The following is a 72,089-nucleotide window of genomic DNA, read 5'->3' on the forward strand; positions in this document are numbered from 1 at the left end:
TTGTGTCTGTTCGTTGGATATCCGAAGGAAACAAAAGGTTTCACATTCTATAGTCCCGAGGACGATAAGAATTTCGTTAGCGCGAATGCTCGTTTCCTTGAGGAGGACTTTATGAAGGATGCAAAACCTAGAAGCAAAATTGTGCTTGAAGAAAAGTTGGGTGAGGAAGCTTCTACCTCATCTGTAAGAACTGTTCTTACCCCAACTGAAACACAACCTAACTCATCAGAATCTCGTCAAGTAGTACTTCGACGTAGTGGGAGGGCTACTCAAAAGCCTGACATGTACATGTCCTATGGAGACTCTCTCGTAGCCGTCTCTGACATGGATGATCCTGTTTCCTATAGCCAAGCGATGGCTTGTTCTGAATCAACCCTTTGGCTTGACGCCATGAAAGTTGAAATGCACTCGATGTATGTCAACAAAGTTTGGAAACTTGTAAACCTTCCTGAAGGGATTAAACCCGTAGGGTGTAAGTGGATATACAAGAAGAAAATGGGTCCGGATGGGAACGTCGAGATGTTCAAAGCACGACTTGTGGCTAAGGGTTATACCCAACAAGAAGGGATTGACTATGAAGAAACATTCTCGCCAGTCGCGATGCTTAAATCCATCCGCATACTCCTATCCATAGCTGTAGCTCTCGACTATGAGATCTGGCAAATGGATGTCAAGACAGCCTTCCTGAATGGCAATCTTGACGAGCGCATTTACATGGCTCAACCAGACGGTTTCGTGGAAAAAGGTCAAGAGACCAAGGTTTGTGAGTTGCTTAAATCCAGTTATGGACTAAAGCAAGCATCTAGGTCATGGAATATTGGATTCGATGAAACTGTGAAAAGCTTCGGCTTTGAACAGTCAATAGATGAGCGTTGTGTTTATAAGTTAATACACGAAGGCAGAGTTGTGTTTCTAGTATTATATGTCAATGATATATTACTCATAGGTAGCGATGTGGGTAAATTATCTGAGGTTAATGTCTGGTTAACAAAGTAATTCGATATGAAGGATTTAGGAGAAGCCGCGTACATTCAGGGGATCCAAATCTTTCGAGATCGGAAAAACTGGATCCTGTCGCTCTCTCAAGCATCTTATATTGATAAGGTGATGGATCGCTTCTCGATGCAAGACTCCAAGAAGGGCCAAACACCCTTTAGGCATGGAGTCTCACTCTCTAAGGACCAGTCTCATAAAACTGCACAAGAGATTGAAGACATGAGGAAAATTCCTTACACCTCTGCCGTAGGAAGCCTCATGTATGCTATGCTTTGCACTAGACCTGATATATGTTTCGCTGTTGGCGTAGTTAGCCGTTTCCAATCCAACCCTGGACCCGAGCACTGGATTGCTATTAAGAATGTTCTTAAGTATCTTCGAAGAACTAGGAACTTGATGCTTACATACTCAGGTACTGACCTGACTATGACGGGATATATCGACTCCGATTTTCAAGCGGATAAGGATTCCAGGAAATCCACTTCGGGATCTGTGTTCATCCTTAATGGTGGAGCTGTTGTGTGGATGAGTATTAAGCAATCTTGTATTGCTGACTCCACAATGGAAGCAGAATATGTGGCTGCTTGTGAAGCATCCAAAGAGGCTGTATGGCTTATAAAATTCCTTAAGTATTTGGAAGTTGTTCCAAACGTCGACGAGCCCATGACCCTTTATTGTGATAATAGTGGGGCTGTCGCTAACTCAAAGAAACCTCGAAGCCATAAGCGCTCTAAACATATTGAGAGGAAATACCATTTGATTCGAGAGATCGTGCAGCGCAGAGACGTGGAAGTGAAGAAGATCTCAATGGTGGAAAACCTGGCAAATCCATTCACAAAGGCCCTAGCGAACAAGGTCTTCGACAAACATCGAGAAGGATTAGGCATGAAGGACTACACACATCTTCTTTGAGTCAAGTGGGAGTTTGTTGACAATGGTGCCCACAAGAAGAGTTGTAGTCTTTATTTTATGCATTCGATGTAATAAAGTCTCACGAAGACTCTTGCTTGTAATTGCTTATTCATTAATAAAAAGTTGAAACGTTCATTCATTCTTCCTTGTCTGTTTGAAGCTTTATGATAAAACATTAGTCTTTAGTCCATAAAAAAACTTAACAACTTAAGAAGAGTCAAATGTAGATTTTCATGAACAAACTCTTCGTAGTTTGCTTAAAACGATATATTCGCAATCTAAGGGTCAAATGACTATTGACCTCAGTACGATTGTTAGGAGAATCTATGATGTCTGGTTATGGGGCATTGAGAGTTGGAGACTCTATAGTTCTTCTAGGTATCTTCCGAAGGTACTGAATTGACCAGTGCACTTCTAGAGACAAGATAAGAACAAACCATTTAACCTCTTATGTCTCGAAGTCACTAGGTATGAATTACATCATTCTTACCTTAATCCTGAAATGAGACAAGCCATTTCACAACTTACGTATTCTCATTTGAGAAAGTCAGAGTTCGGACTCACTATGTGTGTTGTCGCAGTTTTTCGGACAACGATTTAGGAGTCGAAGACGGTTAGACCCAAGGCCGGACCGAGTGGTCTCGCCTCGACTCGAGCGTGTCGGACTCGGTATCCCGAGTCGTCCCTTAGCTTTGAATGTCCCTTGAGTTCGTTCAAACACCTCCGAATGAGGACTCTGGAGGGTGAATGGGGGTGTGACCGCGCCAAAGGTTGGCTGCCTACGTACCCTTTAGTCGGGATCAGGTCATGACGTAGTTCAGGGGGGGTGTGTTCGCTATGTGAGTGGGTTCCTGGAGGTCGAGCTCGCCCGAGGGTCGAGCTCACCTGGAGGTCGATCCTGCGCGGAGGTCTAGCTCGCCTGGAGGTCGAGCCTGGCTGGAGGTCGAACCTGCCTGGGGGTCGAGCTCGCTTGGGGGTCGAGCTCGTCTGGAGGTCGAGCCTGCCTGGAGGCCGAGATCGCTTGGAGGTCGAGCTCGCCTGGGGGTCGAGCTCGCCTTGAGGCCAAGCCTGCCTGAATGCCGAGATCGCTTGGAGGCCGAGCTCGCTTGGTAGGTCAAGCTCGCCTGGGGTCGAGCTCGTCTGGAGGTCGAGCTCGCTTGGGGGTCGAGCTCGCGCTGGGGGTCGGGCTCGCCATAGCCCAAGATCGCTTGGAGGTCGAGCTCGCCTGGGGTCGAGCTCGTCTGCGGGTCGAGCTCGCCTGGAGGTCGAGCTCGCCTGGGGGTCGAGCTCGCCTGGGGGTCGAGCTCGTCTGGAGGTCGAGCTCGCCTGGGGTCGAGCTCGTCTGGGGGTTGAGCTCGCCTGGAGGTCGAGCTCGCCTGGGGGTCGAGCTCGCCTGGGGATCGAGCTCGCCTGGGTCGAGCTCGCCTGGGGGTCGAGCTCACCTTGGGGTCGAGTTCGCCTGGAGGCCGAGATCGCTTGGAGGTCGAGCTCGCTTGGAGGTCGAGCTCGCCTGGGGGTCGAGCTCGCCTGGAGGCCGAGATTGCCTTGAGGCCGAGATCACTTGGAGGCGGAGCTCGCCTGGGAGGTCGAGCTCGCCTGTGGTCGAGCTCGTCTGGAGGTCGAGCTCGCCTGGGGTCGAGCTCGTCTGGGGGTCGAGCTCGCACTGGGAGGCCGAGCTCGCCTGTGGGTCGAGCTCGCGCTGGGGGTCGAGCTCGCCTGGGGTCGATCTCGCCTTGAGGCCGAGTTCGCTTGGAGGCCGAGCTCGCCTGGGAGGTCGAGCTCGCGTGGAGATGGTTTTCCAGACATTATTAAAGAATTACCCATGGGTCACGGGACATGATGGAGGGTCATGAGACCCAATGGCGCGGCGATAGCACGCCCTTCAACCCCCTTGGCCTTGTGACTCGTCCGACGGGGGTCGCGGGGCCCAACGATTGGTCATGGGACCCGGAGGATGGTCACGAAACGCATCCATGAGTCACGGGACCTAAGGGTTGGTCATGGGACCTGAGGAGTGGTCATGGGACCTGAGAGGTGGCGTTGGTCTTCATGGCGGTTCACCGACACGGGGCTTTATGGCGGTTCGCCGGCGCCAGACTTCGCATGGCTTGCCGATCTGAGGCCTCACGGCGCTCGCTGGCCCGAGGTTTCGCCGTGGCTCACGGGCACGAGGGCTTCACGGGGCTCACCGGAGGTTCGCGGTGCTCGACGACGTTGTTCGGCAGTGGTTCAGCCGTCCTCGTCGTTAGATCTGGGAGTGGAGAAGAGAAGCCCCTTTCTCCCTCTGCTCTCTTTCTTTTTTGTGGCGGCCCTCTCTCCCCCTTCTAGGGTTTTTGTTTTTTGTTTTATAGTCTCTTTTATGGCCCATGAGGCCCATTTGTTTCTATGGGCTAGGGAAAATCTGACCCAACATTAACCCCCCGAGTTTCTGATCGAGCGTAGGTCGAGTGGAAACTCAAGAATCAGGTCGACAAGTGGACTTTAAACCACCACTCTCGAGTTTGTGAGTACGTCGTAGAGCTGCTTCGGAGCATTGCAAGGGGCGACTTTAATGCGTCGCGAGGGACGGCTTTTGTGCATTGTTGAGACGGCTTTATTGCGTCGTTGAGACGGCCTTATTGCGTCGCGAGGGACGGCTTTTGTGCGTCGTTGAGACGGCTTTATTGCGTCGCGGGGGACGGCTTTGGTGCGTCGTAGAGACAGCTTTATTGCGTCGCGAGGGACGGCTTTGGTGCGTCATTGAGACGGCTTTATTGCGTCGCGAGGGACGGCTTTTGCGCAAGGCTTATTTTCTCGACCTACCTGTGAAGGCGCGATCGATTTGCACGACTTGGGACCCGAGGGGCCTTGGTGTCATATTTGTGTGATTCGGTTTTCTGTGGGCGCTGGCTAGACCAGGTACGCTCGGCGGACGCAAGCCTTTGAAACCCATTTGTAACTCGCTGCCTGCCAGCTCACGAGCTGGGTGGCGAGCGCGGTGTCGCATTCGGGACTCGACTCGAGGACTCATGTAGAGTCTGCACGAGGAGACATGTGGCGAGGTTTCTCGTGGATGCTAGCTAGACCAGATACATCCGGCGGACGCAAGCCTTTGAAACCCATTTGTAACTCGCTGCCTAACGGCGCACGAGCTGGGCGGCGAGCGCGGTGCCACATTCGGGACTCGACTCGATGACTCATGTAGAGTCTGCACGAGGAGACATGTAGCGAAGTTTCCCGTGGACGCTAGCTAGACCAGATACATCCGGCGGACGCAAGCCTTTGAAACCCATTTGTAACTCGCTGCCTATCGGCACACGAGCTGGGCGGCGAGCGCGGTGCCACATTCGGGACTCGACTCGAGGACTCATGTAGAGTCTGCACGAGGAGACATGTGGCGAGGTTTCCCGTGGACGCTGGCTAGACCAGATACGCCCGGCGGACGCAAGCCTTTGAAACCCATTTGTAACTCGCTGCCTATCGGCGCACGAGCTGGGCGGCGAGCGCGGTGCCAAATTCGGGACTCGACTCGAGGACTCATGTAGAGTCTGCATGAGGAGACATGTGGCGAGGTTTCCCGTGGACGCTGGCTAGACCAGATACGTCCGGCGGACGCAAGCCTTTGAAACCCATTTGTAACTCGCTGCCTATCGGCGCACGAGCTGGGCGGCTAGCGCGGTGCCACATTCGGGACCCGACTCGAGGACTCATGTAGAGTCTGCACGAGGAGACATGTGGCGAGGTTTCCCGTGGACGCTGGCTAGACCAGATACGCCCGGCGGACGCAAGCCTTTGAAACCCATTTGTAACTCGCTGCCTAACGGCGCACGAGCTGGGCGGCGAGCGCGGTGCCACATTCGGGACTCGACTCGATGACTCATGTAGAGTCTGCACGAGGAGACATGTAGCGAAGTTTCCCGTGGACGCTAGCTAGACCAGATACATCCGGCGGACGCAAGCCTTTGAAACCCATTTGTAACTCGCTGCCTATCGGCACACGAGCTGGGCGGCGAGCGCGGTGCCACATTCGGGACTCGACTCGAGGACTCATGTAGAGTCTGCACGAGGAGACATGTGGCGAGGTTTCCCGTGGACGCTGGCTAGACCAGATACGCCCGGCGGACGCAAGCCTTTGAAACCCATTTGTAACTCGCTGCCTATCGGCGCACGAGCTGGGCGGCAAGCGCGGTGCCACATTCGGGACAGTTTCATCGAATCTAATATTCCATGACCTAGATGCTTGCTTTAATCCATAAATGGACTTAAGCAACTCACAAACCTTGGTCTCTTGACCTTTTTCCACGAAACCGTCTGGTTGAGCCATGTAAATGCGCTCGTCAAGATTACCATTCAGAAAGGCTGTCTTGACATCCATTTGCCAGATCTCATACTCGAGGACTCATGTAGAGTCTGCACGAGGAGTCACGTGAAGGGTTGGCACGAGGAGTTGTGGTCGACTCGTGGACCCAGAATCAACTCGAGGACTCCTGTAGAGCCTGCACGAGGAGTTACGTGAAGGGTCGGCATGAGGAGGAGCTTGTCGACTTGTGGACTCGGCGCTTGACTCGTGGAGCGAACTGGACTCGAGGAGCGAGCTCGACTCGAGGAATTGCGTGAAGAGTCGGCACGAGGAGTATCAGTCGACTCACGGACTCGGAGCTCGACTCGAGGAGCAACTCGACTCGAGGAGCAAACTGGACTCGAGGAGCGAGCTTGACTCGAGGAACGAACTGGATTCGAGGAGCGAGCTCGACTCGAGGAGCGAACTAGATTCGAGGAGCGAGCTCGACTCGAGGAGTTGCGTGAAGAGTCGGGACGAGGAGTATTAGTCGACTCGCGGACTCGGAGCTCGACTCGAGGAGCGAACTGGACTCGAGGAGCGAGCTCGACTCGAGGAGCGAACTGGATTCGAGGAGCGAGCTCGACTCGAGGAGTTGCGTGAAGAGTCGGCACGAGGAGTATTAGTCGACTCGCGGACTCGGAGCTCGACTCGAGGAGCGAACTCGACTCGAGGAGCGAACTGGATTCGAGGAGCGAGCTCGACTCGAGGAGTTGCGTGAAGAGTCGGCACGAGGAGTATCAGTCGACTCGCGGACTCGGAGCTCAACTCGAGGAGCGAACTCGACTTGAGGAGCGAACTGGATTCGAGGAGCGAGCTCGACTCGAGGAGCGAACTGGATTCGAGGAGCGAGCTCGACTCGAGGAGTTACGTGAAGAGTCGGCACGAGTAGTATCAGTCGACTCGCGGACTCGGAGCTCGACTTGAGGAGCGAACTCGACTCGAGGAGCGAACTGGACTCGAGGAGCGAGCTCGACTCGAGGAACGAACTGGATTCGAGGAGCGAGCTCGACTCAAGGAGCGAATTGGATTCGAGGAGCGAGCTCGACTCGAGGAGTTGCATGAAGTCTCTCTTTGGGACCTCCGGCCTACCCATCGGCCCCTTGAGACTTTTCATTCCCCCTGACGAGTCGGGCGCTCGATCGGGGTCGTGGTGGAAAGCTTCTGTTAGAGAAAGTTTTGGAGTCGATCTTCGTCGTATTGAAGGTTTCCCGCGGAGGAAAAGAGTTGCCGGTGGAGAGCCCATGGTTGTTCTCAGGATCCCCTCCTTCTAGCGCCAAAATGTTGTCGCAGTTTTTCGGACAACGATTTAGGAGTCGAAGACGGTTAGACCCAAGGTCGGCCGAGTGGTCTCGCCTCGACTCGAGCGTGTCGGACTCGGTATCCCGAGTCGTCCCTTAGCTGTGAATGTCCCTTGACTTCATCCAAACACCTCAAAATGAGGACTCTGCAGGGTGAACGGGGGTGTGCCCGCGCCAAAGGTTGGCTGCCTACGTACCCTTTAGTCGGGATCAGGTCATGACGTAGTTCAGGGGGGTGTGTTCGCTATGTGAGTGGGTTCTTGGAGGTCGAGCTCGCCCGGGGGTCGAGCTCGCCCGGGGGTCGAGCTCGCCCGGGGGTCGAGCTCGCCCGGGGGTCGAGCTCGCCCGGGGGTCGAGCTCGCCCGGGGGTCGAGCTCGCCTGGAGGTCGATCCTGCCCAGAGGTCTAGCTCGCCTGGAGGTCGAGCCTGGCTGGAGGTCGAGCCTGCCTGGGGGTCGAGCTCGCCTGGGGGTCGAGCTCGTCTTGAGGCCAAGCCTGCCTGAATGCCGAGATCGCTTGGAGGCCGAGCTCGCCTGGGAGGTCGAGCTCGCCTGGGGGTCGAGCTCGCGCTGGGGGTCGGGCTCGCCATAGGCCAAGATCGCTTGGAGGTCGAGCTCGCCTGTGGTCGAGCTCGTCTGGAGGTCGAGCTCGCCTGGGGTCGAGCTCGTCTGGGGGTCGAGCTCGCCTGGAGGTCGAGCTCGCCTGGGGGTCGAGCTCGTCTGGAGGTCGAGCTCGCCTGGGGTCGAGCTCGTCTGGGGGTTGAGCTCGCCTGGAGGTTGAGCTCGCCTGGGGGTCAAGCTCGCCTGGGGGTCGAGCTCGCCTGGAGGCCGAGATCGCTTGGAGGTCGAGCTCGCCTGGAGGTCGAGATCGCCTTGAGGCCGAGATCGCTTGGAGGCGGAGCTCGCCTGGGAGGTCGAGCTCGCCTGTGGTCGAGCTCGTCTGGAGGTCAAGCTCGCCTGGGGTCGAGCTCGTCTGGGGGTCGAGCTCGCGCTGGGAGGCCGAGCTCGCCTGGGGGTCGAGCTCGCGCTGGGGGTCGAGCTCGCCTGGGGTCGAGCTCGCCTTGAGGCCGAGTTCGCTTGGAGGCCGAGCTCGCCTGGAGATGGTTTTCCAGACATTATTGAGAATTACCCATGGGTCACGGGACCTGATGGAGGGTCATGGGACCCAATGGCGCGGCGATAGCACGCCCTTCAACCCCCTTGGCCTTGTGACTCGTCCGACGGGGGTCGCGGGGCCCAACGATTGGTCATGGGACCCGGAGGATGGTCACGAAACGCATTCATGAGTCACGGGACCTAAGGGTTGGTCATGGGATCTGAGGAGTGGTCATGGGACCTGAGAGGTGGCGTTGGTCTTCGTGGCGGTTCACCGGCACGGGGCTTTATGGCGGTTCGTCGGCGCCAGACTTCGCATGGCTTGCCGATCCGAGACCTCACGGCGCTCGCTGGCCCGAGGTTTCGCCGTGGCTCGCGGGCACGAGGGCTTCGCGGGGCTCACCGGAGGTTCGCGGTGCTCGACGACGTTGATCGGCAGTGGTTCAGCCGTCCTCGTCGTTAGATCTGGGAGTGGAGAAGAGAAGCCCCTTTCTCCCTCTGCTCTCTTTCTTTTTTGTGGCGGCCCTCTCTTCCCCTGCTAGGGTTTTTGTTTTTTGTTTTATAGTCTCTTTTATGGCCCATGAGGCCCATTTGTTTCTATCGGCTAGGGAAAATCTGACCCAACAATGTGATTCCGAACAAGGCCTATTGGTGAAATACTAAGTTGTGAGAATGTCATGAGTAACTTTGTGAAGTTCTCATAGATATGGAATTCATGTACAAGATTGTTGAAATGCAATGTATATCACCTCATGCTTTGTTCATTGGAATGTGAATAAATGAACTGGCCAGTGTCCAAATTGAGTCTTGACTCTTTTGGATGAAACAATGTGACTTGTTAGCTCCTCGTCAATACATTGTTTCTGACTTATTCTCAAGCGACAAAGGAGTTGAGGAAATAACAGCTAGAAGGGTAAAATGGTAATTTTGTAAATCTCGACTAGCTGATGATATTCATGAAGGGTAAACATAGATAATATTCAGTGGATCCGCTCATTACAATTAGGTTGAATTCTTGAGTAGAAAATAAATTCATTTGAACCGAGAGATTTTCAGTGTCAACTCTTTAGTGGAGTCAGTTGACATTAAGCTAAAATTGGAAAAGGTTTGTGAACTTTTGAGTCCAAGTGTTTAGCTCAAGCTTTGTTCATTTGGATCCATGAGGTCACTGTCACAAATCATTTCGAGTAGGAATAGTTAAACTAGCAGCTAAGTCAAAACAAGAACAAGACAAGTTTTGTGTAAATTGTCTAAAGGGTATTTTTGTCTTTTTAGACATAGGACGAAATGAATGTTGCAAAGAAAGAGTTGAAGATTTCAACCCGAGAAAAGAAAGAGAGACGTGCTGCGAGGGAGACGAACGTTGCAACTCTCCAAAAGCTTCTCAACGTTCAAGCTTCAAGAAAGGTTAGTAATCTTAATGCTCATATTAGTTTTTATTTACATGTGCTTGCTCTTGTCTAGGTTAGTAAAAAAGTTTTACTTGTAAAAAGAAAATTTTTAAAATTCCGCCGCTTATCGAAGCGTTAAACTTTTTCTTAAACCCTAGATCGATTCCAACAAATGGTATCAGAGTTATGGTCAAAGATATGCATGTACATGTATTAAAAAATTATGAGCTTGAAAATCGTTTTCGAAAGTTTACTAATTTTGTGACAAATTAGAATTGTTTTCTTTGTTTTTTTTTTAAATTTATTGCTCTTGCATTTATATGAAAAATCATGTTGTTTTTCTATGAGTTTGGGATGGTTTTAAAACACATTCGAATCAGTTCTAAAAGTTTTTAATTTTTTATATTGAAAAACGTGTTTTTAAGTTTGAGAAAATTTCGAGTAAATTTTGTGACTAGTTGTATTTTCTTACTAGTTTCTTTTATTTACTTGAATCGTTTTATGCATGTTGTTATTTCTTTTATACCATGTTATTACCTTGCTAATAAAACACAAATAAAAACTTTAACAACCTCCTAAAACGTTCCGTTACACTCGATTCTTTTTCGCACCTTAAAAGACCGAACTTTAATGATTTCTTTTTCTTCGAGTTGGAGTAAAATCCGCAGTAAAAGTGACATAACTCTCTGCTCAGAAATCGAAATTTAATGATTCTTGAATCAAATTAAATCTCTGTCTGTCCTCTTTCTAATAACCGATTTTAGGTCAAAAGGACATCAGAGCTGTTTGTTATGGCTATTTTACTCCGAGGTGCGCGGCTATTCCGAAAGTCCAGTTTTTTTAGAAATCCGGATTTTCAGCCCCTCTACCAAGAGTTATAGAACTCTAATGAGAAAATTTTCTTGAGAAAAATTGTTTTTCATAAGATTATAAACATGATGTGAAAGATTAAAATGTTTTTATTTTTGAAAGTTTAATTGAAATTGAATTTTACAAAACTAGTTTGAATTTTGAAAAACCGTTTTCGTTTTCAAACTTGAAAATATTTTGTCATCAAAATCAAAAAGTTTTCAAAATGTTTTCAAAACTATATCTATATCACATATGTTCAAAATCTATATGCTCTTGAAAATTTGAGTGGGAGGTCTCCTTGTAGACAAGCCGAAAAATAAAAAGATGTGTAATCTCAAACTTTCAAGTGTTCGAGTGAGTTGAAGTTCACACATCCCTCATGCACTTTCTCGAAATAGAAAATAGGAAAAGATCCGAGTATGTCCCTTGTGCCTTTATGCACTAACACTGCTCTGAACATGAAAATCTAGGATTCTTTTCTAGTTCTCCTCAAGAAAACACGCTCCAACAGAACAAAATCTTAAGTCAACCCGAGCACAAACGGTAATTAGGACTTAAATCACCATACATGGTGATCCTAAGACGCCCCCGCGGCGCGTTGTAAGACATCCCAGAGATGAAGGCAAAACCGTCTATGAGACGCACTAAAACCGCCATACACGGCACATCATAACCAAAAAGACGCCCCTAATGGCACAAAAAAACCGCCATACACGACATAATTGAAGACGTCCCTTGAGACACACCTAACCCGTCTACCATGACTCACCCAAGTCTCTATACTAGGTGGAACTTAAGACGTCCCTAACACCGCACCTTATGTCACCATACACGGTAAACCAAAGTCGCCCCTTGATGCGCACCTAAGCCATCTTTCATGACGCAACTAATTCGCCATACTAGTCGCACCTTAAGACACCCATAATGGCACACCCTAAATCGATGTACCTAGCGCACAAAAGCTGTCTTACATGACACACCAAGTTGCTACATGCGACACACTCAACGAGCAAACACGGCGCACATACTTGTGAAACATCGCAATAGACTCATCGCAACCCAAAGAAGTGATACGGTCACTCGGGAATAAGGATACAAACCATACAACGGTTCATATGTCTCAAGCCTAACCCGCGCAAAGGCAAATATGTCAAGGCAGAAATGCAATTACTAAGGGAACAAGAGCCGAATCCTGCCGATAGCATAATACTTTTCAAAACAAATGACAAGGACACGTGCCTACTAAAACACGCCACAACTAAACGGAATAAGAGAGCAGACCAACGATAAAGATGAGCAGACTTGTTCAAAAGATCAACAAAGAGATAACATTTGAACCCAAAAAGAAAAAAAGATATCTCATATAAATAAAAGGAGAAACTACTCTAAAATTCCTACAAAATAAGCGCTAATGCTAGTGTGTTGAAAGGGAAGAAACTCCTAAAAAGCAAGCGCTAAGATAAGTGTGCTAAAAATGAAAATTCCTAAGAAAAGCGATGCGCTAAACACTTGGGTAGGAAAGAAAACGACTACTCAAAGTTGACATGCTCTTCATCTCCACCACCAAGAGGTTCAGCCCTGTCGAGGGGCAGGAACAAGGAGTTTAAGAAAGAGAAAGTGATCCTCAGAGAGACATTCTCGGCCTCGGTAGCTTTCCGTCACTCCATCGCTGCAGCACGCCTAGTCTCCTCGACCCCGATGTCAAAGTCGTCCTTCAAGTTGGATGCAAATTGCACCGCTTCAGCCTTCTCCTTAGTGAGTCGAGGACCCTCCTCCGTCAAAGAGTCGCACTCGTGCTCCATCCGGGTGTCAATTAGCGTCGAATGTCTTGCAGCTCACTCTGAAAGACTTCCATTGATCGGGTCGCCAGCTTAAGAACTTAACGCTTCATAGTCAATTCTCTAGTCATCCTCGCAGTCGCCAATTGAGGACGATCGCATTATTCTCAAACAACTCCAAGTTCCACGTGAGTCTCTTGAAACTGCCCGCGAAGACTCACGAACAACGCCCTTGAGTGGGGGTCCCTCTCGGCCTGAGCTAGCTAAGATTTTGTTTGATCAAACTCCTCATAGACAAGTCCTATGCGTCGAATGAAGTTGAGAAGGATCTTCTCACCCCGCATGGCACTTCCAAGCACATGAAGTGATCGAAAGCACAAGTTAACAAAAACGCGACTTGCGTGAAAAAAATACAACAAAGAAAACGGAAGAAATTCTCTTTATGGGCGTCATTACGGAAGAACTCCACATCATTCCCCGACATGACATCCTTCCACACCTTCAAGGGAGATTCCTGAAGGCCTTGAGAGCATTCACCTTTGACCTCCAACGCTTCCACTATAAACATCAAATGCGTACGATTCGAATCCAAAGGTGCATTCAGAGGCACGAAAGTTGACGCCTGCTTCAAAGAAGCACTAGAGTCATGCTCGGCCAAGCAGCTAACTCAGAGTTCTTCCTACTGCCGTGGGCCGTAATCCAAGAACGAGTCGCTGCTAATCCACTCGAGTCTCGAGAAGACTTTGCCAAGCGCACCCGAGCCCTCTCCCTGGATGAGGAACTTGCAAAAACAGCAAAGGTCAGGATTTTGACTGAACACATAAAATCACAAAGTAAAGGCAAAAGTACCTGGCAAACCGGGACTTATGGGAGATTACACAACGTGATAGACTTCCTCCATTCGCGGTATGCCCCTAGGACCGAGAGAAAAAGGCAGAAACCACCCAGTCGACGCCATCAACTCCTTCGAGTGGAAGCACTCACCCTTCTTCTGGGCATCCGACATGCTTCGGATAGCCTCCACGAATTCAAGACTATCCACCACGTTTCGATAGAGTATTCAGCCAAAGGGGCGAATATGAGCGGAGCCGCTCCAAAGGCCACAGTTGATACCCATGTCCTAGCCTTCCTGATAGTGCCCTCAGTTTCAGTGATCAGTTTGGCGTTACAGAGATCACGAGCCATGTGAAATCCAGGCTGACCCGACACCGAGAAGATTGTGATGAGGCTGTGAAAGTCATCCACAATCATGGCGCGGTTGGGGTGCCCTAGATGGGTGAGAAAAGTGGTAGGAAGGTTCCTTTTGGTGAGGAAAGAGCTAGAAAAGTCCCATGGTGTATTTGGATAAGATTGGAATTGATTTGGTTAGGTGGAAGAGTGTAGAGGTGGTTTAGGGTGGCCGTATGGTCTTTGTGGCATCAAGGGGTATAATTGGCCGTACGGCCTGGTGGGTGTGTGGGTTTAGCCATACAGCCTGCCAGGTGGCGCTACGACCATATGGGTGTATATGTTTGGCCGTACGGCTGTGTTAGTGATATGATTTGGCCATACGACCATGGTAGATTGCCGTATTGCCATGTTTGGGTCATGGTTTGGCCGTACGGCCTTATGAAATGGCCGTACGGCCATGGTAGCCTTTAGTTTTGGCTTTACGACTGTGTCAAGTGGCCGTATGGCCGTGGCAAGGGTTAGTGGTCGCGGTTTGGTGTGTATAGGTGTTTGTTGAGGCTTGACGAAACACTTAAAAAAACCTTAATCTCCATACCAAAACTCTACACAAATTCACTTTCACTCACTTCTCTATTCTCTCCCATCAAATCAAAACACAAAATCATCATTTTCTCTCCCATCTCACTAACAAACACCATCATTTCTCATCTCCCCCATCACCTCAAGAACATTCTGACAACCTTATCCACCATAAATCAACATCATTCCCCGCATATCTCCATCTTTTCGCACAAATATCCATATTTTCCCACTAATCTCTATTTCCCACATCCACAACCACCAAAACCTATTTTTCTTACTACATAACACTCAAGAACACCACCAGCACCACTAAAAGAGTAACATTTTCCTTCATTTCTCTATATACTTGGAGGAAAATAACTTTATACACATTGTCTCAGATTTTCATCCATATCACACATCATGGCATCATAAATGTCTATTTATCTACCTTCTCGAAGTGTCTAGGGGCTTGTTAAAGTCATATACACAAACTCCTCACTTCGCATAGAGGAACATCCCACTATTTAATACTTTGACTTAGGAAAAGGAGTAAGTAGGAGCCATGCCGTCCAACCCAAAGGACGAAGTGACTCGGACGTCACCACCATCTAGGACCACTTTCCTAAGGGCCTTAGGACATCTTTGCTTTTTGGGCTTGTTCCCATTTGCGTCGATCCCTTCGCAACCAAAGGAAGTTGTCTCTAGCCTCAGGATCGAATCGAAGAACCTTGGAATAAAACATCTTGCGATTTCTAACCCTAGACACATCTAGTTCCTCTGAACCAAGGAAGGAGATATCCCACTCACAAAGTGTCGATTCGAACCTCTCTGTGGGATGCACCGCAAATGTTAAGCGAAAAACTGCATTATCATTAACCCGATCATGACGCCACAGAGAGCTGAAGACTTAACCCTCATAGTTAACGGGCTCACGGATGAGATCCGCGAATTAAGAGACGCGCAAACTCAAACCCCCGTGGTCCGGAGCATGATTGACGGCACCACCTCCCCATTCATAATCGTTATACCAACGGAGGGTGTCATAGGGGACTTCCAAGTCCCGACCAACCTCATATATAACATAATGCTCGACCCAGTGTAGCACATCATCCAATACCAATTGGCGATGAAAAAATGAAGAGGCAAAAACCCAGCCTCCATGTGTCAGGCATTTTGCCCCACACTCACCGGAACGACATTCGAATGGTTTCAAATATTAGAAGGATGGACCATACACTCATTTGAAGATCTAAAAGATAGGTTTCTCATAAGGTTTATCGTCTTTCGGTCAAGAAGAAGGAGAAATTGTACCTTTTCACTATTAGGCATGGAAGCAATGAATCATTCAATATATCATCAATCGTTTCACTAAGGAGTCAAACAAAGTATGAGAGTACGACGACCGAGACGCGATCTACTCCTTCACCAAGGGCTTGTGTACATCGACTTCCTAATTTCATTTGTTAACTAAGACTCACGACGATGACAGAGCACATGGCCCGCGCAACCCTGCACATATCCATGGCTGAATATCTTGAAAGTTGTAAGACGAGCAAGAGGGAAACAGGTGGAGAGATGACAAAGACTACGACAACGACCTCCGTAAAAAGAGGACCCGAGCATGGAAATCATAGTCTCAACCGTAAGATCCCAACCCGATCTCTGAAAGATGCTCGCCAAAAGGTTCTGTCAGAACGCTGACTTCACCCCGTCCAACACCACCCCATAACAAATACTAGCACTTCACGGAGAAAAATTCATCGAACCTAGGCCCCCATACTAAAGGACTCAAAGCATGACATGATTCGATATTGTGAGTTCTACAGACACCTCACCTCCGAATGCTTCACACTGAAGAAGCAATTAGAAGCCTTGATCAAGAATGGAGAACTGGAGGACTTCGTAGTCTGGATGGTGGCCAATCCAAACGTTTCAAACAACAATAGAAGGACACAAGCAAATGATCAACCTGAAAAAGGAGATAGGCCTACCGATGACAATGACCACAAAAATCCAAGAGGATGCACAGTAAACGCACCTCTAAATATCATAAGCACAATCTTTGGGGGGCTTGAGATTGTTGATAGCGCAAACAGAAGAAATAAATATGCCCGTGCAGCCGTTCACCACGCCAACCACACAATGAGCTTGCCACCCATAGCGCCATGCAAAACGATTCATTTCACTACAAAAGAAGTGCAAAGGATTATGCATCCTCATAGTAACGCAATTGTTTTCGAGTCCCAAGTGGCGAACAACTTGGTGAAAAGAATTATTGTCGTAAATGGAAGCTCGATTGATATCCTACTCAAGATGGATTTTAATTAGATGAACCCCGACAATCTCTATCTTGTTTCCATCCAGACACCACTCTACGATTTTATCGGATAATAGGTATACACGGAGTGATCAATCATGCACTTGGTCACCTTTGGAGCAAAAGATGGTGCGCGCACTACACAAATGGTGAACTTCCTCGTCGTCGATAAGCTCTTGGCCTACAATACCATAAGCGGGAAGCTCACGGTTAACAAGCTTTGAGCGGTCACCTCGACCTACCACCAACTCGTCAAATTCGCGAATTCTTTTTGGGATTAGAATAATGGAGGGAAACCATGCCGACTCGAGGATGTGTTATATCAAGGGCGCTCATCCCTAAGTAGTTGACATGATGGTGGAAGCGGTCCACAACCCTAGAGCAACCCTTAGAATAAGACGAATGAAAAACCAACGGGGGAGACCCCCTAAAAAGAAAAGGAAGTACCCGATTGTTGTCAATGGTGCCGACAAGAAGAGTTGTAGTCTTTACTTTTGTACATTTGAAAAAGTCTCACAAAGACTCTTGCTTGTAATTGCTTATTCATTAATAAAAAGTTGAAACGTTCATTCATTATTCCTTGTGTGAAGCTTTATTATAAAACCTTAGTCTTTAGTCCATAAACAAACCTAACAACACGTGAAGAGACAAATGTGGATTTGCATGAACAAACTCTCCATGGTTTGCTTAAAACAATATATTCGTAATCTAAGGATCAAAGGACTATTGATCTCAGTACGATTGTTAGAAGAATCCATGATGTCTGGTTATGGGACATTGAGTGTTGGAGACTCTATAGTTCTTCTAGGTATCTTCCGAAGGTACTGAATTGACCAGTGCACTTCTAGAGGCAAAACCATTTAACCTCTTATGTCTCAAAGTCACTACGTATGAATTGCATCATGCTTACCTTAATCCTGAAATGAGACATGCCATTTCACAACTTACGTATTCTCATTTGAGAAAGTCAGAGTTCGGACTCACTATGTGATTCCGAACAAGGCCTATTGGTGAAATACTAAGTTGTGAAGATGTCATGAGTAACTTTGTGAAGTTCTCATAGATATGGAATTCATGTACAAGATTGCTGAAATGCAATGTATATCACATCATGCTTTGTTCCTTGGAATGTGAATAAATGAACTGGCTAGTGTCCAAATTGAGTCATGACTCTTTTGGATGAACCAATGTGACTTGTTAGCTCCTCGTCAATACATTGTTTCTAACTTATTCACAAGCGACAAAGGAGTTGAGAAAATAACAGCTAGAAGGGTAAAATGGTAATTTTGTAAATCCCGACAAGCTGATGATATTCATGAAGGGTAAACATAGATAATATTCAGTGGATCCACTCATCACAATTAGTTGAATTCTTGAGTAGAAAAGAAATTCATTTGAACCGAGAGATTCTCAGTGTCAACTCTTTAGTGGAGTCAGTTGACATTAAGCTAAACTGTGAAAAGGTTTGTGGACTTTTGATTCCAAGTATTTTAGCTCAAGCTTTGTTCATTTGGATCCATGAGGTCACTGTCACAAATCATGTCGAGTAGGAATAGTTAAACTAGAAGCTAAGTCAAAACAAGAACGAGACAAGTTTTACGAAAATTGTCAAAGGGTATTTTTGTCTTTTTGGACATAGGATGAAATGAATGTCAATAAATTTCTTGACATACTCGGCCATGATTAGTTCATTGGGACTTGTGGATTAATTTCATTTCATAGAAGTTTACTTGAAAATTCTTAACGGGTCTTTCTTATGTTGTCATGAACAAATGAAGAAGCTTCTAGAAGCTCCTTCTAGATAGACTTGGCCGTCCAACCCATAGAGAACAAGAGAGATTATTTTGTGCATTAATATATCAAGATACTTGCCAAAAGAAAATGAGGAAACAGATTTCCTCCATGAGGAAAGGGAATTTCGGCCACCAAGCAAGAGGGAACAAAAGAGGAAACAAATCCAAGGCTTCTAGAAGCCCCTCTTGGCCTTGTGAATGAGGAAGGGATGGGAAATAAAGGATTGCTCATGAAGGCTTGGAAAATAAGAGGAAACTACTTATTTCCAAGGCCAACACTTCTCCTATAAATAGGACCCTCATTCCTCTCACTCTATTCATTCCACATAAGTTAGAGATTGAGAGCTTCTCTCTCTAGACCTTGTGGTGGCCGCCCCTTCCCTCTCTATCTCTCTCTAAGTTTTCTTTCATTTTTGTTTTGGCACCTAGGTCCACATTTGACCTAGTGTTTTTAGCTCTTCGACTTTGAGACTTGTTCTCGAGTCGTCGTGTTTAAAAGTGCCCACATAGTAATTCCTTTCTTTCACGAGTGATTTTAGTGATAGAAACTTTCGTGGTTGCTCGAGTTCCCTAGGAAAGAAGATAGAGGTGCTGCGAGGGGAGACGAATGTTTCAACCTTCTGAAGGTATCTCAACGTTCAAGCTTCTCAAAGGTTAGTAAACATGCATTGCTCGTTTATAGTTTTAAATTATATGTACTTGCTCTTTGTCTAGGTTAGTAAAATCGTTTTACTTGTTTTAAAGAAAATTTTTAAATTCCGCTGCTTGCTCGAAGCGTTAAATCTTTTCTTAACCCTAGATCAATTCCAACACCGATAACCCCACCAATCATAACTGACATGCACTAAAGGTTACACCTACCATGATCCTTAAACTCATGAACCACCCTCTCAAACTTAAGCGAAAAAATCACCGAGAATTGCCAATGAGCGAAGAACCAATCATTAAATCCTTGTCGTGGCTCGAAAGATCCTAGAGAACCCTCGCACCACCCTTGTGGCGCTTGAAGAATTATGTCATGATCGTGCGGTTGTTCAAATTCAAGCAACGCATCGAGATGGCTCCGTAAAAGATAACTCGTGTCCCATCTCTCCAAACCAAAGCATGAAATAGTTGGACAAAGCGAAGTAGGTCTACGGATTCAACTGGGCTGGCGCGAGATAAGTGGCCTCGAGAAGAGCGTTAATCAATGGATATGGGGAGCAAACAGAGGTCATGTAGAGACTCGATACGTGAATAGTGATGGTCAAGCGCAGCACATCGATGCTGAACATACTAAAGATGTTGTAAGATGGTTGTTTTACTAGTGAGTGAAACAACTTGTTGAACACGATTGTTTTTAGCCCGATTAAATAAATCAACAATCAAACAAGAAATCACAAGCAGAAAACAATAAAGGACACACATAATTGGTTATCCCGTTTGGTGAAAAAGCACCTACTCAGGGGGAGTGATACGTCCGTTGCTGAAAAGCAATCCACTATCTCAATAATCAAAGGTACAAGAGTAAGGTTTGACGACTCTCTCTCAAAAACCTCTCTTCTTTGACTTCTCTAATGGATGGAAATCTAAGTTCCTCTTAGATCAGAGATTCTCTCTCTCTTTCTCTCTTTCAGCTAATCCTCTCTCGAAGATTGACAAGCATGTCAATGCAAAACACACACTAACAAACTTTGCACAAATATAGAACAGTAGTAGCAAGCACCTGGAACTTGTTGTCGATGAAGTTCTCTTATAATAGAGAGATAAGTTCTAGGTTAAGGTCGTGTGAATTGACCAAACAGAAAAGTGAATTATCAAAATAAAGTATAGGTGAGATTTATTCAATCAATTCCGAATCTTCACGAATTTTGATATGTCAGAATATAATAAAATATCCGATCCTTATCTGTCCATAGAAGTATGAACTAAAAGCTATATTGGAACTATTAGCATGGGATGAAAGTAACTGAAGTAACCCAGGTCTTTAACTTGCTTGAACAACTTCTTGCTGCTTTGACTTGAACAATTGTTACAATTTATTTTTCCAAACTTAATCATGCCACAGAGGATCCAACAATCCCTTGGAATTTTTGGCAAAACAAGAAAAAGACAATGCCCACGTTTCTAGCAAATAGAAGCATCAAAGCATGTCTATCGAGTTCAAGTATAGGAAAATAAAGGATTGTTTAACTAGAGCTATTAAAACCCAAAAATAAATAAAGACTCGACATAAAATACTCTCCCTTTTTTCCACTAAAGGACAAGCCAAGGGAATAATAACGTCTACGCAGAGTGTAAAACATACCGAAGGTATTGAAAAGAAAGTAAAGTTAAAATAAATACATCAATTTTGACGTAGCGGGTTCTTCACGATGTTCTTCTTCAACTTCATTAGGTCATCGTCTACTGAGTAGGACCAGGGTAAGATGCATTCATGAGGTGGTAATGCTCTTGATTTTGGCAGTCTTGAAAATAATCTCTACTTCAAGCTATCTAATGACCATATCTCTTCTGGAAGTATAGATGGATGAGGATGTACCTAATGACCCCCTCAATATCATTCTTATTTTTCCCATGTGAATAGCTTAGATTAACATTAAGACGCTTGGGTTCTCGAGAAAGAGCATCAAAATCAATCTTCAACTCTGAGCACTGTTTGAGTACCAGCTCACAAATGAGAGAAGGAAACGTGATAGGGTGATTCACTTTCTCAGATGTGGTATGAGCATAAATTTGATCGAACATATAAGCCCAATATCAACAAAGCTCTTATTGCCCATAACAAACAAGAACTGCCACTGCCCCAAAGCTTTTCCAATGCTCCATTGTGAAGAGTGGGAAAATAATTCTTGATGGCAATCGCATACAAAAGTGAATAATTGGCTGTCATCAATGGATGACATCTGCTTAACATCCTACTTAGTTCTCTATCTCTCATTCTCCTTATGAGGAAACTAGCAACTTTGTTCAGATAAGCTTCTTCTACAACAACATCTTGCACAACAGAGCCATAATACTCATTGATCATGGCAGGGGTAATCGACATCTCATTTCTCCTAATTATGAACACTTCAAAGTTTGGGTTTGATGAATTCCCAAAATCCTTAGTCATATTTGCAATAACGTCCATCACGATCTGAACAAAAAATTTTCTTTGACGAGGTAACTGTGGAGAAAAGCATTGCCTCTTTAAGGAATGAAACAATTTGAGGAACCATGTACTTGTCTTTGTTATAGGGTGAAAATACTCCCCTTAGAGAAAAAGGTTGGCAATAGTCAAATCAAGCCCGCCAAGAAAATAAATGCTCTCAGCGAGACTCAAACCGCATAATTGGGGCCAGACGCGCCTAGGCAAGCAAACACCTACCATAGACGAAGCCTTAGCTAGTCAAAGTGCACGTGAGCCAAGATCTTCCACAGGCGAGCCCACGCGAGCTTCACCAAGGCCCGCGACCTACATGCGAGACCCAACCCAAAGGGCAGGCCCCGCGGGCTTCGAGTAGGCCCCCGCAAGCCACAAACCCAAGCCCCATCCACCATTGGGTAGGCCTTACCCACAGCCACGCCTTACATAGGGAGGCTCCGCCTACCTATGGGTAGGCCTCGCCCACGGCCACGCCTCTCATGGCGAGGCCTCACAGACCACGCCTACCAATGGGCATACCTAGCCCACAGCCACGCCTCACATAGCAATGCCTCGCTTACCTACGGGCAGGCCTCGCCCATGGCCACACCTAACATGGTGAGGCCTCGCCAAATAATGGGCAGGCCTCACCCATGACCTTGCCTCTCACGGCGAGACCTTGATGGTGGAGCTGACCTGACTATGATGGGATATGCCGACTCCGATTTTCAAGCGGATAAGGATTCCAGGAAATCCACTTTTGGATCTGTGTTCATCCTTAATGGTGGAGCTGTTGTGTGGAGGAGTATTAAGCAATCTTGCATTGTTGACTCCACAATGGAAGCAGAATATGTGGCTGCTTGTGAAGCGTCCAAGGAGGCTATATGGCTTAGAAAATTCCTTAAGTACTTGGAATTCGTTCCAAACGTCGACGAGCCCATGACCCTTTATTGTGATAATAGTGGGGCTGTCACTAACTCATAGGAACCTCGAATCCATAAGCGCTCTAAACATATTGAGAGGAAATACCATTTGATTCGAGAGATCGTGCAGCACAAAGACGTAGAGGTGAAGAAGATCTCAACGGTGGACAACCTAGCAGATCCATTCACCAAGGCTCTAGCGAACAAGGTCTCCGACCAGCATCGGGAGGGATTAGGCATGAAGGACTACTCACATCTTATTTGAGTCAAGTGGGAGTTTGTTGTCAATGGTGCCCACAAGAAGAGTTGTAGTCTCTATTTATGTACATTTGATGTAACATAGTCTTACGAAGACTCTTGCTTGTAATTGCTTATTTTTTAATAAAAGTTGAAACGTTCATTCATTCTTCCTTGTCTGTAGCTTTATGATAAAACCTTAGTCTTTAGTCCTTAAACAAACCTAACAACACATGAAGAGACAAATGTAGATTTGCATGAACAAACTCTTCATGGTTTGCTTAAAACAATATATTCACAATCTAAGGATGAAAGGACTATTGATCTCAGTACGATTGTTAGGAGAATCTATGATGTCTGGTTATGGGACATTGAGAGTTGGAGACTCTTTAGTTCTTCTAGGTATCTTCCGAAGGTACTTAATTGACCAGTGCACTTCTAGAGACAGAATAAGAACAAACCATTTAACCTCTTATGTCTCGAGGTCACTACGTATGAATTGCATCATGTTTACCTCAATCCTGAAATGAGACATGTCATTTCATAGCTTACGTATTCTCATTTGAGAAAGTCAGAGTTCCGATTCACTATGTCATTCTGAACATGACCTATTGGTGAAATAGTAAGTTATGAAGACGTCATGAGTAACTTTGCGAAGATCTCATAGATATGGAATTCATGTACAAAATTGCTGAAATGCAATGTATATGACCTCATGCTTTGTTCCTTGGAATGTGGATAAATGAACTGACCAGTGTCCAAATTGAGTCATGACTCTTTTGGACGAACCAATGTGACTTGTTAGCTCCTCGTCAATACATTGTTTCTAACTTATTCACAAGCGACAAAAGGAGTTGATGAAATAACAGCTAGAAGGGTAAAATGGTAATTTTGTAAATCCCCACTAGCTGATGATATTCATGAAGGGTAAACATAGATAATATTCAGTAGATCCACTCATCACAATTAAGTTGAATTCTTGAGTAGAAAATAAATTCATTTGAACCGAGAGATTCTCTGTGTCAACTCTTTAGTTGATTCAGTTGACATATAGCTAAACTTGGAAAATGTTTGTGAACTTTTGAGTCGAAGTATGTTAACTCAAGCTTTGTTCATTTGGGTCCATGAGGTCACTGTCACAAATCATATCGAGTAGGAATAGTTAAACTAGAAGCTAAGTCAAAACAAGAACGAGACAAGTTTTACGAAAATTGTCTAAAGGGTATTTTTGTCTTTTTTGACATAGGACGAAATGAATGTCAATAAATTTTTTGACATTGTCATATGATGACAAATGAAATACTCGGCCATGATGAGATTTTTGGGCCTTGAGGATTCATTTCATTTCATGGAATTTTACTTGAAAATTCTTAATGGGCTTTTCTTATGTTGTCTCCTTCTAGAAGCTCAATTTCGTCCAACATATCTAGATTTGGACAAGAAGAAAAAAACAAGGGATCAAACGAATAGCAAGCTTCTTTTTTATTATTTTAATAAAAAAGCACCAAGACAACCTTTTACCTGAAAGGAAAAAAGCTCTAAGACCCAAACATCACAAAAAATAGGAAAGTCAAAATTCTCAACGACACGAAAATCGAGGAAGGTGACAAATATTTTCGATGAAACGAAAAACCGAGAAGATGACACGGATATCAAGAAAAGAGAGGACTCTCGATGACACAAAAAGTGAGGAAGCGGCACAAAAACTGAGAAAATGACACATATATCAAGAAAAGCGACGAGGTTTCTCGACAATATGAAAACCATGAAAGCTACAATGATACCAAGAAAAAAGAAAAAACGACAAGAAACTATGAAGTTTCACGCATGACAAGTCACACGTAAAATTGGAGGTCAATTTTATTGCGTCAATTTTTGTCACCAAAAAATGACCAACCAAGAAGCGAAAATAACACATGGCATAGTTTTCGAGGCGAGACAACAGCATAAACCCTGAGACATGGGACCTTTCCAGCCACCAGTAGGCCATCCGAGCCATGACCCTCGGCCAAATACTCGATCGGTGAGCAACCAGGGTCGAGAAGTCTCGGCTGAAAGACTCGATTGGGCCGATAGTCACCTTGTCTGTCGGTGACTTGACCGTATTCCCATTCTGTGCCGGCCATGTCATTGCTGGCCCGCTGATTGGACTGTGCTCCCATTATGGGCCAACCATTACTTTTCCGGCCCTCGTCTGTGCCATATATCCGGGTCATCCATGACTCTACCGGCTTGGAAATGACTCGATCGTGCCACATATCCGGGCCGACCATGACTCTACCAGCTCAAAAATGACTCTACCATGCTGCATATATGGGCCAGACTTGACTATGTTGGTCATAAATGACTGGACCGTGCCGCCATTCCGAGTCAGCCATGACTTTGGCAGCCAAAAATTACTTGATCATGCCATATGGGTTGGCTATGACTCTATCTGCCGATAAAAAAATCGACCATGCTACATACCCGGGCCAGCCATGACTCTGCCGGCCTAGAAATGACTTTACCGTGCTAGATATCCAGGCCGACCATGACTCTGCCAGCAGGATATGACTTGGCCATACCCTCGATCGGGCCGGCCAAGATCTGCTGGCCCGAGACACATCAAGTTTTGCCCAAATTCGGATCGGCCAACCCCTTTCCGGCCCGGATTCCTTTGCTCCTTGATGCTAGATGGCCAATCTCTATACCAAAACTCACCCCAACACACCCAAATACATCCCAACACCTAAAAAACTCTATTAAAACCCCATCTTTCACCACATGAAAAAACCCTAATATCTATACCAAAACTCTACTAAATTATCTTACATTCACTTCTATTTTCTCTCCCAACACTCGAAATCATCCTTTTCTCTCTGATCTCACTGACAAACACCATCATTTCTCTAATGTTTCATCATCTGAAGACCATTACCACCACTTTTATCCACCATAAATCAACATCATTCCCCACATATCTCCATCTTTTCTTACAAATATCCATATCTTCCCACTTATCTTAGACTTGGTATCCCAAGTCTACTCTAGCTGTTGATGATGAATATGCTCATTATGGTACCTGGAAATGGGGGTAAACAAAGAACTACAAATGGGAAACAGAGGTGTGGCCTCTGTTTATCTCTCCAACGCTCAACATTAGTACAAGTGAGGTGGATTAAAGGTGTTTAGACGCCGAGAATGAGTGAAACAAGTGACTTGAGAATCGAGGCTCAAAATTGGATTACCTTTGGGAGAGAATCGAGCTCTCTATTTATAGGTAGCCAAGGAGCGTTTCAGAACCCCCATGGCCGAGTGAACTGGGTTGGCCAATGGCCGAGCAAAGCTCTGGCCAGCCGATGGCCAAGTGAAGCCCTGGGCCGGCCATTGGCCGAGTGAAGCTCGGGTCGGCCGATAGCCGAGTGAAGCTCGGGCCGGCCATTGGCCGAGCGAAGCCCCACGCCAACCTGATGGCCGAGTGAAGCCATGGGCCGGCCGATGGCCGAGCAAAGCCCCGGGCTGGCTGATGGCTGAGCGAAGCCCCAGGCCGGCCATTGGCCGAGTGGGTCGCTGTGACGCTCTTGACATTGTCGGTCCGGGATGGGCCGATAACATTAGCCCCCCCGAGTTTATGACCGAGTATAGCCCATGTGGAAACTCAAGAGCTCTTCCGTCATCTCCGACTTACGGAGTTACCGGGATTATCACCCCGACCCTTGTCGGAATGCCTCGTCGCTGAAACGAATAGGTATGGTAGACATGCCCTTCTTCTTTTAATATTATTATATCACGCTTCCTGTTACGATTTTCTTATTCCACGTGTCGATGGGTTCCCCCAACCACTTATCGGCGAGTGGTTCCCCCGAAGATGATTTTTCCTTTCTCTTGTCTGCTCCCCATGTGGATATGGACGGATTTCGGGACCAATTTTCCATACTCCCAGACGTCCCATCCTTCTCTCCCTCTCTAGGTCTAGATTTTTCAGGGGCTGCAACGATGGGAGTGGGCGGCAGAGACTTCTCCTATTTGGACGCGTGGATGTCCGGTGAGGGCGGCTCATCAGTGATTTGTGGGATTGCTGCAGTTGGGGCGCCAGCCATGGGGCCATTTGGGCAGGGCGACAGCTCTTCCTGGGGAAAACCAACGCATGTGGGTATGGGCGTTGTGATTCTGGTGGGCGCCGGCAATGCTGAGGACACGTAGAGGTCGGGTGGGATCGACCCAGGCAAGGCATGCCCGGGGCGTGGCGCTGTTTGGCTGACCCGAGCGAGGCATGCGCATGAGGAGGTGCACCGGTGTCAAGCGATGCTGTCTGGGCCGGCGTCAGCGCCAGTGGAGGGGCGCACATACCGAGTGGCACCGGTTTGGGCATGGCACGCTTCTCCACTGGTGCGCCAGCCCTAGGCGCCCGTGATGGGCATGATGACGTGGAGCGGTTGGGCCACGTGGAGGGGAGCCCAGTCGGCCCAGGGCTGAATAGCCCCTATGGGCCGGGTGCGCACGAGGAAAGCTCGGCCGGCCTGGGGCCGGACATTCCTGGAGGGCTGGGCACACGCGAGGAAAGCCCAGTCGGCCTAGGGCCGGACAATGCCTGTGGGCCGGGCGCGCGCGAGGGAAGCCTGGTCGGCCCAGGAGCGGTCGTTAATGGTGGGCAGAGGGCGCGCAAGGAGAGCTAGATCGGCTCAGGGGCAGGCAGTACCCGCGGGTCGGGCGTGCGCGAGGAAGGCTCGGACAGCCCAAGATAGGCATCTCAGCGTTCTTCTTCTTGTGATTAGATCCCATTGGACCCCATTTCGAGGCAATGGGTTCCACCACCCTTTATCAAGTCGTGGGGGGTACTTGACATCTCATGTCACGATATTTATTATTTTTATGTTTTGTGTATTATTTCGTCCTAACCGTTTGATGTTTCTTGTGACAGGTACCATGGCTCAGGAGCCCTCTCGTGCGAGATTGCCTAGGGCACAGCCCTCCACCGATGATGTCACTGCAGCCCACTCTTGGATCGCAGCTTGCCGTGAGAGGTCGCCTGTGCGAGCTCCACCCTCGGAGCAGAATGAGGCGAACTCTTCAAGCAAGCGACCCTCGTCGTCGATCATGCTCAACTCACTTTTCCGCTCGAAGCACGCTCACGTGTCAGCGCGCACCCCGGCCTCCCGGCCTGCGCGCACCTCGGCACCCCGGCCGAGCGCCCCTGCTGTCTCAGCCGGGTGTTCCTGCCACCTCGGCCACCTCGGTCGAGCGCCTTCGCCAGCTCGGCCACCTCAGTCGAGCTCCTCCACCAGCTCAGCCGCCTCAGCCGAGCGTCTTCGTCAGCTCGGCCACCTCGGTCGAGCGCCTTCACCGGCTCGGCCACCTCGGCCGAGCATCTTTGTCAGCTCGGCCACCCCGGTCGAGCGCCTTTGCCACCTCGGCCGAGCGTTCTTTCCACCTCGGCCGAGCGTTCTTGCCACCTCGGCCGGGCACGCCCGCTGCCGGGCACGCCCCGCGCCCGTCCAGGCGATATGTCCCATGCGCCCTGCACCCTCTTAGGCGTGAGGCCTCGCGCGCCTCGCTCCCGGCCACCCGGTGGGCCTCAAGGAGCTGGCCCAAGGCCTCCCCTCAAACACTATAAATACCCCCCCCTTGGGGAAGGAAAAAAGGACCCCGTTTTCTTGAACACAACTTACATCATGGTTGATGCCAAGAACACTTCTCTTCTCTCGAGAATTTTCTCTCGCCCTCTTGTGACATTTCCAAGAGCGCGCACTCCTCCTCCCTCGGCTCAGAAAGTCAAGGACCCCCCTCCACGAGAGGGAGCGCGCTCCTCTTCTGCGACCCGAGCCTCTGCGGCACATACTGCCCTCCTGCTTCCTGGCCCTTGAGCTAGAACTCCGAGCTACGAGCGCGCGGCCCCTCTAAAGCCTTCACTAAAAGCTACGAGCCGGGTCCCACTCTAAAGCCTTGGATTCACAAAGCCTCCGAGCCCAGGATAGCCTCCCCACACAAATTGAACTACGTTCTGACATGATCCATACTAAAGGGTACGTAGGAAGCCAACCTTTGGCAAGGTCACACCCCCCAAAACACACCTCAGGGTTTGGAGGGTGCAGCTCGGTCTACGAGCTCCCATTTTTGGCCCGGGCACGATCACTTGGTCCGGCCTTGGATCGAACCGCCCGAGGTATCTAATCGTTGTTCATTTTCGTGCGACCACAGTTCGAAAAACTGCGACAATATTTTGGCGCTAGAAGGAGGGGACTTCCCGACTTACACAGCCCGTAATCCCTTCTACAGTTCGACCCCTTTCTTCTCGACTCGAGAAAGACATGAGTGGTCAACCACCCGTTTGTTCTGAGGGCATGAAAAACCCCGAAAATGCAACCGCGGTGAAGAAATTCTTCCTTCGCTCCCGAGCGCAAGGCGATGAGGAGTCTCTCAACGGCGAGAGCCCCACTCCCTCGCCCCCTCCTCTTCAGGACAGTCGGGACGACCGCATCCTGGAGATGGAGGAGAGAATCCACCAGCTGAAAATAGCCAATGCAAGGTACCACCGCCAACTAGCGGGCAAGGCGCCTGCACATGGCTCCCCCCATGGGGAATCTGAGGACCTCATGGACGAGGGACATGATTATGACCCCGACTATGAAGCCTTGGAAATTTCGGCGGACGTCGAGACTTCTCTCACCAAGGACGGGGAACGCCCTGTTGAGATCGAATCCGGTCCGTCGAAAACAAAAGCAATACCGGTCTCCTCTCAGGAAGAGACCTCCCGACGTTCAGCCCATGACCGACTCGGTCAAAGAGGCAATGTCAGGGAAGGTACAACAGTTCGGCGAGTAAGGCGCGTGGCTCGAAGCTCGCACCCCCATACCGCCGGGCCGGATCTTAGAGATTGACTTACCGCCCAACGGAACAACCGTGGCGAAGACCTCCGAGAGAGGCTGAGTGCTCGTAAGGGTCACAACCCTACGGCCCCAGTCAATGGGGACCATCGCACGGCTCAAGGGTCGAACGAAAGGCGACAGGTGACTCCTCCTGAACAAGGAGCGACCCCCAACACTGGCCTCGACGTCGTCACCATGATTCACAACCTCCGTAACGAGGTGCATGCCCTGCGTGAAGGCGGCTTGGCCGGTGATACATACGGGGTCGTGGAAGAACATTCCTCTCCCTTCACCGCCCAAATCCTTGCTGAGGTGTGCACGGGGAACTTCAAACTCCCGAATCTCCCTCCGTACAATGGGAAATCTGATCCCACGTATCAAATCCAACATTACGAGACTTGGATGACGATGCAGGGCGTCTCCCCTGGGGCTCTATGACATGCTTTTAGTCTTACCCTCACCGGACCCGGTTTCGAGTGGTTTAAGAATCTAAGACCAGGGAGCGTCCAATCGTTCAAAGACCTGAAGGACATGTTCCTGGCACGATTCGCTACATCCATGGTCCAAAAGAAGACCAAGATGTACTTATGGTCAATCAGTCAATAGAATAACGAGTCCTTGAGACAGTATCTCACTCGATTCACCACAGAATCGAACAAGGTCGACCGCTTTGACGACAGTGACGCAATTACAGCCATCATCGAGGGCTTACGCACTGGAGACTTCCTAAAGTCCGTCATCGGCAGAGTCCCTTCTACGATGGCCGAGTTAATGAACCGAGCCAAAACCTTTATGGGGGTAGAAGATTACCTCGACAGCCGCAGGAGCAGCAACCAAAGCTCCCGCCGTCGGGACGAGTCCGGCAACGAGCCTGGTAATCCCCGTAAGAGGATAAACAAGGGAGGTCAGGCTTCCGATAGCCGACCCCCTACGTCTCAAAAGCCGCGTCTCGCTAGCAATTTCAGAGACTACTCGGGTTACACTCCCTTGAACGCCCCGGTAGAGCAAATCTACGCTGTGGCGCGTTACAAGTTCGTCGCTCCGGCTCCAATAAGAGGCAACCCCGCGTCTCGCGATCGGTCCCGCTATTGCGAGTTCCACCGGGATTACGGTCACACGACCGCTCAGTGTTTCCATCTCAGGAAACAAATTGAGATGTTAATCCAAAAGGGAGAACTCAAAGAGTTTGTCCTTCGCTTGGTAGGAGCGGCAGCCCCCACCGACAATAGGCCACAGCCTGAAAAGGGTGGAGGGACCAACCCGAACACCGACCGCACGGCGGTCACAGCTACGGCTGACGCGCAACTCCACGTCGTCACCACCATACTAGGTGGCTTGCAAGACGGGGACTCGGCCCGGCAAAGGAAAAAGCTCCTCAGAGCTGCCTCCCATGAACGCCTTGCCGGGCAGGTTAACCTCACCTACGAGGAACCTCCGTCCGTGCCTTACGAGACGATACAATTCACCAATGAAGAGGCCAAGCGAGTTGTGCACCCGCACAATGACGCTATAGTCCTTAAGGCCCAGGTCGCCAACAACTTGGTAAAAAGAGTTCTTATTGATAACGGCAGCGCGGCCGATATAATCTTTAAGACCACCCTCGAGCGCATGAAGCTCGGGGGGCTCCGCCCTGTCCCGACTCAAACCCCTCTATTTGGGTTCACGGGAGAAAAGGTCATGACTGAAGGAATCATTGATTTACCAGTCACCTTCGGAACTGCCGGAGGCATCGAAGTCGTTCACATGGTCCCCTTTCTTGTGGTCGACCAGGAGTCGCCCTACAATGTTATCATTGGGCGACCCACGTTGAACAGACTAAGGGCTATCATGTCCACTTATCACCTACTAGTGAAATTCCCCACCGAAGAGGGAATTGGCATCATGGCCGGTGATCAAACCCAGGCGAGGATATGCTACGTCCAAGGCGTAGACGGCAAGCCCGCTGAAAAAAAGGGTTAACACGGTCTACCAACTGGAAGACGACTACCCGTGTGATCAAAAAGATGCACGGCAACTCGGGGAATTGGACCCGCGCGGCGATGTCGAGAGGTTGAAGGTTGACACCCCCGATGATCTCACTTCGATCGTTCTCGACGAAGCGAAACCTGACCAGGTAGTGAAGATCGGTGCACAACTCCCTCTCGCCATCAAAACTCAACTCGCGTCCTTCCTTCGGGAGTTTAAGGATGTCTTTGCATGGACACATGCAGACATGCCCGGCATAGACCCCGACGTGATTGTGCACCGATTGAATGACGACAAAACCATCGCTGAAAAGGTGCAAGCTAGACGTGCGTTCAACCCCGAGCGGTACCTAGCAATAAACGAGGAAGTCGAAAACTTCTCTCCGCTGGTTTCATCCGAGAAGCCAAGTACCCAAAGTGGGTGGCCAATGTGGTCATGGTCAAAAAGCCCAACTGGAAGTGGCGCATTTGCATAGATTACAAAGATCTTAACAAAGCCTGCCCAAAGGATTGCTTTCCGCTCCCACGCATCGAACAACTGGTCGACGCCACGGCAGGACATGAACTCCTAAGTTTCATGGACGCCTACTCGGGCTATAACCAGATACGAATGCATGAGCCCGATCAGATCAAGACAACTTTTGTCACTGATCGCGGCCTCTACTGCTACAAGGTCATGCCTTTCGGCCTTAAGAATGCAGGAGCTACTTACCAACGACTGGTAAACCGGATCTTTGCCGACCTGATCGGCAAGACCATGGAAGTATACGTGGACGACATGCTCGTTAAAAGCTTGTCGGCTACCAACCACGTAGACAACCTGAGGGAGATGTTCTTAATCCTCCGCCGGTATAAAATGAAGCTCAACCCCAACAAATGTGTGTTCGGGGTCGAATATGGGAAGTTCCTAGGCTACATAGTTAGCCGTCGAGGTATCGAAGCGAACCCCGAGAAAATCAAGGCACTCCTTGACATGAAATCCCCGCGACGTATCAAGGAAGTCTAAAGTCTGACCGGTCGGATTGCCGCCCTAGCTCGTTTTGTGGCCAAAGCAACCGACAAGTGTCAACCGTTCTTCAAAGCAATTAAGAAGACGGACGGCTTTGAATGGACGGACGAGTGCGAAAAGGCCTTCCAAGAAATGAAGGCCTACTTCGGGAAACCTCTGTTCATATCCAAGCCAAACGAAGTCGAGACGCTTTATATCTACCTCGCCGTCTCCGAGCGAGCTGTGAGCGCTGTGCTGATCCGTGAAGAGGATATGGCTCAATGGCCCATCTTCTACGTGAGCAAAGCCCTACTTGACACCGAAATGAGATAGAGAAGCTCAATGGACCATCTTATACAGAGATAGAGAAGCTCTCTCTTGCTCTCCTCGTAGCCGCCAAAAAGCTACGCCCATACTTCCAAGCTCACCCAATCGTTGTCCGAACCGAACACCCAATCGGTAAGGCTCTTCAAAAGGGAACATCGACTCGCATGGCGATCTGGTCCCAAGAATTGAGCGAGTACGGGATTGAGTTTCATCCGAGGCCGGCGATAAAGGCTCAGGCCTTAGCTGATTTCGTAGCAAAATTCTCCTACACTCCCGATATGGGAAGAGCAGAAAGCGACTCGACCGACGACTTGTCGGCTCGAAAGAGAAAGGTCGACCCTACGGGTCCCATCTGGGAGCTACACGTAGACGGAGTATCTAATGCCCAAGGAGCAGGCGCCGGCGTGATTTTGACAAATCCCGACCAGGAAAAATTACGCTACGCCCTCCACTACGGATTCCAGGCCTCAAACAATGAGGCCGAGTACGAAGCCCTCATCGTAGGGCTGGAGCTCGCTCAAAAGCTCAACGTACAGAATTTACGAATACACTGTGACTCGCAGTTAATCGTGAATCAGGTAAAAGGAGACTACGTTGCCAAAGAGCCTAACATGATCGCCTACTTGGCAAAGACAAATGCCAAGTTAGATGCCTTCTCCTGGTTCGAGATCGTCCAGATCCCACGAGAAGAGAACTCCGAGGCTGACGCCTTAGCTCGCCTCGGGTCCGGTATCGCCGAAGACGGGTTGGGAACCATCCCAATCGAGTCTCTCTCGCGACCATCCGTCTCACGTGATGAGGTAGGAACGATTGAGAACGCCGCTCATCCAACTTGGATGACCCCGCTTACAGACTTCTTGCGAAGAGGGGTACTTCCCAAAGACCGCAAAGAAGCCGAAAGGCTAAAAGCCCTCGCATCCAAATACGTGCTGAGAGGCGAAGCCTAATACAAGCGTGGGTATTCAACCCCGCTGCTCCGATGTCTCAACAGTGTCGAGTCGACCAAGGTCCTCCGCGAGATCCACGAAGGCCTCTGCGGAAACCACGCCGCTGGAAGGTCCCTCGCGCTCAAAGCGCTTCGACAAGGCTATTTCTGGCCAACGATGAAAAAAGACGCCTACGACTGGGCGAGAAAGTGCGACAAGTGTCAACGTTTCTCCAACGTTCCACGACAGCCGCCATCTCCCCTAAGTAGCATCGTCGTCCCACGCCCCTTCGCAAAATGGGGCGTAGACATTATCGGCAAGCTTCCTAAAGCTCCGAGACAATACGAATACGCCATCGTCGCTATCGACTACTTCACCAAGTGGGTTGAAGCCGAGCCTCTGGCCAGGATCACCGAGGCCAACACTACGAACTTCATCTGGAAGTCCATAATATGCCGCCATGGCATCCCCGCGTCAATCGTGACCGATAACGGCGCGCAGTTCGACAACGCGAGGGTTAGAGAGATCTGCACCCAACTAGGGATAAGCAAGACATTCTCATCCCCGTGACATCCACAAGCTAATGGCCAAGTGGAAGCCGTCAACAAGACGATTAAGAGCAACCTAAAAAAAAGCTCGAAGCCAAAAAAGGCGCCTAGGCTGAAGAACTGCCTTTCATCCTATGGGCCTATCGAACGACCGTTCGAAACGCCACCGGAGAGACCCCCTTCTCCCTAGCTTTTGGGGTTGAGGCGGTGGTCCCCGTGGAAGTAGAATGTTGGAATCGATCTAGGGTTTAAGAAAAAGTTTAACGCTTCGTTAAGCGGCGGAATTTTAAAAATTTTCTTTTTAAGTAAAACTAGTTTTTACTAACCTAGACAAGAGCATGTACATGTAAATAAAAATTAATATGAGCTATTAAAGTTACTAACCTTTCTTGAAGCTTGAACCTTGTAGAAGCTTTTGGAAAGTTGCAACGCTCGTCTCCCCTCACAGCACGTCTCTCTTCCTTTCCTCGGCACCTCGAGCAACCACGAAAGTTTCTATCATTAAATCACTCGAAAAGAAGGAATCAGTGAGTGGGCACTTTTAAACACTACGACTTGAGAACGAGTCTCGAAGTCGCAGAGCTAAACACTAGGTCGAGTGAGGACCTAGGTGCCAAGACAAGAAATAATCGAAAATAAACTAGAGAGAGAGAGAGAGGATTTTCGGCCAAAGTTCTAGAGAGAGAGTCTCTCAAATCTCTTAAACTTGGATGAATTGAAAATGAGAAGAATGAGGCTCCTATTTATAGGAGAGGTCTCACCTTCAATAAGGTAGTTTCCTCTTCTATAAAATGAGCCAATTTCCTCTTTCTTTTCCTTGAGAAGCTCGGCCAAAATAGACTTCATTAAGTCTTGGAATAGTTTCCTATTTTGTTCCATGCCTTGCCTTGTCTCTCTCTTGGCCGAATTCCATATAGCATCCTCATGCAAATTTGTTTCCTCTTTTTCTTTTGGCAAGTATCTTGATACATTTATGCACAAAATATTCTCTCTTGGTTGGGTATGTTGGGCGCCTATGTCCTTCTAGAATGGGCTTCTAGAAGCTTTTCCATTTGTTCATGACAACATGAAAAAGGCCCAATAAGAATTTTCAATAAAATTCTTATGAAATGAAATTAATTCACAAGGCCCAATGATCAAGTCATGGTCGAGTGAAACATGTCATAAAATGACCTTGTCAAAAATTTATTGACATTCATTTCATCGTTTGTCTCAAAAGACAAAAATACCCTTTTCACTATTTTCGTTCTTGTTTTGACTTAGCTTCCAGTTTAACTATTCCTATCGATGTGATTCGTGACAGTGACCTCATGGACCCAAATGAACAAAGCTTTAGCTAAACACTTGGACTCAAAAGTTCACAAACCTTTTCCAAGTTTAGCTTAATGCCAACTGACTCCACTAAAGAGCTGACACTGAAAATCTCTCGGTTCAAATGAATTTATTTTCTACTCAAGAATTCGACCTAATTATGATGAGCGGATCCACTGAATATTATCTATGTTTACCCTTCATGAATGTCATCAGCTAGTCGGGATTTACTAAATTACCATTTTACCCTTCTAGCTGTTATTTCCTCAACTCCTTTGTCGCTTGTGAATAAGTTAGAAACAATGTATTGACGAGGAGCTAACAAGTCACATTGTTTCATCCAAAAGAGTCAGGACTCAATTTGGACACTGGCCAGTTCATTTATTCACACTCCAAGGAACAAAGCATGAGGTGACATACATTGCATTTCAGCAATCTTGTACATGAATTCCATATCTATGAGAACTTCACAAAGTTACTCATGACAGACTCACAACTTAGTACTTCACCAATAGGCCTTGTTCGGAATCACATAGTGAGTCCGAACTTTGACTTTCTCAAATGAGAATACTAAGGTGTGAAATGGCATGTCTCATTTCAGGATTAAGGTAAGCATGATGCAATTCATACATAGTGACTTCGAGACATAAGAGGTTAAATGGTTTGTTCTTATATTGTCTCTAGAAGTGCACTGGTCAATTCAGTATCTTCGGAAGATACCTAGAAGAACTATAGAGTCCCAAACTCTCAATGCCTCATAACCAGACATCATAGATTCTTCTAACAATCATACTGAGGTCAATAGTCCTTTGACCCTAAGATTGCGAATATATCGTTTTAAGCAAACTACGAAGAGTTTGTTCATGCAAATCTACATTTGTCTCTTCGTAAGTTGTTTAGTTTGTTTATGGACTAAAAGACTATGGTTTTATCATAAAGCTTAAGACAAGGAAGATTGAATGAACGTTTCAACTTTATTAATGAATAGATAGGCAATTACAAGCAAGAGTCTTCATGAGACTTTATTACATCAAATGTACAAAATAAAGACTACAACTCTTCTTGTGGGCACCATTGACAACAAACTCCCACTTGACTCAAAGAAGGTGTGTGTAGTCGTTCATGCCTAATCCCTCACGATGTTGGTCGAAGACCTTGTTCGCTAGGGCCTTGGTGAATGGATCTGCGAGGTTGTCCACCGTTGAGATCTTCTTCACTTCCACGTCTCCGCGCTGCACGATCTCTCGAATCAAATGGTATTTCCTCTCAATATGCTTAGAGCGCTTATGGCTTCTAGGTTCCTTTGAGTTAGCGACAGCCCCACTATTATCACAATAAAGGGTCATGGGCTCGTCGACGTTTGGAACAATTTCCAAATACTTAAGGAACTTTCTAAGCCATACAGCCTCTTTGGATGCTTCACAAGCAGCCACATATTCTGCTTCCATTGTGGAGTCAGCAATGCAAGATTGCTTAATCCTTCTCCACACAACAGCTCCACCATTAAGGATGAACACAGATCCCGAAGTGGATTTCCTGGAATCCTTATCCGCTTGAAAATCGGAGTCGGTATATCCCGTCATAGTCAGGTCAGTACCTGAGTATGTAAGCATCAAGTTCCTAGTTCTTCGAAGATACTTAAGAACATGCTTAACAGCAATCCAGTGCTCGGGTCCAGGGTTGGATTGGAAACGACTAACTACGCCAACGGCGAAACAGATGTCAGGTCTAGTGCAAAGCATGGTATACATGAGGCTTCCTACGGCAGAGGCGTAAGGAATTTTCCTCATGTCTTCAATCTCTTGTGCAGTCTTGGGAGACTGGTCCTTAGAGAGTGAAACTCCATGCCTAAAGGGTGTTTGGCCCTTCTTGGAGTCTTGCATCGAGAAGCGATCCATCACCTTATCAATATAAGATGCTTGAGAGAGCGACAGAGTCCGGTTTTTCCTATCTCGAAAGATTTGGATCCCAGAATGTACGCGGCTTCTCCTAGATCCTTCATATCGAATTGCTTTGCTAACCAGACCTTAACCTCAGATAATTTACCCACGTCATTACCAATGAGTAGTATATCATCGACATATAGTACCAGAAACACAACTTTGCCTTCGTGTATTAACTTGTAAACACAAGGCTCATCTATTGACTGTTCAAAGCCAAAGCTCTTTACAGTTTCATCGAATCTAATATTCCATGACCTAGATGCTTGCTTTAATCCATAAATGGACTTTAAGCAACTCACAAACCTTGGTCTCTTGACCTTTATCCACGAAACCGTCTGGTTGAGCCATGTAAATGCGCTCGTCAAGATTGCCATTCAGAAAGGCTGTCTTGACATCCATTTGCCAGATCTCATAGTCGAGAGCTGCAGCTATGGATAGGAGTATGCGGATGGATTTAAGCATCGCGACTGGCGAGAAGGTTTCTTCATAGTCAATCCCTTCTTGTTGGGTATAACCCTTCGCCACAAGTCGTGCTTTGAACGTCTCGACGTTCCCATCAGGACCCCTTTTATTCTTGTATATCCACTTACACCCTACGGGTTTAATCCCTTCAGGAAGGTCTACAAGTTTCCAGACTTTGTTGACATACATCGAGTGCATTTCAACTTTCACGGCGTCAAGCCAAAGGTTTGATTCAGAACAAGCCATCGCTTGGCTATAGGAAACAGGGTCATCCATGTCGGAGACGGCTACAAGAGAGTCTCCATAAGACATGTACCTGTCAGGCTTTTGAGTAGCCCTCCCACTACGTCTAAGTACTACTTGACGAGATTCTGATGAGTTAGGTTGTGTTTCAGTTGGGGTAAGAACAGTTCTTACAGATGAGGTAGAAGCTTCCTCACCCAACTTTTCTTCAAGCACAATTTTGCTTCTAGGTTTCGCATCCTTCATAAAGTCCTCCTCGAGGAAACGAGCATTCGTGCTAACGAACGTCTTATCGTCCTCGGGACTATAGAAAGTGAAACCTTTGGTTTCCTTCGGATATCCCACAAACAGGCACAATTCTGACCTACTAGCCAACTTGCTAGTCTTTTGCCTCAGCACGTGTGCAGGGCAACCCCAAATTCGGATGCGGCCCAAACTAACTTTACGGCCAGTCCATCTTTCATAAGGAGTACCAGGAACCGTTTTGGACGGAACTTGGTTCAGAATGTAGGCGGCTGTTTCGAGGGCATATCCCCAAAAGGAAAGCGGGAGTGATGAGTAACTCATCATTGATCTAACCATCTCCATAAGAGTTCGGTTTCTTCTCTCTGACACTCCGTTTTGTTGAGGTGTGCCAGGTGCGGTAAGCTGAGAAGCGATACCTTCTTCTTTAAGAAAGTCATCGAACTCTCCAGACATATACTCACCACCTCGATCAGATCGAAGGGTTTTGATCACTTTGCCAGTTTTCTTTTCCACTAAAGCCCTAAAGACCTTAAATACGTTAAAGGTCTCGGATTTGTGTTTAAGCAAATAGACAAACCCATATCTTGAGTAATCATCAATGAAGGTAACGAAGTATTCGTATCCTCCACGTGCCTGTTGGTTGAGCGGACCACATACATCAGAATGTATTAGTTCCAGCAACTCAGTGGCTCTTCGACCTTTATCGGAGAAAGGTCGCTTAGTCATTTTTCCTTCTATGCAGGATTCACAAGTAGGTAGTGAACCTATTGCAGAGGCTTGGAGTGGACCATCCCTCACAAGTCTCTTAATCCTATCTAGACTGATATGACGAAGTCTTAAGTGCCAGAGGTATGTTGATTTTGTTAGATCGGAGGATTCAGAAAGTTTGATCCTCTTTGGCTCCCTAATTAGATCGTTATCTATTTCGGTGTCTAAAAGAGAAGGTTGAGTGGGATAGATGTAAAAAAGACCATTCTTCATACATGCATCAGTGACGAAAGAATTAGAAAAAGAAATACGAATTCCATTCTTTATAAACTTTAAATAATAATCTTGCTCGAAAAGTTGAGCAACAGATACTAGGTTTTTCCCAAAGGAAGGAACATAATAAACATTATTCAAATTTAAAGTTCGATCTTCAAAAGATAGCGTCACGGATCCCACAGCCTTCGCAGACACCACGCTCTCATCACCCCACTTGAAGCAGAAGTCGCCATCCTCTAAGCTTTTGCTTTTCTTAAAACCAGTCAAGGAGCAGCAAATATGGTTAGTAGCAGCGGAGTCAATAATCCACGATGATACATTATCAGCTACTAAACAGGCTTCAGTAACAAGTACAATACCTTTTGCTTTGGTTTTGAGGTAGGCGGGACAGTTCCTACGCCAGTGACCAGGCTCGTTGCAGTGGTGGCACTTGTCGTTAGACTTGTCCACCTTTGGAGCCTTTGGCGCCTTCTTCTTCGTTTGAACCTTAGGTTGGTTCTTCTTCTCGGCATTGCGAGGTCTCTTCTTAGATCCAGAGGTGGAGGCAGTAGCATGTACTTCTCCTTGAGCCCTCTTTTTCTTAGTGAGTGCCTCAGCGGTTTGAAGTTCCTTCATGAGCTCGGTAACAATGTACTCTAGCTTGTTCATGGAATAATTCAACTTGAAGGTATCAAAGGTTTCGGGGAGAGTTTCCAAGATCATATCTATTTTAGTCTCCCCATCAATCTCAGATCCAAGAATCTCCATCTCGTTGAGATAGCTAATGATCAGCATCATATGATCTCTAACGGGAGTTCCAGCCTTCATACGACAGATCATGAATTGTCGGACCGCTTGTTGCCTAGCTTGACGTCCTTGCCCTCCAAACATCTCATGGAGATTGTAGAGCATATCGGTGGCAGTTTCGTAATCACGATGTTGTTGTTGCAACACATTGTTCATCGATGCCAAAATATAGCATCTCGCAATCTCATCGGATCGAAGCCAGGCCGCCAGGACGTCTTTCTCCTCTTGTGTCGAATCATCATTCGTTTGAGGACAGGGGGTGGTGAGAACCCATTTGTGCTTGTCGACAGTAAGGACTATGTCGAGGTTACGTTTCCAGTCGACGTAATTGTCGCCTTCGAGTTTATTCGAGGAAAGAAATGTAGAGAGAGGGTTGAGAGACATATTGCCTATAAAAGTTGAAACAAGTTTATGATTAGTCTTTGGTTTAGGATTTAAGTTTCATTAAGACTTTTGTAAAATCCAAAGGTGTTATAAACTAAACGATAATTTACTCCCTCAAGAGAAGGCCGCAAAAAATCTCCATTTATAAGTAAATGACACATCATTAATGCTAAGCCAAGATGTCAGTACATCATTTTGACTAGCCACCTTGTAAATTGGTTTGATCACTCACATCCTTTCGCAGAGCCTCAAGGGAGGATACTAGGGATTGAGCCTAAGCGTGCAACCAACCACTTAGTCCAAAAGATCAGCTTTGAAAAACAATCCCTCAAGGGGAGGCCTTGCCATCATTGCATCACTCTCGGACGTAGCTCATTGAGCAATGATCGAAGCAATAACGCCTTGGAGTACTCACATTTAAGTGAGGGTCGCAAGAGCGGCTCTTAGTCCCACGTTATTGCATCTTTCATTAGTGTTGGGGATCGTGGGTTACAAACAACGAATATAACCCTCCCACTTAGTTTTTGGAGTTGGTTCATCGACTCTTTTAAGTTCGGAAACAGATTTCCTAGTTAGAGAGCGACAGAGCGGACAACTAGAAGAGAATCCTAGATCGACATGTTCAGAGCAGTATTAGTGCATAAAGGCACAAGGTACATACTCGATCTTTTCCTATTTTCTATTTCGGGAAAGTGCTTGAGGGAAGTGTGAACTTCAACTCACTCGAACACTTGAAAGTTTGAGATTACACATCCTTTTATTTTTCGGCTTGTCTACAAGGAGACCTCCCACTCAAATTTTCAAGAGCATATAGATTTTGAACATATGTGATATAGATATAGTTTTGAAAATATTTTGAAAACTTATTTGATTTGGATGACAAAATATTTTCAAGTTTGAAAGTGAAAACGGTTTTTCGAAATTCAAACTAGTTTTGTAAAAATTCAATTTCAATTAATCTTTCAAAAATCAAAACTTTTAATCTTTACACATCATGTTTATAATCATATGAAAAACATTTTTGCTCAAGAAAATTTTCTCATTAGAGTTCTATAACTCATGGTAGTGGGGTTTGAAAATCCGGATTCCTCGGAGTAAAATCGCCATATCTGGCGGCTCCGATGTCCTTTTGAGCCGAAACCGGTGGCATTGGACAGAGGACAGACAGAGCTTTAATTTGATTCAAGAATCATTAAATTTCGATTTCTGAGCAGAGAGTTATGCCACTTTTAATGCGGGTTTACTCCAGCTCGAAGAAAAAGAAATAAATTAAAGCTTGGTCCTACTTAGGTGCGAAAAAGAATCAAGTGTAACGGAACGTTTTAAGATGTTGTTTAAATCTTTTATTTGTGTTTTATTAGCAAGGTAATAACAAGGCATAAAAGAAATAACAACAAGCATAAAACGATTCAAGTAAAAATAAGAAACTAGCAAGATAACAAAACTAGTCACAAAATTTTACTCGAAAATTCTCAAACCTTTAAAACACGTTTTTCAATATAAAAAATTAAAAACTTTTAGAACTGATTCTAATGTGTTTTAACATCATCCCAAAATCATAGAAAATCAACATGGTTTTTAATTTAAAGGTATGAGCAATAAATTAAAAAAAATCTAAGATTACAATTCTAACTTGTCACAAAATTAGTAAACTTTCGAAAACGATTTTCAAGCTCATAATTTAAAAACATGCACATGCATTCCTTTGACCATAGCTCTGATACCATTTGTTGGAATCGATCTAGGGTTTAAGAAAAAGTTTAACGCTTCGTTAAGCGGCGGAATTTTAAAAATTTTCTTTTTAAGTAAAACTAGTTTTTACTAACCTAGACAAGAGCATGTACATGTAAATAAAAACTAATATGAGCTATTAAAGTTACTAACCTTTCTTGAAGCTTGAACCTTGTAGAAGCTTTTGGAAAGTTGCAACGCTCGTCTCCCCTCACAGCACGTCTCTCTTCCTTTCCTCGGCACCTCGAGCAACCACGAAAGTTTCTATCATTAAATCACTCGAAAAGAAGGAATCAGTGAGTGGGCACTTTTAAACACTACGACTTGAGAACGAGTCTCGAAGTCGCAGAGCTAAACACTAGGTCGAGTGAGGACCTAGGTGCCAAGACAAGAAATAATCGAAAATAAACTAGAGAGAGAGAGAGAGGATTTTCGGCCAAAGTTCTAGAGAGAGAGTCTCTCAAATCTCTTAAACTTGGATGAATTGAAAATGAGAAGAATGAGGCTCCTATTTATAGGAGAGGTCTCACCTTCAATAAGGTAGTTTCCTCTTCTATAAAATGAGCCAATTTCCTCTTTCTTTTCCTTGAGAAGCTCGGCCAAAATAGACTTCATTAAGTCTTGGAATAGTTTCCTATTTTGTTCCATGCCTTGCCTTGTCTCTCTCTTGGCCGAATTCCATATAGCATCCTCATGCAAATTTGTTTCCTCTTTTTCTTTTGGCAAGTATCTTGATACATTTATGCACAAAATATTCTCTCTTGGTTGGGTATGTTGGGCGCCTATGTCCTTCTAGAATGGGCTTCTAGAAGCTTTTCCATTTGTTCATGACAACATGAAAAAGGCCCAATAAGAATTTTCAATAAAATTCTTATGAAATGAAATTAATTCACAAGGCCCAATGATCAAGTCATGGCCGAGTGAAACATGTCATAAAATGACCTTGTCAAAAATTTATTGACATTCATTTCATCGTTTGTCTCAAAAGACAAAAATACCCTTTTCACTATTTTCGTTCTTGTTTTGACTTAGCTTCCAGTTTAACTATTCCTATCGATGTGATTCGTGACAGTGACCTCATGGACCCAAATGAACAAAGCTTTAGCTAAACACTTGGACTCAAAAGTTCACAAACCTTTTCCAAGTTTAGCTTAATGCCAACTGACTCCACTAAAGAGCTGACACTGAAAATCTCTCGGTTCAAATGAATTTATTTTCTACTCAAGAATTCGACCTAATTATGATGAGCGGATCCACTGAATATTATCTATGTTTACCCTTCATGAATGTCATCAGCTAGTCGGGATTTACTAAATTACCATTTTACCCTTCTAGCTGTTATTTCCTCAACTCCTTTGTCGCTTGTGAATAAGTTAGAAACAATGTATTGACGAGGAGCTAACAAGTCACATTGTTTCATCCAAAAGAGTCAGGACTCAATTTGGACACTGGCCAGTTCATTTAATCACACTCCAAGGAACAAAGCATGAGGTGACATACATTGCATTTCAGCAATCTTGTACATGAATTCCATATCTATGAGAACTTCACAAAGTTACTCATGACAGACTCACAACTTAGTACTTCACCAATAGGCCTTGTTCGGAATCACATAGTGAGTCCGAACTTTGACTTTCTCAAATGAGAATACTAAGGTGTGAAATGGCATGTCTCATTTCAGGATTAAGGTAAGCATGATGCAATTCATACATAGTGACTTCGAGACATAAGAGGTTAAATGGTTTGTTCTTATATTGTCTCTAGAAGTGCACTGGTCAATTCAGTATCTTCGGAAGATACCTAGAAGAACTATAGAGTCCCAAACTCTCAATGCCTCATAACCAGACATCATAGATTCTTCTAACAATCATACTGAGGTCAATAGTCCTTTGACCCTAAGATTGCGAATATATCGTTTTAAGCAAACTACAAAGAGTTTGTTCATGCAAATCTACATTTGTCTCTTCGTAAGTTGTTTAGTTTGTTTATGGACTAAAAGACTGTGGTTTTATCATAAAGCTTCAGACAAGGAAGATTGAATGAACGTTTCAACTTTATTAATGAATAGATAGGCAATTACAAGCAAGAGTCTTCATGAGACTTTATTACATCAAATGTACAAAATAAAGACTACAACTCTTCTTGTGGGCACCATTGACAACATAGAAGTCCCCACCTATCGGGTTGACACTTTCGACGAAAAAGAAAATGACGAAGCCATGCGCCTCAAACTGGATCTAATCGACGAGAAAAGATCCGAGGCTCTCACCAGACTCGCTGCACAAAAGCGAAAGGTCGAGAGATACTATAACGCCAAAGTAAAGAGGCGGATCTTCGTCGTCGGCAGCCTTGTACTCAGACGCGTGTTCCAAAACACCCAAGTGCAAGGCGCCGGAGTCCTAGGCCCGAATTGGGAAGGACCGTATAGAGTCCGACAAGTCATACACGACGGGACCTACTACATTGAGCACACGGACGGAACTCCAATCCGGCACCCGTGGAACGCCGAACACTTGAGGCAGTACCACCAGTGACCAATTCCCCCATTACTGCTTTGATTTCCCTTATTCAATAAAGGCCCATGTGCCACTGTTCAAGGATGTTACATGTTAGCAAAATCAATAAAAAATAAAGTTTGCGGTCTCTTTTACCCACTTTACAAAAAAAAAGTTTTTAGTCATCATGGCACGACCTGTAAATTAAAAACTTGGGGGGCTGATGGGTCCTGCGAAATACAAGAATTCACGGCCAAAAAAAAAAAGAACCTCATTTCCGGGATGAGGCTTAGGTCGAGTTCGCTCCTTGAGTCGAGCTAAAATTCGCTCTTCGAGTCGAGCTCGCTCCTCCAGTCGAGCTTGCCCCTCGAGATCAAGTTCGCTCCTCAAGTCGAGTTCACTCCTTGAGTCGAGCTCAAGTCCGCTCCTCAAGTCGAGTTCGCTCCTTGAGTCGAGCTCAAGTTCGCTCCTCAAGTCGAGTTCGCTCCTCCAGTCGAGCTCGCCCCTCGAGATCAAGTTCGCTCCTCAAGTCGAGTTCGCTCCTTGAGTCGAGCTAAAATTTGCTCTTCGAGTCGAGCTCGCTCCTCCAATCGAGCTCGCCCCTCGAGATCAAGTTCGCTCCTCAAGTCGAGTTCGCTCCTTGAGTCGAGCTCAAGTCCGCTCCTCAAGTCGAGTTCGCTCCTCAAGTCGAGTTCGCTCCTTGAGTCGAGCTCAAGCTCGCTCCTCAGGTCGAGTTCGCTCCTTGAGTCGAGCTAAAATTCGCTCTTCGAGTCGAGCTCGCCCCTCGAGATCAAGTTCGCTCCTCAAGTCGAGTTCGCTCCTTGAGTCGAGCTCAAGTCCGCTCCTCAAGTCGAGTTAGCTCCTTGAGTCGAACTCAAGTTCGCTCCTCAAGTCAAGTTCGCTCCTTGAGTCGAGCTAAAGTTCACTCTTCGAGTCGAGCTCGCTCCTCCAGTCGAGCTCGCCCCTCGAGATCAAGTTCGCTCCTCAAGTCGAGTTCGCTCCTTGAGTCGAGCTCATGCTCGCTCCTCAGGTCAAGTTCGCTCCTTGAGTCTAGCAAAATTCGCTCTTCGAGTCGAGCTCGCCCCTCGAGATCAAGTTCGCTCCTCAAGTCGAGTTCGATCCTTGAGTCGAGCTCAAGTCCGCTCCTCAAGTCGAGTTCGCTCCTTGAGTCGAGCTCAAGTTCGCTCCTCAAGTCGAGTTCGCTCCTTGAGTCGAGCTAAAGTTCACTCTTCGAGTCGAGCTCGCTCCTCCAGTCGAGCTCGCCCCTCGAGATCAAGTTCGCTCCTCAAGTCGAGCTCGCTCCTTGAGTCGAGCTCAAGTTCGCTCCTCAGGTCGAGTTCGCTCCTTGAGTCGAGCTAAAATTCGCTCTTCGAGTCGAGCTCGCTCCTCCAGTCGAGCTCGCCCCTCGAGATCAAGTTCGCTCCTCAAGTCGAGTTCGCTCCTTGAGTCGAGCTCAAGTCTGCTCCTCAAGTCGAGTTCGCTCCTTGAGTCGAGCTCAAGTTCGCTCCTTAAGTCAAGTTCGCTCCTTGAGTCGAGCTCAAGCTCGCTCCTCAGGTCGAGTTTGCTCCTTGAGTCGAGCTAAAATTCGCTCTTCGAGTCGAGCTCGCTCCTCCAGTCGAGCTCGCCCCTCGAGATCAAGTTCGCTCCTCAAGTCGAGTTCGCTCCTTGAGTCGAGCTCAAGTCCGCCCTCAAGTCGAGTTAGCTCCTTGAGTCGAGCTTAAGTTCGCTCCTCAAGTCGAGTTCGCTCCTTGAGTCGAGCTAAAGTTCACTCTTCGAGTCGAGCTCGCTCCTCCAGTCGAGCTCGCCCCTCGAGATCAAGTTCGCTCCTCAAGTCGAGTTCGCTCCTTTAGTCGAGCTCAAGTTCGCTCCTCAGGTCGAGTTCGCTCCTTGAGTCGAGCTAAAATTCGCTCTTCGAGTCGAGCTCGCTCCTCCAGTCGAGCTCGCCCCTCGAGATGAAGTCCGCTCCTCAAGTCGAGTTCGCTCCTTGAGTCGAGCTCAAGTTCGCCCTTCGAGACGAGCTCGCTCCTCCAGTCGAGCTCACCCCTCGAAGCTCCAGTTCGCTCCTTGAGTCGAGCTCGCTCCTCAAGTCGAGCTCGCTCCTCAAGTCGAGTTCGCTCCTTGGGTCGTGCTCCAGTTCGCTCTTCGAGACGAGCTCGCTCCTCCAATCGATCTCGCTCCCCGAGCATGAGTCCGCTCCTCAAGTCGAGTTCGCTCCTTGAGTCGAGCTCAAGTTCGCCCTTCGAGACGAGCTCGCTCCTCCAGTCGAGCTCGCCCCTCGAAGCTCTAGTTCGCTCCTTGAGTCGAGCTCGCTCCTCAAGTCGAGCTCGCTACTCAAGTCAAGTTCGCTCATTGGGTCGAGCTCCAGTTCGCTCTTCGAGACGAGCTCGCTCCTCTAATCGAGCTCGCTCCCCGAGCTCGAGTCCGCTCCTCAAGTCGAGTTCGCTCCTTGAGTCGAGCTCAAGTTCGCCCTTCGAGACGAGCTCGCTTCTCCAGTCGAGCTCGCCCCTCGAAGCTCCAGTTCGCTCCTCAAGTCGAGTTCGCTCCTTGAGTCGAGCTCAAGTTCGCTCTTTGAGTCGAAGCTCGCTCCTCCAATCGAGCTCGCTCCCCGAGCTCGAGTCCGCTGCTGAAGTCTTCGCTCTTTGAGTCGAGCTCAAGTTCGCCCTTCGAGACGAGCTCGCTCCTCCAGTCGAGCTCACCCCTCGAAGCTCCAGTTCGCTCCTTGAGTCGAGTTCGCTCCGCAAGCCGAGCTCGCCCCTCAAGTCGAGTTCGCTCCTTGAGTCCAGTTCGCTCCTCGAATCGAGTTCGCCCTTCGAGTCGAGCCCCGAGTCTACGAGTCGATTAATTCTCCTCGTGCCGACTCTACAAAAAACAAAAGACACCGGCCTAACCCGGCGCAACCGCGTTCGCTCACTCCAGGGTGAGCGGGCCCAAAAGACGTCGGCCTAACCCGACGCACAAGGCCTAAGTCCCCCACGGGGGCACAAACTTAGGAAGCTCGGACCCCGACGGCCCTTCGTGCATACGGGTTCGAGTAAAACGTCGGCCTTCCCGGCATGCCGTAAGGCGCGTAAAGGCGCAGGTGAAAGACGTCTTCCGAGACGCATGTAAGTCGCGTAAAGGCGTTGCCTCAAACCCAAAAAGGCCAAATTTGAGCCAAACTAAGGTTCGCTAGCCTTAAGGCACGAACACCAAAAGACACCGGCCTAACCCGGCGCACCCGCGTTCGCTCACTCCAGGGTGAGCGAGCTCAAAAAGACATCGGCCTAACCCGACGCACCCGCGTTCGCTCACTCCAGGGTGAGCGAACACCTAAAAAGACACCGGCCTAACCCGGCGCACCCATGTTCCGACGCTTAAGGGCGCGAGCACCTAAAAAGACGCCGGCCTAACCCGACGCACCCATGTTCCGACGCTCAAGGGCGCGAGCACCTAAAAAGACGCCGGCCTAACCCGGCGCGCCCGTGTTCCGACGCTAAGGGCGCGAACACCTGAAAAGACGCCGGCCTGACCCGGCGCACCTATGTTTCGACGCTCAAGGGCGCGAACACATAAAAAGACGTCGACCTAAACCTGACGCGAAGCGCGTTCGCTTGCTTCAGGGCACGAACCCGAAGATGCCGGCCTTAACCGGCGAGCTCGGATGCTCAAGCAGCGCGAGCTCAAAGACGCCGGCCTTACCCGGCGAGTTCGATCGCTCAAAGCAGGGCGAGCTCGAAGACGCCGGCCTAACCCGGCAAGCTCGGTCGCTTAAAAGTACGGCTCCAAAAGACGCCGGCCCAACCCGGCGCGACTTACACGTCCAGTCGCCAATGGCACGGACGTAAGGCCCCCGGGGACTACCCGGTACGACCTCTTTGATTGCCGAAAGGCACGAACGAAGTCACCGGGCCACGATAAGCCCACGAAAAAGGCACACACGAGTAGAAAAGTGCTCGAAAAATGACATATGCATTCAAAATGGAAGCAACAAAAATGTCTCAGAAATAAAAAGAGCCATGGCTCTAATAAACACGTGCTGAACAAAAGTGCGTGAGAAATACACAAAGCGCTAAACATACGCGCCGAAAAATAAAGCCATCTCGGCTCAAGGAGCACCCTCGTCCAACAGAGGGAACAAGGTGTCAAAGAAGTCGAAAGTGACCCCCCGGGCCTCGTTCTCGGCCGCGGTCGCGTCTCGACATTCCACTGCTCCGACACGACGGGCTTCCTCGATCCCTATGTCGTAGTCATCTTGCAAGTCGGACGCTCTCCGCTCCGCTTCTACAATCCGGGACGAGAGTCGAGCGTTTTCCTCCGCCAGAGAGTCGCGCTCGCGCGCCGCCCTAACTCGCGCCGCCTCGCTCGAAGTAAGCCGGCGGTGCGACGTCTCCAAGGCGTCGGATCGAGAGTCCAGCTGCCTCCGAAGGTTGTTGGCCTCAGTGCGAAAAATCTCCGCTGATCGGGTCACCACCTCGCCAGCTCGCCGCTCTTCGGTGAGCTCGCCCGCCATCTTGGCCACTGACAGTTGGGCTCCGTCGCGCTGGCCCTGTGCGATCTGGAGTTCCACCCTGGCCTCACGGAGCTGGTCTCGAAGCGTCTCGGTCTCTGCCCCCGGGTGTGAACCTCGCTCGACCTGAACCAGCCTAGCCTTCGTCCGGGCGAGCTCCTCCTGGGATACCCCTAAGCGCCGGATGAAGTCATGCAAAATCCTGTCGCTTCGCACGGCCCTTGCATACGCCTGCGACGACAAAGAAGTAAAGGTTAAAACTAAAAACCTACGCTTACAATAAAAGCAAAGTACTGACCCTCTGAGCGTCGGTAACACCCGCCTGGAAGAAGGCGATGTCGCCCTTCGACACCACGCCCTTCCACCAGGATAGGGTGGATCCCTCGAGGTGGCCAAAACAGTCCCCTCGGGCCTCTATCACCTTTAGCTCCACCGCCGAGTTCGCCCTCTTGGGCTCGGAGCGCTCATCGGGAGGTGCCGATGTTGAAGCCCTCTTCAAAGAAGCCCGAGACTCCGGTTCGACTAGACCGGCGGTCTCAACGAGCTCGCCCTTCGCCTTGCGGTCAGCAACCCTAGAGCGAATCTCCGCCATTGACTCGGGGTCCCGAGAAGCAAGGGCCTGCCTCCTAGCTCGCCTCCTCGCAGCTACACAAAACAAAGCGACAAAGGTCAGGTTCCTGTCAAAACAACAAGTTTTACAGAACCATAGAGATACCTCGGGAAGTAGGAGCGACTGATTGAGCCTCGGGACTCGGGGGCCTGCTCGCCCGGAGCGCCTCCTCGGTGCCCGGAACAAAGGGTGGGAACCACCCGGTGAGCGCCATCAGCTCGGGGGAACGGAATCGCTCGCCAGCCTTGCGGGCTTCCGACATCCCTGATATTTCCCTCACGAAGGGGAGCTCCGCTGCCCCCTCATCCGCTGGAAAGTCGGCCATGCGACCGAAGTGAAGGGGCGCCTCGCCGAAAGCGTCCGAGGTGACCTATACCCACGCCCGGCGGCTAGGCGGGTCACAATCCTCGACCAGCCTCACGTTGCCCCGAGCACGGGCCATATGGAATCCCGGCTGCCCCGGCGCCGGGAAGACGGCGACCAAATTACAGAAGTCGTCCACGGTCATGCCACGCTGCGTGTGGCAGTGCCACTCCATGAAGCATGTGGCCAACATGCGATAGAACGCCGGGCTCATCTGACATGCATGGACCCCGAGCCGGGTCAAGATCTGCTGGACGATCGCAGGGAACGGGAGACGCAACCCGCAGACAAGACTCCCGATCGTCACGGCCGCATACCCGTCCCTGGGGCGGGAGGGCCTGTCCTCGGGGGCAGGTCTAAGCAACCCCACCAAGGGAGGGATGTTATACGCCTCCCAAAGCGTGCCGAAGACTCGGGAAGTGAGCGTGCTCGCAGCGTCGATTCCCTTGCAGTCTAAGCCGACGGGGGCAACAGAGTCGCCTACTCCGTACATACGAGTCCTCTCCAGCGATCGGGCGTAGGTGTAACCCGAAGCCTCCATGGATTCGAGGGCCGGCCATACCGTCGCCAACACCTCACCATCATGTTTCTCCTCCCCCCTCGCGGGAGGAACCTCCGAGTCCTCCTCGGGAGCCTCCGAGCCCGACCCTTGGGGATCATCAGAGTAAATCTCGTCCAAGAAAGACTCGGACGGCACAACCGCGAGCTCGACACCCGAGGCGTCCAAGTTAGACACCCAGGGGAGCTAGGCACTCATCACCGCTTCACCCCACTGCTTGAGCAGGGGGCGTCAAAGGACGCCTCGCGAGAGACCAGGTTGTTCACCAGCCTTGACGAACGCGGGCCCTCGGGCCCCTCGTCCTCCCCTTCGGGGCCGTACCTGGTAGGTGGGCCGCTCCCGGGTCCCGCCAGCTCGGCGATCGCCGCGGCGTCGGTCTCCAACTCCGCGAGCCATTGGTCGGCCACGCCAGAGTCTTCCTCGATGAAGATACGAATCCCGTCGAGCTCCTCAAAGGGACCCTTGGCCGCCCCCCTGAAATTTGGGAGAGGGCAGGTAGGGTCGACCTCGGGATCACCAACACGGGGAACAAGCTCACTCCCCATCGAAAAAAATGAAGAAGGTCAACCACCCGGGGGAAAGTTCAAAGTCAAAAAAGTCTTCCGATTACCTGCAGGCCGCCAGTGTAAACAAGAGAGAGCGGGAGCTCTCCTATGTTTATAGAGGAAGGAGCAAACCCTGCTCCTTCCCTCTGCGCGCGCGACGCAAGGCCCGGCCCGCGGGCCGGCCTCGCGCGCACGCCAATCCCCCAGTGCTAGGCCGCGCGCGGGTCTTGCGGCCCGACCGGCCCGGTCCGGCCCCCAGGGGTCCGACCACAAGAGATATGCGTGCGGACGATCACATGTGATCGAAGGTAAAAATACCTCAACGCCCTTCTCTTTTCTAAAAGTTCACGACTTACGTCCCGTAAGCCGTAAACTAGGCGGGCTAATGTTACCGGTCGTTTTCGGAACACCCGAAATTCAAAAACAATTCGATGCCGGCCGGGCTTCGCCGGCCGGAAGTCCAACGGGCCCCGGCCCACCATGCCCGAACGCCCCGACGCATCCATGGCCCGGCACAGCCGGTGCGCGCGCACATGCGCCCCCGGACCTGAGGCCCCCGGCCCAATGGGCCTCGGCACACCCTACCGCGCCTGGCTTACGCGCCCCTCCGCACCCCGGCCTCCCGGCCTGCGCGCACCTCGGCACCCCGCCCGAGCGCCCCTGCTGCCTCAGCCGGGTGTTCCTGCCACCTCGGCGACCTCGGTCGAGCGCCTTCGCCAGCTCGGCCACCTCGGTCGAGCTCCTCCACCAGCTCAGCCGCCTCGGCCGAGCGTCTTTGTCAGCTCGGCCACCTCGGTCGAGCGCCTTCACCAGCTCGGCCACCTCGGCCGAGCATCTTCGTCAGCTCGCCCACCCCGGTCGAGCACCTTTGCCACCTCGGCCGAGCGTTCTTTCCACCTCGGCCGAGCGTTCTTGCCACCTCGGCCGGGCACGCCCGCTGCCGGGCACGCCGCGCCCGGCCATGTCCCGCGCCTGGCGCGCCCCGCGCCCGTCTAGGCGATATGTCCCACGCGCCATGCGCCCTCTTAGGCGTGAGGCCTCGCGCGCCTCGCTCCCGGCCACCCGGTGGGCCTCAAGGAGCCGGCCCAAGGCCTCCCCTCAAACACTATAAATACCCTCCCTCCCCTTGGGGAAGGAAAAAAGGACCCCGTTTTCTTGAACACAACTTACATCCTGGTTGATGCCAAGAACACTTCTCTTCTCTCGAGAATTTTCTCTCGCCCTCTTGTGACATTTCCAAGAGCGCGCACTCTTCCTCCCTCGGCTTAGAAAGTCAAGGACCCCCCTCCACGAGAGGGAGCGCGCTCCTCTTCTGCGACCCGAGCCTCTGCGGCACACACTGCCCTTCTGCTTCCTGGCCCTTGAGCTAGAACTCCGAGCTACGAGCGCGCGGCCCCTCTAAAGTCTTCACTAGAAGCTACGAGCCGGGTCCCACTCTAAAGCCTTGGATTCACAAAGCCTCCGAGCCCAGGATAGCCTCCCCACACAAATTGAACTACGTTCTGACATGATCCCTACTAAAGGGTACGTAGGCAGCCAACCTTTGGCACGGTCACACCCCCCAAAACACTCCTCAGGGTTTGGAGGGTGCAGCTCGGTCTACGAGCTCCCATTTTTGGCCCGGGCGCGATCACTTGGTCCGGCCTTGGATCGAACCGCCCGAGGTATCTAATCGTTGTTCATTTTCGTGCGACCACAGTCCGAAAAACTGCGACAACACGAGGTGATCGCATTCTTCGAGATTTGTTGAGGTTGATGCAAAACATGAAGACCAAAATGGAGAGCACCGCGGTCGAGCACGCTACTGTGCTAGCGGGGTTACAATCAACCCAGTAATTCGAAGCAGTCGAGGAGGAGTCGAAGCGGGCCTGCGAGGAAGTGGCTCGCCTGAGCGCGAAGCTGGCTACCGACAGAGCTTTGCGGGTGGCCAAGCAAGCATCTCGAGAGAAGGCTGAGCAGTCGGCCGACACTTTCTTGGGGGAGGCGAATAAGCTTCAGGCGGTGCTCTCGGGTCGAGATGAGGAATTGAAGATCGTCCATGCCCCACTAGCAACGAGTGAGATTTCTCGTGTCCAGGCGGAGAGAGAGCGCGACTCGCTATTGGTGGAGATGCAGACCGTTATTGAAGAGAAGGACGACGCCGTGCGGGCCAAGGTTAACTTAGAGGATGATTGGGATGCCGCTTATGAGGAGTCTCGGTATGCGGCCGCGGTTCGGGTGTGTGATGCGACCGCGAAGGAGAATACGTCTCGCGGGACTACCTTCGCCTTCTTCGACGGTATGTTTCCACCTTTGGATGACGTGCCGCAGGCGTTCAGGCCCATGCGCCCATCCTCTCTCCGAGGCTGCTCAGTCGACAAACTGTCCCCTTGACGGGGAGGCCACAGACGAGTAGGGCGTTCCCTCGCGCGAGGTCGGCGAGGAGCAGGTCGACTTTAGTTCAGAGTAGTTGGGTTTCCTTTGGTTTTCGCACACTTGTTTTGCGCTCGCTTTTTAGTATGGTTTGGATTTTTTGTCATTTCTTGTTTCCCGTTGGATTATTCTTGAACTCAATTGACTTTCATTTGACCTTCTCAACTTCATTAAGTGTCTTATTTTCTCGATTCACTTGTGTTTAGTGTAATCGATTAGCTCGAATTTTGTTGATGTATGTCTTATTTTCTCGATTTACTGACGAAGGTGCAATCGATTTACACGATCCGGGCCTCGGGAGGCCACGGTGCCACGTTGCGTGGTTGGGTTTTCTATGGATGCTGGCCAAACCAGGTACTCGTCCTGCGGGCGCAAGCCATCGAACCCAATGTGACTCGTTGCCTATCGGCGTACGAGTTGGGCGGCGAGCGGGCCAGTTTCCCAGTGGGTGTGGCGCTTGTTGGCGCGCACGTCATGCATTTGGATGGGCTTGATGTAGACTTAGTTCTGAGCGAGTGTGGCACCTTTCGGTGCGCGTCGCGTGTCAGGATATGTCTGTTGCTTTGGTACTCTCTTCCGATGCGTGGATGTAACGATTGTTGGTGCGCGAGTCACTTTTGTTTTTTAGTCGTGTGGACTGCCTTTGTTCCATGCGAGTGCATCACATTGATGGAAACTTTTGCATTGTGGATGCATTGTGGATATCTTATCCCTGTTAGCCCCTCGAGTTTCTTGGGTACTCGTAGAGCAGCCTAGAAATTGTAATCATCAGAAGTGAAACAAAATGAAATGTAACCCAAAGTTTTGTATTGCTTGAAAGAGAAACAAAATTATAAAAACAGAAAAATAAAAACAAATGACGTCGGCCGGATCGCCTTCCGGGTCTCCGGCCCATGGTCGCGTCCTGCACCCTGACCGGGCCTTCGGCCCACGCGCACGCGCCCTGCCAGGCCACCGGCCCGCGTGCCCTGCTCCCTCGGCCGTGCCTCCGACCCGCGCGCGCGAGCCATGCTCCCTCGACCGCACTTCCGGCCCGCGCGCGTGCCCTCTGCCTGGCCTCCTGCCCGTGCGCGCGCCCTGTCGGGCATCCGGCCCGCATGCGCGCGCCCCCTCCCGCGGTTCATTCCCGCGAGCGCGCGCCCTGCTCCCTCGGCCGAGCCTTCGGCCCGCACGCGCGCCCCCTGCTGGGCCTCGTGCTCGCGCGTGCGCATGCCCTGCTGGGACTCCTTCCCGCGCACGGACCAGCGCCTTCCGAGCCTCCTGCTCGCACGCATTGACGCTCCCTGCCAAGCCTGATGCCCGCGCGCACACCGCGCACGGCCCTTCCATGGGCTTCCATAGGAGCCGGTTCATAGCCTCCTCAACATCTATAAATACCCCCTCCCCTTTTCTCTAGAGCGGACCTTGACATAATTCTAGAGAGCCAATTCCTACAACTCTCAACTTAATTCTCTTGTGACATTCCAAGAGTTCTCTCCTCCTTTCCAAGCTCGGCTCAGAAATCCGAGAAACCCCTTAGACAACAAGGAGCGCGTTCCAACTTTGAGACTCGAGTATTCACAAAGCACAAGTTGCTCCCTCGCTTTTTGACCTTTGAGTTAAAATGCTAAGCCACGAGTCAAGCGACCCCTCTAAAGACTTTAATAGAAGCCACGAGCAGGGTCCTTCTCTAAATTCTTAAGTTCTCAACCTCCGAGTCCAAGATAGCCATAACCACTGCGTTGAACTATGTTTTGACCTGATCCCGGACCCCGGGTACGTAGGCAGCCAACATTTGGCACGGTAACACCTTCCAAGACACACCTCCGGGTTTGGAGGGCGCAACTCGGCCTTCGAGTTCGCACATTCGCTTGGGCGCGATCACTTTGTTCGGCCTTGGATCGAACCGCCCGCAGTTTTAAATCGTTGTTCATTTCCGTGCGACAACATTTTGGCGCTAGAAGGAGGGGACTTCCCAACTTATACAGCCCGAAATCCCTTTTACAATCATAGTCTCCTCTTTCTCGACTTGAGAAAGACATGAGAGACCAACCACCCATTCGTTCTGAGGGCGTGAATAACCCCGAGAACGTAACTCGAGTTAAGAAATACTTCTTGCGCTCCCAAGTGCATGATGATGAGGAATCTCTCAATGAAGAGAGTCACACTCCCTCACCATCTCCACCTCAGGACAGCCGGGATAACCGCATCCTTGAGACAGAGGAGAAGATCCGCTAGCTAAGGGCAGCCAATGCAAGGTACCATCGCCAACTGGCGAATAAGCGGCCTATGTAAGAAATTCCTCAAAGGGAACCCGAAGACCTCGTAGATGAAGGACACGATTGTGATCCTGACTACGAAGGTTTGGAAATTTCGGCAGATATTGATACTTCTCTCACTAAAGATGAGGGACTCTCCGTAGAGATTGAAGCCGGTACTTCGAATCCACCGCCTAAGAGAAAGGTGATCCTTGTTTCCTCCTAAGAGGAGACTTCCGAACGATCAGCCCATGACCGACTTGGTCAATGAGAAAATGTCGAGAAAGGTCAGGGAACTCAGAGAGTGAGGCGTGTTACTCAAAGGGGTCGGATTACCGCCCAACGAAACAATCTTGGTGAAGACCTACGGGAGAGGTTGAGTGCCCTCCAAAACAACAATCCCCCAATCAATGGGAATCTCCACACAACGCAACGCACGAATGAAAGGCATCAGGTGACTCCTCCTGAATAGGGAGTGACCCCAAACACTGGCCTCGACGTCATCACTATGATTTATAATCTTCGTAATGAAGTACGCGATCTACGTGAAGGCGGCCTGGCCGGTGATACATACGGGGTTGTAGAAGAACATTCCTCACCATTCACCGCCAAAATTCTGGCTGGTATGCACGGGAAACTTCGAACTCCCGAACCTACCTCTCTACAATGGAAAAACCGACCCCACTTACCACATCCAACACTATGAAACTTGGATGACGATGCAGGGTGTTGCACCTGGAGCTCTATGCCAAGCTTTTAGTCTCACCCTCACCGGACCCGGTTTTGAGTGGTTTAAGAATTTAAGACCAAGAAGCATCCAATCGTTCAAAGACCTGTAGGACTTGTTCCTCGCACGATTTTCTACATCGATGGTTCAAAAGAAAACTAAGATGTACTTATGGTCAATCAGGCAAGAGAATAATGAGTCACTGAGACAATATGTCACTCGATTCACCGCGGAATCGAACAAGGTCGACCGTTCGACGACAGTGACACAATTACAACAATCATTGAGGGTTTGCGCACTGGAAACTTCCTAAAGTCCGTCGTAGGCAGAGTCTCATCTACAATGGCCGAGTTAATGAACCGAGCCAAAACTTTCATGGGGATCGAAGATTACCTTGACGGCCGTAGGGGTGATAACCAAAACCCCCGCCGTCGAGATGAGCCCGGCAACGAGCAGGGCAACCCCAGAAAGAAAGTGAATAAGGGAGGTCAAGCTTCAGAAAGCCGACCCCCCTACATCTCAAAAACTACGTCTTGCAAACAATTTCAGAGACTATTCACAATTCACACAATTGAACGCCCCGGTAGATCGAATCTACGCTGTGGCGCGTGACAAATTCACCACTCCAGCTCCAATGAAAAGAGACCCTGCGTCTCGCGATCGGTCTCGTTATTGTGAATTCCACCAAGACTATGGTCATCTGACCGCTCAATGCTACATGCTCAAGAAGAAGATTGAACCATTGATTCCCCACCACTAACAGACAACAGTGTGGGAAGGATGGAGGAACCAACACTAATACTGACCATGCTACGGTCGCGGCAACAGCCGACACACAACTCCACGTCGTTACCACCATACTGGGTGGCTCGCAAGACGGCGATTCAGCCCGGCAAAGGAAAAAGCTCTTGAGGGCTGTGTCTCTAGAAAGAATTGCAAGACAGGTCAACCTCACCTATGAGGAACCTCCGTCCGTACCATTTGAGACAATACAATTCACCAATGAGGAGGCTAAGCGAGTTGTACATCCACACAATGACACAATAGTCCTCAAAGCCCAAGTGGCCAACAACTTGGTGAAAATGGTACTTATTGATAACGGGAGCGCAACCGATATAATCTTTAAGACTACCCTAGAGCGCATGAAGTTCAGGGAGCTCCACCCCGTCCCGACCCAAACACCTTTGTATGGGTTCACGTGAGAAAAAGTCATGACCGAAGGAATCATTGATTTATCGGTCACCTTCGAAACTGCCGGAGGTATCGAGGTCGTTCACATGGTCCCCTTTCTTGTGGTTGACCAGGAGTCACCCTAAAATGTTATCATTGGGCGACCCACCCTGAACAGACTAAGGGTTATCACGTCCACATATCACCTACTGGTGAAATTCCCTACCGAATAGGGGATTGGCGTCATGGCTGGAGATCAAACCCAAGTGATGATATGCTACGTCCAATGAGTGGACGGCAAGCCCGTCGAAAAAAGGTTAACACGATCTACCAACTAGAGGACGACTACCCGTGTGATAAAAAAGATGCACGAAAACTCAGGGAATTAGATCCCCGTGATGAGATCGAGTGGCGGAAGGTTGACACCCCCGATGATCTCACTTCGATCGTTCTCGACGAAGCCAAACCTGACAGGTTGTGAAGATCGGTGCACAACTCCCTCTCGCCATCAAGACTCAATTCGCGTCTTTCATGCGGGAGTTTAAGGATGTCTTTGCATGGACCCATGCATACATGCCTAGAATAGACCACAATGTGACAGTGCACCGGTTGAACGACGATAAGAATATCGTCGAAAAATTACAAGCTAGACGCGCGTTCAACCTTGAACGATACCTAGCTATAAACAAAGAGGTTGAAAAATTTCTCTCCATCGGCTTCATACGAGAAGCCAAGTACCCCAAATGGGTGGCCAACGTGGTCATGGTGAAAAAGCCTAATGGAAAGTGGCATATTTGTATAGACTACAAAGATCTTAACAAAGCCTGCCCAAAAGATTGCTTTCCACTTCCACGCATCGAGCAACTGGTCAACGCCACGGCTGGACATGAGCTCCTAAGTTTCACGGATGCCTACTCGGGCTACAACCAGATACGAATACACGAGCCCAATCAGATAAAGACAACTTTTGTCACTGATCGAGGCCTCTATTGTTACAAGGTCACGCCTTTTGGCCTTAAGAATGCGGGAGCTACTTACCAACGATTGGTAAACCGGATCTTCGCCGATCAAATTGGCAAGACTATGGAAGTATACGTGGACGACATGCTCGTTAAAAGCCTACATGCTACTAATCACATAGACAACCTAAGGGAGATGTTCTTAATCCTCTTTCGGTACAAAATGAAGCTCAATTCCAACAAATGCGTGTTCGGGGTTTAGTCCGGGAAGTTCCTAGGCTACATTGTTAGCCGACGAGGAATCGAAGCGAACCCCGAGAAAATCAAGGCACTCCTTAATATGAGATCTCCTCGACAAGTTAAGGAGGTCCAAAGTCTGACCGGTCGGATTGCCGCCCTCGCACGTTTTGTGGCTATGGCAACCGACAAGTGTCAACCGTTCTTCAAAGCTATAAAGAAGACGGATGGCTTTGTGTGGACGGACGAGTGCGGAAAAGCCTTCCAAGAAATGAAGACTTACTTCGAAACACCTTTGTTTCTCTCTAAGCCAAAGGAAGGCAAGACACTCTACGTCTATCTCGCCGTCTTCGAACGGGCGGTAAACGTTGTTTTAGTCCACAAAGAGGATAAGGTTCAATGGCATATCTTCGACATGAGCAAAGCCTTTCTCGACGTCGAAACACATTATACGGAGATAGAGAAACTTTCTCTTGCTCTCCTTGTAGCGGCCATAAAGCTACGCCCATATTTCCAAGCTCACCCTATTGCAGTCCAAACAGGACACCCTATCGGTAAAGCTCTTCAGAAGGGAACATCGACTCACATGGCGATCTGGTCCCAAGAATTAAGCGAGTATGGAATTGAGTTCTACCCAAGACCGGCAATAAAGGCTCAGGCCCTAGCCAATTTCATGGCAGAATTCTCCTACACTCCCGACATGGGAAGAGCAGAAGATTACTCGATCGATGACTTGTCGGTTCGAAAGAGAAAGGTTGACCCTATGGGTCCCAGGAATTACACGTAGAGGGAGCATCTAACGCTCAAGGGGCCGGCGCTGGTGTAATTTTGACTGATCTCGACCGGGAAAAGTTATGCTACGCCCTCCACTACGGATTCCAAGCCTCCAACAACAAGGCTGAATATGAAGCCCTCATTGTGGGGCTACAGCTCACCCAAAAGCTCAACGTATAGAATTTACGAATACACTGTGACTCACAGTTGATCGTGAACCAGGTCAAAGGCGATTACATCGCCAAAGAACCTAATATGATTGCCTACTTGGAAAAAACAAACACGAAGCTCAACGCCTTCTCTTGGTTTGAGATCATCCAGATCCCAAGGGAGGAGAACACCAAGGCTGACGCTCTTGCTCGCCTTAGTTCGGGCATCACCGAAGACGGGTTAGGAACTATCCCAGTAGAGTCTCTCTCCCGACCACCCGTCTCACGGGACGAGGTTGGAACGATCGAGAATATTGCTCATCCAACTTGGATGGCTCCAATTACAGACTTCCTGTGAAGAGGGGTACTCCTCGAAGACCGCAAAGAAGACGAAAAACTAAAAGCCCTCGCATCTAACTATGTGTTGAGAGGCGAAGTTTTATAATAGCATGGGTATTCGACCCCGCTACTCCAATGCCTCAATAGTGTAGAGTCGACTAAGGTCCTTCACGAGATTCATGAGGGCATCTGCGGGAGCCACTCCGTCAAGGCTATTTCTGGCCCACGATGAAGAAAAACGCCTGCAATTGGGCGAGAAAGTGCGACAAGTGTCAACGTTTTTCTAACTTTCCACGGCAACCGCCATCTCCCCTGGGCAGCATCGTCGTGACGCGCCCCTTTGCTAAATGGGGCGTGGACATAATCGGCAAGCTTCCTAAAGCTCCAAGACAATACGAATACGCCATTGTCACTATCCACTACTTCACTAAGTGGGTCGAAGCCGAGCTTCTAGCTAGAATCACTGAGGCCAATACAACAAACTTCATGTGGAAGCATATCGTATGCCGACACGACATCCCAGCATCAATTGTGATCGACAATGGTGCACCCAACTAGGGATCAGCAAGACATTCTCGTCTTCGCGACATCCACATGCTAATGGCCAAGTGGAAGTTGTCAAAAAGACAATCAAGAGCAATCTCAAAAAGAAGCTCGAAGCCAAGAAGGGTGCTTGGGCTGGAGAGCTACCATTCATCCTATGGGCCTACCGGACAACTGTTCAAAACGGCACCGGAGATACCCTCTTCTCCCTAGCTTACGGGGTTGAAGTTGTGGTCCCCGTGGAAACTGAGGTCCCCACTTACCGAGTCGACACTTTCGACGAGGAGGAAAACACTAGGTCATTCATCTTGAGCTGGATCTAATCGACGAGAAGAGATCCGAAGCTCTCACTCGACTCACCGCACAGAAGCGCAAAGTCGAAAGTGTTGTCAATGGTGCCCACAAGAAGAGTAGTAGTGTCTATTTATGTACATTTGATGTCATATAGTCTTATGAAGACTCTTGCTTGTAATTGCTTATTCATTAATAAAGTTGAAACGTTCATTCATTCTTTCTTTGTTTGAAGCTTTATGATAAAACCTTAGTCTTTTAGTCCATAAACAAACTAAACAACTTACAAAGAGACAAATGTAGATTTGCATGAACAAACTCTTCGTAGTTTACTTAAAACGATATATTCGCAATCTTAGGGTCAAAGGACTATTGACCTTAGTATGATTGTTAGAAGAATCTATGATGTCTGGTTATGAGGCATTGAGAGTTGGGGACTCTATAGTTCTTCTAGGTATCTTCCGAAGGTACTGAATTGACCAGTGCACTTCTAGAGACAATATAAGAACAAACCATTTAACCTCTTATGTCTCGAAGTCACTATGTATGAATTGCATCATGCTTACCTTAATCCTGAAATGAGACATGCCATTTCACACCTTAGTATTCTCATTTGAGAAAGTCAAAGTTCGGACTCACTATGTGATTCCGAACAAGGCCTATTGGTGAAGTACTGAGTTGTGAGTATGTCATGAGTAACTTTGTGAAGTTCTCATAGATATGGAATTCATGTACAAGATTGCTGAAATGCAATGTATGTCACCTCATGCTTTGTTCCTTGGAGTGTGAATAAATGAACTGGCCAGTGTCCAAATTGAGTCCTGACTCTTTTGGATGAAACAATGTGACTTGTTAGTTCCTCGTCAATACATTGTTTCTAACTTATTCACAAGCGACAAAGGAGTTGAGGAAATAACAGCTAGAATGGTAAAATGGTAATTTAGTAAATCCCGACTAGCTGATGACATTCATGAAGGGTAAACATAGATAATATTCAGTGGATCCGCTCATCATAATTAGGTCGAATTCTTGAGTAGAAAATAAATTCATTTGAACCGAGAGATTTTCAGTGTCAACTCTTTAGTGGAGTCAGTTGGCATTAAGCTAAACTTGGAAAAGGTTTGTGAACTTTTGAGTCCAAGTGTTTAGCTCAAGCTTTGTTCATTTGGGTCCATGAGGTCACTGTCACGAATCACATCGAGTAGGAATAGTTAAACTGGAAGCTAAGTCAAAACAAGAACGAAAATTGTCGAAAGGGTAATTTTGTCTTTTTGGACATGGCATGAAATGAATGTCAATAAATTTTTTGACAATGTCATATGATGACATATTATATCACACGGCCATAACATGTTTATTGGGCCTTGTGAATTAATTTCATTTCATAGAATTTTACTTGAAAATTCTTAATGGGCTTTTCTTATGTTGTCATGAACAATTAAAGAAAAACCTAGAAAGCCTTTTTAGAAGGCTTTTGGCCGTCCAACCCAAGTGAATGGGAGACCAAATTTTGTGAATTAATGTATTTAGATACTTGCCAAAAGAAAAATAGGAAACAAATTTCGTCTAAGAGGAATCAAGATGGGCGCCCAAGTAGAGTCAAAAGAGGAAACAAATATGAGGATATCTTGGATCCTCTTTGGCCGTGTGAAATAAGGAGAAGAAAAGGAAATTGGCTCATGAATATGTGATATTCTATAGAAGAGGAAACTACCTTATTGAAGGTGAGACCTTTCCTATAAATAGGAGCCTTATTCTTCACATTTCATTCATTCCAAGTTTTAGAGATTGAGAGCTTCTCTCTCTAGCTTGGCCGCCCCTCTCCTCTCTCTCTTTATTCAATTTCGATTTTTGTTTTGGCACCTAGGTCCTCATTTGACCTAGAGTTTAGCTCTGCGACTTCAAGACTCGTTCTTAAGTCGTAGTGTTTAAAAGTGCCCACTCACTGATTCCTTTATTTCGAGTGATTTAGTGATAGAAACTTTCGTGGTTGCTCGAGGTGCCGAGGAAAGAAAGAGAGACGTGCTGCGAGGGGAGACGAGCGTTTCAAACTTTCCAAAAGCTTCTTCAAAGTTCAAGCTTCAAGAAAGGTTAGTAAACTCTTAGCTCATATTGGTTTTTAATTACATGTACTTGCACTTGTCTAGGTTAGTAAAAACTGTTTTTACTTAAAAAGAAAATTTTTAAAATTCCGCCGCTTACCGAAGCGTTAATTATTTTCTTAAACCCTAGATCGATTCCAACAGAAAGATACTACAACGCAAAGTCAAAAGACAAGACTTTATCGGCGGCAGCCTTGTACTCAGGAGCGTGTTCCAAAACACCCAAGTACCAGGCACCGGTGTCCTTGGCCCAAACTGGGAAACACCATATAGAGTTCGCCAAGTCATACACGACGGAACCTATTACATCGAACACACAGATGGGACCCCGATCCGACATCCTTGGAACGCAGAACATTTGAGGCAATACTTCTAGTAGCTGACGCTTCCCCCATTTATTGCTTTAATTTCCAAAATTCAATAAGGCCCACATGCTAATGTTTGAGAATTTTATCTCTTTGCAATATTAATAAAGTTTGAGGTTTTTATTCAAAAATCCGCTTTATCAAGTTTTTAGTCACCAAGGCACGGCCTTTAAGCTAAAAACTTAGGGGTCAAGTGACTCATGCAACGTACACTAAAAATACGCGGCCCAAAGAACAAAATTTTAAGTCCCCTGCACACAAACGGGAATAAGGACTTAAAAGAGCCAAAATCGGCATTCAAAAACCGTCAACCTAACTCGACGTGCCGTAAGACGCCAACGGCGTAGGTTAAAGTCATTGGGCTGCTCCCAATGCGATCGCCAAATATGAGCAAAAAAATCACCAAATATGAGCAAAAAACTTAGGTTCCCCGCACACACACGGGAATAAAGACTTAAAAAGCTCAAACCCTTCGAGCATACGGGTTTGAGAAAACCGTCGGCCTAACCGGGCGTGCTATAAGATGCTTAAAGGCGCAGGTTAAAGTCGTTGGCTACTCCCAACGCATGTAAGTCGCGTATAGGCGCTACCTCAAACCCCAACGGCCCTTCGAGCATACTGGTTTAAGTAAAATCGTCAGCCTAACACGGCGTGCCATGAATCGCGTAAAGGCGCAGGTAAAGGCGACTGGGCTACTCCTACCGCCATGGCGAAATCTGAGCCACATGGCCAAATCTGAGCCGTACCTTCGGTCGCCAAAAAGTACAAGGTGAAAGGCGTCGGGCCACTACCGACGCAATAGCCAAATCTGAGCTAACAAAAGTCGTCGGACCACTCCCGACGCAATGGCCAAATCTGAACCGCACCTTCGGTCGCCAAAAGGCACAAGGTGAAAGGCGTCGGGCCATTCCCGACGCAATAGCCAAATCTGAGCAAACAAAAGTTGTCGAGCCATTCCCAACGCAGCGGCCAAATCTGAGCCGCACCTTCAGTCGCCAAAAGGCACAAGGTGAAAGGCGTCGGGCGCGATAGCCAAATCTGAGCGAAACAAAAGTCGTCGGGCCACTCTCGATGCAATGGCCAAATTTGAGCCATACCTTCGGTCGCCAAATGGCACGAAGCAAAAGTCGTTGGGCCGCTTCCAACGCAATAGACAAAATTTGGAACGCAAAACCATCGGCCTAACCCGATGTACCAATATCGCCACAAAAGATGGGTTAATTGACCGCAGCAAGCTGCCTCTAGCAACTAAAGATGAGCGATGCCTAACTGGGCACGAAAGTCGCCTACCTCGAACGTTAAGTGACAACAAGCCATAACGCTAAACGAGTAGAGACTGCATCCCGACTAAGGGACACAAACTCGTCAAAACTATTGACGAGGACACAAGCCCTCTGAGACATGCTACGGGAACTCAAGTAAGAGGCACATACGGGCAAACTTGTTCAAACAATCAACAAAGAGATAACATTCAACTTGAAAGAAAATAAATATCTCAAAATAAAAGAGTGACCGCTCTAAGAAATCCCACAAAGCGTGCGCTAATGCAAGTGTGCTGAAAAGGGTAAAATCCTAAAAAAAAAAAACAAAAGCGCTAAACATATGCGCTATATAAATAAAAGAAGCCACTCAGCTCACGGCTCGCCCTCATCAAGAGGGGGAAACAAGGTATCAAAAAATTGAAGGTACCCCCCGAGTCACGTTCTCGGCCGCGATCGCCTCTCGACATTCCATCGCCCCGGCGCGACGGGCCTCATCGGCCCCAATGTCGTAATCAGCCAGCAGAGAAGAAAGGCGAGCATTCTCCTTCGCCAAAGAGTCGCGCTCGTGCTTTGCCCGAACACGCGCTGCCTCGCTCGAGGTAAGTTGGACGTGAAAAGTCTCCATGGCATCTGACCGGGCGTCCAGCATTCGGCGGAGTTCGGTGGCCTCAGTCCGGAAAATCTCTGTCGACCGGGATGCCACTTCAAAAGCTCGACGCTCCTCAGTCAGTTCTCCTGCCATCTTGGCAACCAACGCTTGAGCTCTATCGCATTGATCCTGAACGATCCGAAGCTCCACTCGAGATTCTCGAAGTTCATCCCAAAGAATCTCGAGTTCCGCCCCCGAGTGTGAACCACGCTCGACCTGAGCCAGTTTAGACTTCGCCTGAGCAAGCTCCTCATGAGCAACTCCCAAGCGCCGAATGAAGTCGGGCAGGATCTTGCCACTCCGCACGGCCCTCGCGTACGCCTATGGCAACAAACAAAAACAAAGGTCAAATATGAACCTACGCATATCGAAAGATAAAGAAAGATACTGACCCTTTGAGCGTCGGTAACCCTAGCCTGAAAAAAGGCAACGTCACTCATTGATACCACGCCCTTCCACCAAGATAAGGGAGATTCTGCAAGATGCTGAAAAAATTCGGCTCGAGACTTGTTATCGGCCCGACGAGGTCGGACAACGCGATCGACGTTTCGGGCGGCCGGACGAGCTCATCTGGCCAATGGCCGGCCCAGTTCACTCGGCCATTGGCTGGCCCAAGCAGTTCACTCGGCCAATGGCCGAGTGAATCTCAACCGGCCCACGATGCTCACTCGGCCAATGGCCGAGTGAATCTCAGCCGGCCCACCATGCTCACTCGGCCAATGGCCAAGTGAATCTCAGCCGGCCCATCGAGATTCACTCGGGCAATGGCCGAGTGAGCCCTCGGCCGGCCCATCAGGTTCACTCGGCCAATGGCCGAGTGAACTCCCTGCCGGCCCAACAGTTCACTCGGCCAATGGCCGAGTGAATCCTCTCTCGGCCCAAGACTCTCACTCGGCCAATGGCCGAGTGAGCCTCATCCGGCGACCAACATTCACTCGGCAGCCAAACTTCACTCGGCCATCGGCCGACCGAGTCTCACCCGGTCGATGGCCGACTCAACCTCACTCGGCCAAGGGACCTTCAAAACGTCCCTTGGTCGCCTATAAATACCAGGGTCCCTCCCTCGGTCCAGGTAATCCGAATTTGAGTACTGAAACGCTGTCGAACTCGTACCTCGCTCGTTTCTCTCAAGTCTCGGCCTCTAAACACCTAAACCCTCTACATTCTACCTCAACCCTACTAATGTTGAGCGTCAGAGAGGTAAACAGAGGCAACCCCTCTGTTTCCCCTTTGTAGTTCACGTATCCTTTACTGCTTTTCAGGTATCGAGACGAAGTGAGCTTCATCCACAGCTAAGGGACGACTTGGGATACCAAGTCCGACACGCTCGAGCCGGAGTGAGACCACTTGGTCTGGCCTTAGGTCTAACCATTTTGGGCTCCTTAATAGTTGTCCGAAAACGAGCGACAATATTTTGGCGCTAGAAGAAGGGGACCACCGACCTTAGCACGCTCTCCCTTCCATTCCTCACTTTCACTACACCTACGACTCTCGAGAGATGAGTCACATTCCCACTGCCTCCGCTGGTACTCGAGCGACGAGCTCAAGGTACGGTCTCCGAAACCTCGCGCACCGCCTTGAAGGGCAACCTTGTGACAACGAGAGCCAGCCCCAAGACCCGGTGAACGACCCCGAGGCCGCGCACCGAGAGGACACGGCTTGGCGGCTAGCGGAGCTTCTAGACCGTCCCGGCGACGACGGCTCCCTCATCGCCAATCTCCTCGGCTACGACGTCGAGGATAGATCCGCCCGGGATGACTCCGACCCCGACTACGTGGGGGAGTCAAGAACAGACGAGGCGACACCGAGCCTCGCCCCGTCGTGGTCCGAGAGGACGAACGGCGGCTTACCCGGACCATTGCACCCGGCGCGGCAACAAGCGTGGTCACACTCCCGAGGACTCGCCCCCTCGGTTTCAAGAGGCAGCCGGACACGGCCCCTCTCCGGGGAGAGAGCGACCTTGGGGGACGATGGGGCCGATAGCCGAAGCGCCCGCCGGACAATCTGACAAAGAGCGGCCTCGCCCCGCCAAGCGCCAAGCGTGGACCTTCGAGAACGCCTGACGGCGCAGAGAAACTCCCGAGGGGAGGATCTCCGCCAAAGGCTCAATTCTCGGAGGGACGCTCTCCACGCCGTGACTCTCGGCCAACCTCAGGCCAACACCGGGGATCAGGCATCCAATGAGCGCCAACAGGCGACTCACGCGGTCCCGGCGGTCAGCACAACTAACGGGCTTGACATGGTCACGATGATTCAAAGCCTTCAAAACCAAATCATCGAGATGAGGGAATCTGGGAGGCAAAAGCCTTACGGAGGGATTGAGGAGTCATACTCTCCCTTCGCCGCTCAAATCCTCGCGCAGCCTTGCGTGGGGAACTTCAAACTGCCGTCCATTCCCCCTTACGACGGGCGTACGGACCCAAACTTCCACATCCAACACTACGAGACGTGGATGACAATGCAAGGATAGTCGGACACGACCCTCTGTCAAGCCTTCAGCCTGACCCTTACGGGGTCGAGATTTGAGTGGTTCCGAAGCTTGAGACCGGGGAGCATCTCGTCCTTTCGGGCTCTGCGTGAGGCTTTCCTTGCGCGATTCGCCACTCTCGTGGCACAAAAGAAATCAAAGACCCACCTCCTTTCCATCCGGCAAGGGAGAGACGAGACATTGAGACAATACCTCGCTCACTTCACCGAGGAATCTCACAAGGTTGAAGGTTTCGGCGATAAGGATGCCATCACGGCAATCACTGAGGGAGTTCGCACGAGCGACTTCCTCAAGTCTATTGTTGGAAAAGTCCCGCGAGACATGGCGGAGCTAATGTCAAGAGCCCGCACGTATATGGGAATCGAGGACTATCTCGATGGCTGAGACGGCCGGAAGTCAGGGGGACAGAGTAGTCACCGCCGCGACGACCAGGATAGAGATCGTCCCGACCCTCGAAAGAGGAGGAACAAGGGAGGCCAGGCCCCTAACGGTCGCTCCCTCCCCGGGCCGAGACCACCGCATGTCGATAGCTTCCGAAAGTTCTCGACATTTACCCCCCTGAATACCCCGCAAGAGCGGATCCTGGCTCTGCACCGTGACAAGCTAGGTAGTCCAACTCCTCTCACGAAGGATCCCGCAAAGAGGGATCGAAGCAAGTTTTGCGAATACCACCAGGATCACCGGCATCTGACGTCCGAATGTTACCAACTCAAATGTCAGATCGAGGCCCTGATTCAAGATGGGAAGTTGAAGGAATACGTCCTGAGAACGATCGGGATGGCCGCGGCACACGGAGAATGCTCGCGGCAAGAAAGGAAGGGTCCGGCGACGGTGACCGTCACGGACCGGGCGGCGATTGAAGAACCGGAGAGCTCACAACTGCATGTCGTGGGCTCGATCATGGGCGGCCCGGAGTTTGGAGACTCGGCCTCGTAGAGGAAGAAGTACGTGCGTGAAGTTTCCCAAGGGAAAATAGCGCACTACATCAACCATACATACGGGGCTCCTCCTCCGACCCCATTCGAGTCCATGTTCTTCACTGGCCAAGAGGCGACACGAGTCCTCTACCCACACAACGACGCGATAGTCGTCTCAGCCCCGGTCGCCAACAACCTCGTCCGGAGAATCCTAATCGACAATGGAAGCTCCGCCGACATAATCTTCAAGTCGGCGCTGGACAGGATGAAGCTATCCGGGATGAGACCGACCTCGATCTCGACTCCACTCTTTGGCTTCTCCGGGGAGAGGGTCATGACGGAGGGAACCATCGACCTCCCGGTAACCTTCGGGACACCGGGGGGGCTCGAGGTCACCCACATCGTGTCGTTCCTGGTCGTGGACCAACCCTCTGCTTACAACATCATAATCGGCCGCCCGACCCTCAATCGATTGAAGGCCATTACGTCCACTTACCACCTCATGATGAAATTCCCGACTGATAAGGGAATAGCCATGATGTTGGGAGACCAATCGATGGCAAGAATGTGCTGCATTCAAGGCGTGGATGGGAACGAAAAGGGAAAGATGGTGAGCACCGTCTTCCAGCTCGGGGACAAGCTCCCATGCAAGATAGAGGAAGGAGGCACCTTCAGAGAACTGGACCAAAGGGATGATGTCAAGCGTCAAAAGGTGGAGACACCGGACGACCTCGTTCCCGTCCTGTTGGACGACGCCAAGCCTAACCAAGTAGTCAAGGTAGGCGCCCAACTCCCGTCCGAGGTCCGAACCCTACTCGCCGCCTTCCTCCACGAGTTCAAAGATGTCTTTGCGTGGACACATGCCGACATGAAGGGGATCGACCCCGAGATAATGGTTCATCATCTCAACGACGACAAGAGAGTGGCTGAGCGCGTTCAACCGCGACGGGCGTTTAGCGGGGAGACGTACCAAGCCATTGGTGAAGAGGTTGACAAACTTCTCGCCGCCGACTTCATCAGGGAGGCGGAGCACCCCAAGTGGGTGTCCAATGTGGTGATGGTCAAGAAGCCAAACGGGAAGTGGCGGATCTGTATCGACTACAAAGATCTCAACAAAGCCTGCCCGAAAGACAGCTTCCCTCTCCCGTGAATCGAGCAACTTGTGGACGCCATGGCGGGCCACGAGTTGTTAAGCTTCATGGACGCCTACTCAGGCTACAATCAGATCCGCATGCACGAGCCGGATCAGATCAAGACCACCTTGTTACGAACCGCGGACTCTACTGCTACAAGGTCATGCCCTTTGGCCTCAAAAACGCGGGAGCGACGTATCAAAGGCTGGTGAACCGAATGTTCGCCAATCAAATTGGCAAAACTATGGAGGTCTACGTGGACGATATGCTTGTCAAAAGCCTCAAGGCCCATGACCACGTTCGAGACCTTAGAGAGATGTTCACGATCCTACGACGCTACAAGATGAAGCTCAACCCCAACAAGTGCGCTTTTGGGGTTGAGTCCGGAAAATTCTTGGGCTACATGGTGAGCCGTCGTGGGATTGAGGCCAACCCTGAGAAGATTAGGGCGATCTTAGAGATGAGGTCGCCACAAAAGGTGAAAGAAGTACAGAGTTTGACGGGGAGAATTGCCGCCTTGACGCGATTCGTCTCCAAGGCAACCGATAGGTGCCAACCGTTTTTCAAGGCACTGAAAAAGACCGATGAATTTGTGTGGATTGAGGAGTGCGAGGAGGCGTTCCACGAAATGAAGGCCTACTTCAGCTCCCCCCCCATTCCTCGCAAAACCGAAGGACGGCGAGACCTTGTATGTCTACCTCACAGTTTCCAATAGGGCCGTGAGAGCGGTTCTCATACGCGAAGAAGATAAGGTACAGTGGCCGGTCTATTACGCTAGCAAGGCGCTCCTCGACGCCGAGACCCGATACCCAGAAATCGAGAGATTGTCCCTCGCCCTCGTCATGAGCGCGAGAAAGCTTCGACCCTACTTCCAAGCGCACCCCATCGTGGTACGCACGGGACATCCCATCGAGAAGGCCCTGCAAAAAGGGACCTCATCTCGAATGGCCATATGGTCCCAGGAGTTGGGCGAGTACGGGGTCGAGTTCCAACCGAGAACCGTCATCAAGGGCCAGGCCCTCGCCGACTTCATAGCCGAATTCACAGGCGCACCCTCAACTGACGAGGGCGACAAGGGCAACGAGAACAAGGAAGACAAGGAGAACGACCACAACGAGTCGTCGAAGAAGAGGACCAACAGCCCGATAGGGCCGGTCTGGGACTTGCACGTAGATGGCGCATCAAACGCCCGGGGGGCTGGTGCCGGCGTTGTGCTCACAAATCCCGATAGGGAAAAACTGATATATGCCCTGCGGTTCGAGTTCAAGGCTTCCAACAACGAGGCGGAGTACGAGGCTCTGATCGTTGGGTTGGAGCTGGCGAACAAGCTAGGCGTCCGAAACCTGCACATCCACTGCAACTCGCAGTTGATCGTGAACCAGGTTAAGAGCGACTATGCCGCTAAAGAGTCGAACATGACCGCGTACTTGTCAAAGACCCAAAAGAATCTAGAGGCCCTGTCATGACCCGAGATCATCCAAGTTCCCCGAGAGGCGAACATCGACGCTGACGCCCTGGCACGCCTTGCGTCTGGGATAGACGAGGAGGGAGAGGGCAGCGTCCCGATAGAAGTGTTGACCCGACCTTACGTCTCGAGAGGCGACGTAGGGGTAGTTGACGGGACTCCGCATCCCTCATGGATGACGCCGCTCGTGGAATTCCTTAGGCGAGGAGTCGTCCCCGAAGACAAAGAAGAGGCTAGAAAGCTGAGAAGCTTGGCGCCGAAATACACGATGATGGAAGACAACTTGTTCAAGAGAGCCTACTCAATGCCCCTCCTCCGTTGCTTGACCGAAGTCGAGGCAAAGAAAGCACTCCGCGAAGTGCACGAAGGGGTG

Source organism: Urtica dioica, chromosome 2 (genome assembly GCF_054948205.1).
Source record: "Urtica dioica subsp. dioica isolate 48M chromosome 2, U.dioica_male_clone48M_v1_H2, whole genome shotgun sequence".
Lineage (NCBI taxonomy): Eukaryota > Viridiplantae > Streptophyta > Magnoliopsida > Rosales > Urticaceae > Urtica > Urtica dioica.